The 72,089-nt window shown below is 36.0% G+C and overlaps 3 protein-coding genes across 4 annotated transcripts; 2 read left to right on the top strand and 1 right to left on the bottom strand.

Moving 5' to 3' along the window:
* Positions 1 to 26,359: 26,359 nt before the first annotated feature.
* LOC141704713 (uncharacterized) lies at positions 26,360 to 26,854 on the top strand. Its single transcript, XM_074507901.1, has one exon. The coding sequence runs from the start codon at positions 26,360 to 26,362 to the stop codon at positions 26,852 to 26,854; it is 495 nt and encodes a 164-aa protein (XP_074364002.1).
* Positions 26,855 to 29,506: 2,652 nt separating this feature from the next.
* LOC141708939 (protein SODIUM POTASSIUM ROOT DEFECTIVE 1-like) lies at positions 29,507 to 31,663 on the top strand. The gene is made up of 3 exons (XM_074512790.1): positions 29,507 to 30,320; positions 31,001 to 31,079; positions 31,336 to 31,663. The coding sequence occupies exons 1-3, from the start codon at positions 29,667 to 29,669 to the stop codon at positions 31,521 to 31,523; spliced, it is 921 nt and encodes a 306-aa protein (XP_074368891.1). The 5' UTR covers positions 29,507 to 29,666; the 3' UTR covers positions 31,524 to 31,663.
* A 153-nt stretch (positions 31,664 to 31,816) lies between these two features.
* LOC141708938 (uncharacterized) lies at positions 31,817 to 39,223 on the bottom strand. Of its 2 annotated transcripts, none has more exons than XM_074512789.1 (8): positions 38,996 to 39,223; positions 37,982 to 38,142; positions 35,841 to 36,867; positions 35,297 to 35,388; positions 34,138 to 34,212; positions 33,358 to 33,419; positions 32,895 to 32,964; positions 31,817 to 32,811 (listed from the first exon to the last, which is right to left on the bottom strand). In XM_074512789.1, exons 1-8 carry the CDS (start codon positions 39,096 to 39,098, stop codon positions 32,038 to 32,040), a joined length of 2,364 nt encoding a protein of 787 aa, XP_074368890.1. In that variant the 5' UTR covers positions 39,099 to 39,223; the 3' UTR covers positions 31,817 to 32,037. The 2 variants fall into 2 exon arrangements, with proteins under 2 accessions (XP_074368890.1, XP_074368889.1); XM_074512788.1 differs by having other exon boundaries at positions 37,970 to 38,142; positions 38,996 to 39,222.
* Between the last annotated feature and the right edge of the window lie 32,866 nt (positions 39,224 to 72,089).

Here is a 72,089-nt window from a genome sequence, read left to right as displayed (position 1 = left end):
TTAGAAAAAGGATTAATAATTAAAAGGTGTTTTAATTATTAATGAGAATAATAAATGGGATAATAATAATAATATTTATGGGAAAATTTCAGCTGAAAATTTTGCCTATAAATATACTATTATAGACCCTAATTTTATTTGAACCCCAAAACCCAAAAAGTTTGGAAAACCCAATTCTCTCCACCTCCTTCCTCCTCCTTAACATCGTTTTCTTGGTGGATACCGGTGGAGTGCTTCACACTTGAGGAGCAACTGTTAAGGATCTATGATCGTTGTCTCCGAATTATTTTAAAGGTTAGATTCGATTCCTATGTTTTTACCACGATTTATATGCTTTTATTTGGATTTTATATGTGTAAAAGTATTTTGCCATGCCCCGCTGTGTTTAAAATCCAACAATGGTATCAGAGCATAGGTTGTATGCATATAGATCTGTGGTAAAAATTTCAGAATTTTATGTGCTTGTATGAATTAATTATGATTTTTACAAGTTATATCATGGATTAATTTTGTCTGATGAGAAATCATTTCTCGAATAATTTTAAATGTTGATCTGGGTTCTACAAGTGTTTTAGATCGTCTGGGTATTTTTTTCATAATTTTATGATGTATAGATTTTTTATTATGAATTTTTGAAGTTCTTGTAATTAAAATTCGTAATTAAATAAGTAAATATATGTATATATAGTATATATATATGTTTGTATCTGCTGCTGTTCCTTGTCTGGCTGTGTTGGTTGCTGTACGGTTGAATGCTGCTGCACGGAGAAAGAAAAGACAGGCACGGAGTTCGAGGAATAAAAACGGCGGCTGCTGCAGAAAACAAAAAAAAAAGGGTGTCGCGCATTCCGGGAATGCGTTACACCCTGTGGCGCATTCACGAAATGCGTTACACCTTTTAATGGCTTAAAAGGGTTGTAACGCATCACCGGAATGCGTTACAGGGCTTGTAACGCGTTCCTGTAATGCGTTACAGCCCGACTGTCCACATTAAAATTGACTTTCTGGGAGTTTCGTAACTCCGTTTTAGGCGTGCAATATACCGTTGGATTCGTTTTTCCGAGACGGATCTAATGGAGTGATCAATTTTAGTTTATATAAAAGTTTTGAACTGTTTATATTTCCGAAAGTGTTTTAAAGTTGTTTTTAACTGTTTTAATTGCTTTTAAATGCTTCATGTGATACATAGAGATGTATAATGCTTAGACTAATGTGCTAGATGATATAACATGCCTACCTTGATGTTTATTCATGTTGATATATGTGATATATGCTTAGTTTATCATGCGATGATAGATTTAGGTGAACTTAAATGAACATAAGGCGTTTGTTAGACAACCTAGTATAGTGAAATTGTTTCATAACCTTAATAATAATATTATGAATACAATCATGAGATTCTTGTGTTTATGAAACACGTAATTGAATATGAATTTTCGATATGAGAGAAAGGATGATTCTGTCAACAACAGATTTCTATCTGTAAGAAAGGGTTATTAAGTGACGCCTCTTGACAATGCTCCACCCGATCTGGGAATCATCTGATTATTGATTATTGATTTAAAATATTTAATTTAAAAGGAAGAATCTCTTTATAATATGATTATGATTGTAACGTAATATAATCCCTCTAAAATTAAATAATATCAAGTAGTAATTGGCCAATGACACAACGGGCTTGTGTCGGTCATAGCCTTCCAACATGATAGAAAAATAGTTCTTATTTTTGAATCATTGTCGTTTCGTGCCACAGCCGAGGGCTTTGATTTCGAAATAAGAAATACTTGTCTATTACATAGAGATGTGTACATTGAATAAGAATCTAAAGGTCGTTACGTGCCACAGCCGTGGGCCTTTGGGGACTGATTCAATTGTACAGGATGTTTGGTTAGACTTGACTTAGAATATTGAGTTTGTCGTGCCACAGCCGTGACTCAATTATTCAAGAGGCTAAAGTTTGATTAGGGAATAACATTAGATGTAATTGACAAGAGTTGTCTGCCTATTAAACATTACATGGCGTTTCGTGCCACAGCCGGGGTTGTGTAATGGAATGTAGGATCCCTATTCCCACTAGCATTATGAATGCTTAATTTTTCACGTAGGGGGTTGAATAAATTAGATAAACTAGTGGGAGCCACTTATGAATAAAGACCCGATTCATATAGTGTTTTGAAATGAAATCGAATATTTGCTAAGTGTTGTTATGTGTTTATCATTTACAGATTTACTTTGTACGTTATGTCTTCTGCACTATCACTCAGGAGCATACTAGATGCTCACAAATTGACTGGTCCTAATTATACTGATTGGCTTCGAAACTTGAGAATTGTTCTCAGGATTGAGAAGCTGGAATACGTGATTGACTCACCTAAGCCTACTGAACCTGCTAGAGATGCACATAATGATGAACATGTTGTGTATCGTAAGTGGATAGATGATGCAAATGTTGCTCAATGCATCATGCTAGCTTCCATGAACATTGAGCTACAGAAGCAACATGAGCATATGGATGCTCACACTATCCTCATGCATCTACAAGAGTTGTATGATGTGGCAGGAAGGACAACTCGATATGAGATATCGAAGGAGTTGTTCGGTTGTAGGATGTCTGAGGGATCATCTGTGAATGACCATGTACTTAAGATGATCAATTTGATTGAACGTCTTGGACAACTTGGTTTTGCCATGGATGGGGAGTTGAGCCAAGACTTGGTCTTGCAATCGCTTCCGAGTTCGTTCTCGCAGTTTGTTATGAACTTTCACATGAATAAGTTGGATGTCAGCCTGCCTGAACTCCACAACATGTTGAAGACTGCGGAATCGAATTTTCCCCCTAAGAAGAGTTCTGTTCTTCTAATTGGTGAAGGTTCCAATCCTAAGAAAAGGAAGAGGAACTCTTCCAAGAAGAAGAAGGTAGGTGAAGAAAAGCCGGTTCCACCAAAAGCTGAAGACCCCAAGAGCAAAGTTGTTTGCTTTCACTGTAACAAGGTGGGGCACTGGAAGAGGAACTGCAAGGTTTACCTTGCAGAATTGAAGAAGAAGAAGGGTAGTGAGACTACCACTTCTGATTCAGGTATGTTCATGATAGAAGTGAATATGTCATTAAATCAAATTTCTACTTGGGTATTAGATACCGCCTGTGGTTCTCAAATCTGCAATTTGTTGCAGGGATCAAGGAGAAGTAGGACTCTTGAGGAAGAGGAGGTGATTCTACTGATGGGAAATGGAGCAAGAGTTGCTGCTGAAGATGTAGAATCATTTCATTTACATATGCCTACGGGCAAGACTATTATTTTAAATAATTGTTATTTTGTTCCCTCGATTGTGAGGAATATTATTCCCATATTAGACTTGGCTGGATTTTCATTTATTATTGAGAATAATGAATGTTCTATTCTTAGAGATAATATTCTTTATGGACGTGGTACTTTAAATAATGGTCTGTATATATGTGACATAATTTACTTCAGATTGAACAAACTAATAAAAGAAAAGGGATGATGAAAATCTCACTTCATAGTGGCACTGCAATCTCCATTTAGTAGACATGGAGAGAGGACTGTAAATTTGCTAGGAATGGTACACACAGATGTATGTGGACCAATGTCTAAGCAAGCCATGGGTGGATTTTCATACTTCATTACTTTCATAGATGATAGATCTAGATTCGGATATGTGTTTGACGAAACACAAGTCTGAAGCCTTTGAAAAGTTCAAAGAGTATAAGTATGAAGTGGAGAAACAAACCAAACATAGTATTATAATTCTTCGATTAGATCGAGGTGGTGAATACTTTAATGGAGTGTTTCTAGATTATCTCAAAGTAAATGGTATAGTCTCCCAGTGGACTCCTCCAGATTGGTATCTGAAAGGAGAAATCGAACTTTGTTAGACATAGTTCGGTCCATGATGAGCTATGCAAATCTTCCAGTATTCCTATGGGGTTATGCATTGGAAACCTCAGCATATTTACTGAATAAGGTGCCTTCCAAAATCTGTTCCTCAAACTCCGTATGAGATATGGAAAGAAAGGAAACCGAGTCTTAAACACGTTAAGATTTGGGGATGTCCAGCTTATGTCAAGTAAGTTGACCCAGATAAGCTGGAATATCAATCCGTAAAATGTAGTTTTGTGGGATATCCTAAAGAGACTTTAGGGTATTACTTTTACACCGATCATCGGGTGTTTGTCTCCAGACATGCTACCTTCTTGGAAAAGGAGTTTATCCTTGAAGGAAACAGTGGGAGCAAAATTGAACTTGATGAAATTCAAGAAGCACAAACTACTACGGTTCAAGTGGAAACACTTGTTCTGACTGAACAACCTTTTGTGAAACAGCCCATTCATAGATCAGGGAGAGTGTCTCGCCAACCTGAGAGGTAATATGGCCTTGTCATTGAGAATGACAATGAGTTGTCGATCATTGATGATGACGACCCTGTAACCTATAATGAGGCTATGAGTAGTGTTGACTCAGAGAAATGGCATAGTGCCATGAAATCCGGAATGGAATCTATGTATACGGTATACAAAAGATAGATTATAGCAGATGGCCAGGTGGAGACCTTTAAGGCCAGGCTTGTGGCAAAAGAATTCAAACAAAGGCAATGGATTGACTTTGATGAAACTTTTTACCTATAGCCCTGTTAAAATCAGTTCGGATTTTGCTTGCGATTGCTGCTTACTACGACTATGAGATCTGGCAAATAGCCAGATGGTTTTCTTTCCAAGAGAAATGAAAACCTAGTGTGTAAGCTGCTGCAAACCATATGCGGTTAAAGCAAGCTTCTCGAAAGATGGAACATTCATTTTGATGAGACAATCAAAAAGTTTGATTTTATCAAAAACGAAGATGAACCATGCGTCTACAAAAGGGTTAGTGGGAGCGCGGTAACATTGCTTGTATTGTATTGAATTAGAGTTGACATACATAACAACATAGCAGACCCACTCACAAAGTTACTTTATGAAAGTCACTTTGATCGTCATAAAGACAAGATGGGTATTAGATACCAGAGTGATTGGCTTTAGTACAAGTGGGAGATTGAAAGGAATATGTCCTAAGTCCAATCATGTATGAGGATTTAGGAATAACTTTTATGTAATCTGTTTTGATTTCATTGATATTAATAAAAGACTTGTTTTGTTTTTATTACGGGCTTTATATATTTAAGTGTTTAAATAAGATATACCATAGTTTAGAGTAAAGCTTTTTATGGATTATGATGAGATCATAATAGTGAGACCTAAAAAGATGATAACCCTAAAGGTAAATAGTTCCTGGTCATAGGATTACTAACTGGTAATTAATAATCCGCAAAGATCAGTACATACTATGCATGCTTCATTATGAAGGATGTCTGTTCTCATAGACATTTGTGTGGTGACACTATAGCTAGTATGTAGGTGCTTATTATAGAATAAGTTCACTGAACATGACTCGCACGGCTGAACAACTGATGGAGTTCACTCACGTGTCAGCAGTTGTTCACATAGTGATAGTTGTACAAGTATCATTAGACTTGATGTCATCATAGTCATCTTGTGTACACTGAACTATGCTTTGGTTTAGTTCTTAGTCTCCAGGGACAATTATTAGGGCTCTACTGGGTATAGGAATTTGTACACGAAGATAGTGTATGATCAATATAGGATCTACCCCTTCTAGTGAAGGAAGCGAATGTTCAAGGCTGATCCACTTATGCTAGTTCAGGAATCTCTGGCCAGAGTGAATGAAATTAGAAAGGAGTTTCTAATTTGCATATAACTACGCATAGTAAATGGTAAGCAAGTGATTAAATTAGATAGGCTTGACACGAGATCCATGCCTTGTATTTAATCGGGACATTGTAGGGTAGAAGGAATTTATTGTACGGTAACTATTTACTGAATAGGTTCTTGGTATTCTAAGCAGTGAATTCATATTATCCGGATAGTCGCGATATGCTGAGAAGTATCCCTCACGATGTAGAATAAATGTGATTAATTAATTAATCATATTTAATAAATTAGAGAATTTATATAAATAATGATAAAATAGTTTTATTATTATTTATTTTTACTACCGGCTTAATATTGAACCTACAGGGTCACACCATAAAAAGAGAATGATTTAATGGTGGAGGAAATAATTAATAATGGCTAATAATTATTTATTAATGAAATAAATTATTAATTGGCAAATTTAATAATTGATTAAATGAGATTTAATTGATTATAAATTAATTAAGAAAAGTTCTTAATATTATTAATTAAGGATTTAATTTTTGGAAATTAAATCAAGAGAGAGAATTATTTCTAAAGTGTTTAGAAAAAGGATTAATAATTAAAAGGTGTTTTAATTATTAATGAAAATAATAAATGGGATAATAATAATAATATTTATGGGAAAATTTCAGCTGAAAATTTTGCATATAAATATACTATTATAAACCCTAATTTTATTTGAACCCCAAAACCCAAAAAGTTTGGAAAACCCAATTCTCTCCACCTCCTTCCTCCTCCTTAACATCGTTTTCTTGGTGGATACCGGTGGAGTGCTTCACACTTGAGGAGCAACTGCTAAGGATCTCTGATCATTGTCTCCGAATTATTTTAAAGGTTAGATTCGATCCCTCAAATTTTTATTCATGATCTCTATGCTTTTATTTGGATTTTATATGTGCGAAAGTGTTTTGCCATGCCTCCGCTGCGTTTAAAATCCAACAGTATCTTTGGTCAAGCAGGTTATGGCTATTCAAAAGGCCCTTCAGGAAACTTCAGATGCTGGTACCAAGGCTATTCTTCAAGCTCATCTAGACTCTCTGCATCTCCTGCAGTTGCAGCACATCAGACAGAATTTGAGTGTGGATGAACTCAAAAAGGATATTGCTGACTTGAAATCCTACAATTCTGAGCAGTTGGATTCAGTCATGCCTTATGGTACAATGCAAGATTTGTTGCTGAGATTGAGGAGAGAATCTGATGCTGACAAGAGGCTGGCCAAGTTGGAAAACAGAGTTCAAGTCATTGAAAACTCTGTGGTCACCATTCTTCAAAATCAACAATCTCAGACAAGTCTACTATTGCAGCTGGCAAAAGCACAAGGCTTGACCCCTATCCTTGATGATAAAAAAAGGGGGAGAATAAAGGGGAAATGGAAGGAGAGCCATCAACAAAAGTTCAAATATCTAAAGTGCTAGTTCCTGCCATCACCACTTCTCCAACACCTCAAATCAAAGGAAAGCTTGATGGAATTGATCTAATCCAGAAAGCAGCAGCTGAGATGAAAGTCAAAGAGCAAAGGAGGAGAATTGATGAAAGGATGCAACAAGTGTTTGGCTCTACAACCTCAAAATCACAATCTGTGAACCATAGCACAAAGGTGGAGCCAATCATTATGGAGCTCAAGCCAGTAAGGAGGAATAAGGTTGTAGAGACTTCTTCAAAGAATCTGAAACCTATGGTTCTCAAGCCCAACAGATCCAACAAGGACTCTACAAAGAACCCTTTAAGCCTTGCTCAGTTAAAGGGAGTGGATTTTCCTCTTCCAAAGCCTGATGAAGACAAGGTTTTAGGTGGTAATATCATAAAGCACAAGGAGACCAAGGATGTGGTTGAAAGAATGAACATGGCTATTATCTTCAGAGATGGAAAGAGTATCTGTATGATACAAGGACATCCCAAATTCTCAATAGCCGAGAGGGAAGAACCCAGAAGGTTGAAGGAAGAAGCTGAAAAGCTAAAGGCTGACAAAAGAGCACAAGCAAAGCTTGAAAAATAGTTAAAGTCAAGTCAAGCTAAAGAAAAGAAAGAAATTGAAGACAAGGGTGAAGATGTAGGTATGGGGGACATGTTTAGTGATGATGTGGAAGAAAGAAGTGAGGAAAGAAAGGAATGGCAGAAAGGGAACAGAAAGAAGGCAAATGCAAAAAGGAAGATTGTAGATGACACTGAGGAAACCAAATCAAAATCCAAACCACTAGCTTCTATTCCTGAACCCATTGTGCATGATCCCTACATAAATATCCATGGTGAAACAATCACTCCTAAGAAGGAACCAATTGATTGGGACACTATCAAATTACCCACATTCCTAACCACTTCTCCACCACCAAAGAAACAGAAAAGAAAAACCAACTCAACTCCTCCCATAACCTCAAGCAAATTCACTCAGAAGCCTAAGCCTAAGCCAAAAGCCTCAAAGGATGATTATGCTCACATTTGTGACATAAAGGAGTTTACAAACATTGAACTCTATCTGGATGAGCTGGAGGAAGTAAGGGGAATAGATGCCTACAGACAGCTACCAGAAAGACTAGTGTTTAAAATAAAAGGAAGTGGGGAAAGGACTTGGCCCCTTTACAGAATTCTGGATGAAGGCTATTCTACCTTGGTTAGAGTCTACTCAGCTATCAAAAAGGATTCTGGATTTACCAGGACTGCCAAAACTGAGATTCTCAAAAAGATTGCCAGCATAAGGAAAACTTGGTGGGAGCCCAATGCCTTGCCTAGAATATTACTTATCCCAGAGCATGGAGTTAAAGTTCATAAATCACCTCATTGGTTGATGGAGTTCAGAGACAATAAAGGAGTCAGAAGATTTTTCAGACTTGAAGATCAGCTCAAGATTGCCAGTAATGAAACTCTCAAGGATATGCAATCTAAGTTGGACATCAATGAAGAAGATGATGCTGAATTCTATAGACAACTCCAACTCCAAATAGAGGAGAATGACAAAAGGCTAGGGAAGAAAACAAAGGATCAAAGGAAAAGGAATTAATCTGCTCAGGCTAAAGGAGCACCCTTGAAAATAATGTAATTCTTCAATTCTATCTCAGTATATACACTTTTGTAGCACTTTTGAATTTCTACTTTATTTCAGTTCATATATTTAATAAGTGTTTTGTTATCATCAAGTTAAATCCAAATTTATGCCAACAGTTCTAGTAGACATAAATAGGGGAGATTGTTAGGAATATGTATATTAGTTTGATGATAAGTTCAACAAAACACTTAAGTAGAAATCTGGTGTTTGTAGCCTCAACGGATAAGACCATTCTGGCTATCCGTTGAAGGAGTAGCTTTACTTAGAGATAAGTTTAGTATTGTAGCACATTTCATTCTCTGTATTTAAGTTGTAATTCTTAGATGTTGTGGGAAATTATAAGTCATGTTAACTACTAGTGGATATGCAAATAGGAGGGCTAATTGTAAATATTTCATGCCTTGTAATTTTGTATAAGTGAAGTAGTATCAACTGATATTAAAGGCCTTCAACTGATGAGAAATAAAGCTTCAACGGATGTCTCTAAAGCTTCAACGGATAACATCCATCAACGGATGAGTGTTTCAACGGATAAAGCTTCAACTGCTAATGCATCAACGGATAAAGCTTCAACGGATAAAGCCATCAACAGATGAAAGCTTCAACGGATGCTAAGTTCAATAGCAGTTGATAGTGACAATTCATAAGCTGACAGAGGCACATGGGTTGACAGAGACAAACTGAAATGTGGCAGCCTCTAGGAGGAATCAAGAAAAAACAGCATTTTCATTCTGGTGCAAACAAGGAAGTATTCAAAGATTCACAGCTAAACCCAAATTGCATTGGATAGACAAATGAAGAAGAAACATGTGAAGAATCTTTTAATTATATTCTACAATTATATCTTCACTTGTAAACTTGGTGTTATATAAACCAAGTAGCAACTAGTAATTAGATGGTGAATTTTTCCAGAGCTGTTTAGAAAAATCCAGAGAGAAAATCATCTAGTTTGTACTAGGACGCAGCTGTGATCAATTCTTTGATTCACAGATTTTCTAAAATAACACATCTCTGGTGGAACAACATATCCACCAGAAAAGTTTTTAAGTTCTTTGTGTTCTTTACATTTGTGCTTGAATATATATCTGTCTGTATTAGCTTAAAGCAATTCACACACATTTGCTCATCGAAATACTTAGTCTTAGAAGCTGCTCAAAACTTGAAAAAGTTTTGAGATTTACATGCAACCCCCCTTCTGTAAATCTCATTGTTAGTCCACTGGGAATAACAAGTGTTATCACAATCAAGAAGATTATTCATTGTAACCCTAGCATCTCTCGTGATATTTGTTCATCACTGAGAGAGAACAGTTCCATACTGTAACAGAGTTTATTGTTTCAATAAAGTTTGTTTTATGTTAGTTGAGTTATTAAAGTTCGATTTGATTGTGTTATACACTGTATTCACCCCCCTCTACAGTGTGTGTGTGTGACCTAACAAGTGGTATCAGAGCCTATCTGTTAACACACAAACAGTTTAAGATCCAAACACAATCATGTCTGAAGCAGAAACTCCAACTAAGCCCACCAAAGTTGAAGAACCTCCAAAGACACAAATTCAAAGTCGATATGAGACTATTAGAGTTCCCATATTGAGACCATCCGAATATGCCATATGGAAGGTGAGGATGACCATGTTTTTGGAAGCTACAGATCTAGAATATCTTGATAGAATCAAGGAAGGGCCTCACAAACCATCCAAGCTCGTTGTTGCAGTTGCAGGTGAAGCAGCAAAGTCTGTACCAAAAGAGAAGAGCGATTACACTGCTGAAGATATCGCATCAATTGCTAAGGATGCTAAGGTACGACACTTACTGCATAGTGTTATTGATAATGTAATGTCAAACAGGGTAATAAACTGCAAGACTGCAAAGGAGATATGGGATGCCTTGGAAACAAGATGTCAGGGAACAGATACGATTAAGAAGAACAGGAAGACAATACTCACTCAAGAGTATGAACACTTTGACTCAAAGGCTAATGAGTCATTGACTGATTTATATGATAGATTTGTCAAACTCTTGAATGATTTGTCACTGGTTAATAAGGAGTATGATCTTGAAGATTCAAACCTTAAATTCATGTTAGCTCTTCCTGAATGCTGGGATTTGAAGGCAACAACAATAAGAGACAACTATAATCTTGATGAAACAACTCTTGATGAAATTTATGGAATGCACAAGACTCATGAACTTGAGATGGAACAAAGAAGCAAGAGGAAAGGAGGAAAGTCAAGGACAGTTGCTCTTAAGGCTGAAGAAGAATTCCCCAAGGCAGCTACCTCATGGAAAGACAAGGGTAAAACTCTCTTCATAAAGTCTGATACTGAGTCATCAAGTTCTGAAAGTGATGATGACTCAGAATCTGAAAGCTTACCTGAGACGGATGCTGATGAAGAGATGATGAAGCTGTGTGCTCTTATGGTGAAAGGGATCACAAAGATTGCATACAGGAAGTTCAGGAAGGGAAAGATTTTTCCAGAAAAGGCACAAGTTATGATAAGAAGAATTTCAGAAAATCTGCGGGCAGAGGAGGAAAGTCTGACAGAGGAGATTATACAAATGTCAAATGCTACAACTGTGGTGAGAAAGGCCACATATCTCCTGATTGCAAGAAAGTGAAGAGTGACAAAGGCAAGGCTCTTGTCACAAAGAAGAAAAGCTGGACAGACACCTTAGATTCTGAAAGTGAGGAGAATTATGCCTTGATGGCAAATACTGATAAGGCAAGTGCTGAAAGCAGTTCTGAAGTTGTTGAATTAAAGGTACCTCAAACTACTTATACCTTTCATACTGATGATATTAATGAGTTGAGAAGATATCTTAAAACCATGTTCATTAGTTATAGAGATCAAACTTTGACATGTGAAAGATTAACTTCTGAAAATCTTGCTTGCAAAAAGAGGAATGATTATTTAGAAAAAGAGTTAGTCATGTCCCATCAAACTCAGAAAGATAGAGATGATGCTTTCTATGTTAGGGATGAAGTGCTTAAAATGAATGAATCTCTAAAAGCTGAGTTAGAAAAGGAAAGAGAGATTATCAGGACTTGGACTAACTCTGGCAAAATAACTCAGAATTTGTTAAATAGTGAAAACTAGAAAGAGGGCTTATGTTATGGAGAGGATAAGAATGATAAAGGAACTGTAGATATTAAGCCTGTAGTTGTTAAACAAAAGCCAAAGTTAAAACCTGTTAAGTTTGTAGCTGTAAAGTCTGATAATGAGAAATCAGAAGTTAAAAAGGAATTAACTTCTGACAAACTAAAATAGGAAAAGACAACTGAAGTAAACGTAGGCTTAATGACTAAGAAGAAGCTTAAGCATAAGTTGAAAGATGTTAAGAATGCAAACAAGGTAAAATCTCCTAGGAAAAATAGGAATGGAAAGGAAGGTGTGAATAAAAGCAATGATTATAAGCCTGTTTCTGAAGCTCCTAGGAAAACATGTCATAACTGTGGAAGTTCTAACCATCTGGCTTCTTTTTGCAAGAAGAATAAGAACATAAACTCCTTACCTTCAAAGTCAGGAGTTAAGAGTCAGTATGTTAGATATAAGCCACAAAATCCTTGTTTTCATTGTGGTAGTTTATGGCATTCCATTTATACTTGTAAGGAATATCATAGTTTGTACTATGATTATTATCAAATAAAACCTTCTTTAAAGAAAGTTACCATTGTTCCTTCTAGTGTAAGTTCTGATTCAAAGTCTGATAGTGTAAATTCTGATAAGAAAAATGTTAACATAAACTCTGATGCTAAATCCGCTGCATATGTTAACAGACTTAATAAGGCCAAAGGATCCAAGCATGTCTGGGTCCTTAAAACTAATAATTAGTGGTCTTTGTGATTGCAGGGCAACAGGAAAAACATCCTAGTTCTGGACAATGGATGCTCAGGACATATGACTGGAAATAAAGCCCTACTATCAGACTTTGTGGAGAAGGCTGGCCCAAGTGTTTCTTATGGAGATGGCAACATTGGAAAAAACATTGGGATATGGCAATATCAATCTTGGAAATGTCATCATTAAGGAAGTAGCTCTGGTCTCAGGACTTAAACATAATCTGCTGAGTGTCAGTCAAATTTGTGACAGAGGTTATCATGTGAATTTCTTTGAAGAACACTGTGAAGTTGTAAGTAAATCTACAGGAAAAGTTGTTCTGAAAGGATACAGGCGTGATAACATTTATGAAGCCAAGCTTTCAACAAGTACTGATGGTTCTGCAATCTGTCTGATGAGTAGAGCATCAATTGAAGAAAGCTGGAATTGGCACAAGAAACTCTCTCATTTAAATTTCAACAATATAAATGAACTAGTCAAGAAAGATCTTGTGAGAGGACTGCCAAAGTCAGTATTTGCTCCTGATGGCCTTTGTGATTCTTGTCAGAAGGCTAAACAAAGGAAATCCTCATTCAAGAGCAAGACTGAATCATCAATTCTTGAGCCTTATCACCTTCTACATGTTGATCTATTTGGTCCAGTAAATGTCATGTCTATTACAAAGAAGAAATATGCTATGGTCATAGTGGATGAGTTCACCAGATACACATGGGTGTATTTCTTGCACACTAAAAGTGAAACTGCATCTATCTTGATTGATCATGTCAGGAAACTGGATAAATTAGTCAAAGATTCTGTGAAAATAATAAGAAGTGATAATGGTATTGAGTTCAAGAATTTGATAATGGAAGAGTTCTGCAAAAACCATGGAATCAAACAGGAATTCTCTGCTCCTGGAACTCCACAGCAAAATGGAATTGTTGAAAGAAAGAATAGAATTCTCATTGAAGCTGCACGTACAATGCTTGATGAAGCAAAGCTTCCAACCTATTTATGGGCTGAAGCTGTGCAGACTGCTTGTTTTACTCAGAATGCAACACTCATTAACAAGCAAGGAAAGACACCATATGAGATGGTGAAGAAAAAGAAGCCAAATCTAAAGTATTTTCATGTATTTGGATGCAAGTGTTTTGTTCTTAAGACTCATCCTGAACAGCTATCCAAATTTGATCTAAAAGCTGATGAAGGAATCTTTGTTGGATATCCACTTTCCATAAAAGCCTTCAGAGTCTATAACTTGAGAACAAGAGTGGTCATGGAATCTATCAATGTCTATTTTGATGATAAGAAGATTACTGTACTTGAAGATTTTATTGATCATGATCAGCTGAGATTTGAAAATGAAGACTCAAATTCTGATACTGAAAATCCTGACAATCCAAATCCTGATACTGCAAACTCTGATGGATTAAACTCTGATGTTATTGAAACTGTGGTGACTACGCCAAAGAAAGATGCACCTATGCAGGGGGAGCATACTCAAGATATAACCACATCTCAAGAAACATCAGAACATATATCTGGCTCTTCAAGTTCTGATTCGTCAAGTTCTGATAATTCTGAAAATCTAAATTCTGAAGAATCCAACTCAGAGAGCATAGTTTCAGGGGGAACATCAGAAAATGTTAATGAAGATAACATGGATCATGGGGGAGCATCCAGTTCTAGAGAAAACCTTCCATCTGCAAGGAAGTGGACTAAATCACATACACCTGATTTGATAATTGGAAATCCTGATGCAGGTGTCAGAACTAGAACAGCTACTTCAAGTGAATGTCTTTACAATTCTTTTCTTTCTCAGACTGAACCAAAGAAAGTGGAAGAAGCTCTTCAAGATGCTGATTGGGTGCAAGCAATGCAGGAAGAGTTAAATGAATTTGAAAGAAACAAAGTCTGGACCCTAGTGCCAAGACCAAAGAACAGATCTGTTGTTGGTACAAAGTGGGTATTCAGAAATAAAACTGATAGTGATGGCATAATTACAAGGAATAAGGCAAGGCTGGTTGCAAAAGGATATTCTCAACATGAGGGAATTGATTATGATGAAACATTTGCACCAGTTGCTAGATTGGAAGCCATAAGGATATTTTTAGCTTATGCTGCTCACAAAAAGTTTACTGTCTTTCAAATGGATGTGAAAAGTGCTTTTCTCAATGGAGAATTGGAGGAAGAAGTATATGTTGAACAACCTCCAAGCTTTGTAGATTCCAAATATCCAGATTATGTCTACAGACTTGATAAAGCACTTTATGGACTTAAGCAAGCTCCAAGAGCATGGTATGAGACTTTAGCTCAGTTTCTTCTGGAAAGTGGATTTAACAGAGGAACAATAGACAAAACACTGTTCTACCTCAACCATGGAAAGGACTTACTTCTGTTCCAGATTTATGTTGATGATATCATTTTTGGTTCTACAAATGACAGACTTTGCAAGAAGTTTGCCACACTGATGCAGTCAAGGTATCAAATGAGTATGATGGGGGAACTTAGCTATTTTCTGGGCCTTCAAGTCAAGCAGAATGAAGAAGGTACTTTTATTTGTCAAACTAAGTACACCAGAAATTTGCTAAAGAAATTTGGAATGCAAGATTGTTCAAGTGCATCCACTCCCATGGCCACTACAACAAAATTGGACAAGGATACTGGTAAATCAGTAGATAATACTGATTACAGAGGTATGATTGGCTCTCTACTCTATTTAACTGCTAGTAGACCTGATATCATGTATGCTACCTGTCTTTGTGCAAGATTTCAAGTAGATCCAAGAGAACCTCACTTAACAGCTGTGAAAAGAATTTTCAAGTATCTTAAAGGAACAGCTGATCTGGGATTGTGGTATCCCAGAGAATCAGATTTTAAACTAATAGGTTACTCAGATGCAGATTTTGCAGGTTGCAAAATTGACTGGAAAAGCACAAGTGGAAGCTGCCAATTTCTTGGAGGCGGATTAGTTTCTTGGTTTAGTAAGAAACAAAAGTCAATGTCCACATCAACTGCAGAAGCAGAGTACATTGCTGCAGGAAGCTGTTGTGCACAGATTCTTTGGATGAAGAATCAGTTACTGGATTATGGGTTAACATATTTTAAAATCCCTATTTACTGTGATAATCAAAGTGCTATTGCTATGACAGGTAATCCAGTTCAACACTTAATGACAGAGCACATCAGCATCAGGTACCACTTCATAAGGGAACATGTGGATGAAGGTACAGTGGAATTGCATTTTGTTCCAACAGATCAACAACTAGCAGATATCTTCACAAAACCACTGTGTGAAGCTACTTTTACAAGATTGGTAAATTAACTTGGAATGATTTCAGGTTCTTTCTTTAAATCTGCTTAGTTTTGTTCTGATGCATCAGACTTTATGATCAGTATTTACATAAATTACTCTCTTTGTGTATTCTGTGCTTAATTGAAAATGGCTCAAGTACTGACTGTTGTCTGATGTGACTTTCTAAACTCTGATAGTGATATGTCTGTTTATGTAACTATTCTATCCTATGAGGATACCTGTGCTAGATGCTGACCTAGTAGTCTTCAATATACTAGAGATCCCATGTTAGAAGTAATTATTTATGTGGAAATCCATTGACACAAGCAAATTCTGATATTGAGCTTAGTTAAGTTTACTCTGTCTATCTTATTACTAAGTCAAAAACTAGAATAATGTTTATCATCTGTTAAGTTCTGATGTTAGTAAATCTGCTGAATGTACTAAGTGCTGATAAACCTCACTTATCAAAAGAAAAATGGAAAAGAAAAAGAAATAAAAATCAGGTACTCCTTTGAGATCTAGAGTAAAAATGTGGAAGGGACGACCCAAGTGCATTGCTGGTATTAAGTAATATGCATCAGAAAAGCAAAAAAAATTTTGGTGACTTTTCACACTCTATGATTACTTGAGAAATACTCTGATAATAGCATAAATTCTGATAAGCAGTCGTAACTCACTTACACTGAGAAGCCACTGTAAACTGGAATTTAAAAAGATGCACAAAATTAGCACAAAACAGTTGAGGTGGACTCAAGCATGAACTCATTCAATAGTGGGCTTCAGAATAATGACAGATTTTTAGTAAAGTTTTAGTTATGCCTTATTTTTAAGATGTACTGAAGTGAATCAGACTTTACTCTTTGTCTGATATTTAGCTTAATGCACACACTAAAAACTCCATATGAATGATAAAAAATTACTGTGGTGATCTATGTTATTTTAGATGAACAGTTTATGTGTCAGATTGCATAAATTCTGAGGACAAGATCTGTTGAACGTTCTGATGATTAAGTTCTGAAGAATCTATATCAGAATTTATGTAAAGAATTACAAAGATAGGCATTCATTTTTCGAGTTAAGAAATCATGTTCTGATGACTGTTAAGTTCTGATATAAGTCTAAGCTCTGATATTAAAATTCTGATCCTTCACTTGACTTATTTGTGGATAAAATCTAAAAACAGTCTCATTTTAAATCAGAATATGTTTGGGCGGAATATTAACAGTCAATATAATTAGGGATAGTGGTACACGTACATGCACAATAATTTTTACTTATTTCTTGTGCGCATTAAACCCTGTTTTACCTTTCCAATGACTGTTTTTCTTCTTCCAAATCTAGGGAAACGAGGTAGAATTATTTCTACCTGTTAGCATTAAATTTCCTTGCGTCTCCTGACATTCTCTTGCCTATATAAACCAACACTTCACATCAGCCTACATCAATTCTTTTCTCACATACTCACTCTACTTTCCTTCATACCAACAAAACCATGGTCAACTACAATATGTTCTTGAACTATGAGACCTTCAACATGGAGCTGAGCTGTGAGGCATGACAGCAGGAATGGCACGTGACTGTCATTCCTGATGAGATTTGGGACTCGGTTCCCCAGGAGGTTCTCACCCACCTCCTGTTCTTTTACATGGACTACCATCGCCATCTGGAGCGATTGGAGGAAGAAAGGCTGGAAGCTCTCCGCCAGCAAGAGCGAATCATCAGACTCGCTATTCTTTTTGTAGAGAGTAGGAAGAAGAAATAACTTATTTTCTTCTTCCTGTTTTTCTTCATCGCCAGCCTTGCCCTGCTTCTTGAGCTAGGACTAAGGCTGTTGATGTTAGGTTTAGAAGCTTAGGACAATCTTGTAATGCTCTGATGTAATTTAAATTTCATGAATGTATTATCTTAATATATTAATGGAATTTCTACTTTTTGCAAGTTTTTGTCTCTGAGATGTTTGTAATTTAAATTCACTGATAAATCCTGATATATTTATATTCTGATGACCATTTCATTTTTGATTTAAATTAAGTTCTGATCTTAAAATATCAGTACTTGTTTATTTGATTTATTTTGGTCATTCTCACACTCGAATTTTTTTCCAGAGTATTGGTGTTGTAGTGAAAATAATTGAATAAGTGGGAACAGTTTAAATTTTGAATTAAAACTGATTTACCTCAATTAATGGAATTACTGGGTAAGTGGAACGGTTTTTTCTTGAAAAACTGCAAGTGGGTAATTAATGATTACTGTTTTCCCGTGCCCATTAACTATTCATTATTGCTGCATGTCTGACAGGTGTCCAACGGTTATATTTTTTTTACCAAGTATAAGTAAGAGAGAGAGAGAAGATTATACAATCTTTTATTTACTTTTACACTTTATCTCTCTTTCTTTGCTTTTACTCTCTCTCTCTCATCTCCTGACGTTGGTTTTTCATACAGACATTTTATCAAACACCTAACAGGTAAACCTTAAATTTCAATTATTCTCATGGCACCTAAGGATTTGATCATTGATGGAGCTAAGTTCGTTCTAAATAACTATGCTGCAATTCTCGATCATGCTGAAGCTCCGTCTGAGTTGCATTTTGTGCAAGATCTTCTTGCACACAGTGAAATTGGGTATGCATTGACCTAGCCTTCGGTCTTTTCAAGCCAACAAGTTCTGACATTTTGGCGGACTGGGCATTTTGACAATGGTGGTGCTAATGGTACTCCCAGCATTGTTTTTGAAGTGGATGATACTGAACATGTGGTAACTCCTGGTACAATTCGCAAGGCCTTACATTTACCAGAAGGCTGTATTTTCTCAACACCGGAGGAATCAGCTCTACAAGAGTTAATGGCAAGTTTGGGGTATGAGCAGAGTTGGCTAAGCTTGGACAGTTGAAACGGGCTCATATCAGAAATGAATTGAGCTTCTTCTTCGACTGCATCACTAAAGCCTTTGGGAATAAGTGTTCCAACTTTGATGTCATTCCTATAATGAGTCAGCACATCGGGTATGCTATCATTAACCAAACTCATTTTGATTTTGCAAATGCTGTGATAGGTTTTATTGGGGATAGGATGATAGAAGATAGGAATGTTGTCTACTTTGCTAGATTTTATCAGCTTATATATAATTTCTGTTGTGCTGATGAACCCCAACCTACCACTGACTTAACTCCACCTTTCAAAATTGCAAAACGAGCCTTTAATGACTTGGTAAATGCTGACCTTAAGAAAAAGGTGGTTAGACCTTTACAGATTCCTCAGTCTGTAAAACAGATCTTGGTAAATGCTAATCCTCAAATCTATAGATCTGTTTATCCTGATGTCCAACCCACCACCACAACCCAAACACCACAGCAACCATCAGAACATACCACTCATACATCTATACCTCAACCTTCCCTCAGAACATATCTCAAATCCTATCTCTCAACTTCACAGTCAGCTCAACCTTCATCCTCAGCACCTACTGTGAAGCCTTCATCTTCCAAGCCCAAGAGGACAAAGATTGTTTCTCAAACACCACAGAAGAGAAGGAGGATGGTTCTGAGAGATGAGTCTGATAGTGAGGAACATGTTTCTTCATCAGAACCTGTTGTTAAAGAAGCTGAGAAAGTTCCTTCTCAGAAGGATTCTGGAATTGGGGGATCTAAGCTTCTCAAAAGGCTTAGAAGAATGACTTATGCTGAACCTCCCAAGGAATCCCCACCTTCAAAGAGATACAAGAAACAGAGAGCTAAAAGGCCAGTTTCAGATGATGAGGAAGCAGCAGCTAAGAAAGGAGATCAGGAATCTCTGATCTCACAAGAACCAGAATCTGCTGAAGCTACTGCTTCTCCATTGACTCCAACTCATGAAGCTGCTACAGAAAAGGCCAACACACCATCTATGTCTCCTGTACATAAGACTATATCTCCTGTTGATCCAGGCACAAGTGTTGAAATTGATATTCAGAACCTGGTTGTGCCTGAGGTACTTTACTTAGAAGCTCCAACATCAATTAATCCATCAACAACACCTGTTACTGATGCTACTCAAACTCCAGAATTGTCTACTACACCTTCTCTGCATCTAGATGTTGATGATCAGAATATAGGTGAGCATCAGGATATGGATGTTGATCAGAACTTGGAACCAGATCAGCACTTAGAGGATGATGTTGAAGCCTCAATTGCTTCTCATACTGTTGTTTTATCAGAAGATGCTGATTCTGTAAGTTCTGATGCTGCAAATGTTGATGATACTGGTGATGCTGCTCCAAATGCAGATGCTGATGAAGCAGGTCCTTCAGGACATGCACCTCAGTAAACTGTTCACAAAAGTGAACTAGTTAAGAAGTTTGTTACAAGAGAAGCACTAGTGCCTTGGAGTGAAACTCCTGCAGGACAGGAGTGGACTAAGGAATGGAACTCAATTACCTGTGTTCTATCTGCAAAGAATCTTGCTGAGCACTTGACAAAAGCTGGTGAGATGTTAATTACTGATGATTTCAAAACACAGCTTCGAGTCACTACATTGAGTACTAAACATCTGCAAGGTCTCCATTCAACTACTCATGCAGAGTTATATAAAATTCAGGAAGAACTAATCAAGCAAGAACAAGTTCAGATAATTGATAAGAAAAATTTCTTCCAACCTACCTTTGACAGAGTTGCTTATATTGAGAAGACCCAAGAGAAGCAACAGTCTCAGATTGATGCTATTTGAAAAATCAAGCTTCTCGGCAATCTCAACTTGATGAAATCCAAGCCTCAGTGGAATTGCTTGTCTCTCTTCTCTTACCTGCTGATGCCAAAAAGGGGGAGAAAGTAATTAAGTCCAAATGCAGAACTGAAAAGACACTAAAGGGGAAGGATGATGAAAAAGATGACCAGGGAAACTCTGGAATGGGTGGAGGTCATAGTCAAGGTAGAGGTTTCTCATCAAGAAAAGCTGAAATCATAAGTCACAGGACAAGTTCTGATGCTGGAAAAAGAATTACTTCTGCTACTGGTAAAAGGATAAGTTCTGATGAACTTTTAGATCTTGATGAAGAACTGTCAAAACAGTTATTTCTTAAGGAAAATCCAGGAATGGACTTGGAGAGTCTGATGGAAGAAGAAGCTAGGCTTAAATCAAAAAAAGTCAAATCTAAATCTGAAACTTCTGGTAAAAAGAAACTTCCAAAACTCAAAGACATTGTGATAAAAGAAAGGACAAATTCTGAAGCAACCAAAGCTAAATCACAACTGCAGATAGATCCAAGGTCCAAGGGCAAAGAGAAAGTTGGTGAACCTATTAAGGTTTATGTGCCTCCTGTGAATGAAGAAATTACTGATGAAGATGTTGATCTTGCTCTGACTTCAAGAAAAGTTTCTAAAACAACCTCTGACATGGCTCAAGTTGTTCAGAGTCAAGAGATAGTTAGTTCTGATATCTCAAAGAAGCAAGTAACCTCTGACATAGCTCAAGTTAACTTGATATCAGAAGATATATCAAAGGAAACCTTTGACATTGCACATGTTAAACCTTCAAAGATACTCTTACCAGGATTCACTAAAGCCAAACAGACTCAACCTTTGAAGACTACTGCAAGTGGTTTTGAAGCAAGAGTGATTACTGGAAAGGAAGCAAGAGATAAAACTGGATTGGGAAGTGCTGATGAAAGAAGAATACAGAACACAACCAATGATCCAACTTCCTTAAGTGAACCAGGTATTGGAGCAACTCCTGAGAGATTGAATCAACTAGAATCTGTACAAATGGTTTATCATACCTACTTGAAAGAACACATCTTGTTGTACTTCATGACAGATGGTAGGGTTTATCATATAAGGGAAAATGTCATCCCACTGAAGTATTTTGAAGAGCTGGAACATGTTTTATTCTTACTTCAAGTGAATGACAAAATAACAGAAAGTGCTGCAAACTTTTTGAAGAGTCAAATTCAGAAACAGAAAAAGCTTTATTTTGTTAAGTCTGACAGCTCATATCTTCCAAAGTACAGAGATCACAAGGGTGATATTGTTGAGATGAAGCCCAATTCTGCTAAGATTATAACTACATTTCTGGGTTACAGGGCTGTGGAATTCAATCTTGAGTCTGACAATGCATATTTGATCAGACTGGATCAGGACATAAAGAAAGCTAAAATTAATGATCTCAGGGCTGCAATCTTTCAAATTGGTGAAGATTCTGCAGAACTTAAAGATGCTAAAAGGAGGATGATTGATGAACTCAGATATGCTGAGAGATGTTTGTTGAAGAACTATCTCAGAACAACTCCTGACATCAGAAAGATCAGAAGATGAAGCCAAGTCAAGATCTACAACTACTTAAATTCTGATATGGATACAGACTGAAGTTGTTATCAGAAGTTAAAGATTGGTAAAGCTTGAAAGACTGCAATTTGTAGTTATCTAGTCAAATTCTCATGCATTTGTACTTAATATTTTTGACATCATCAAATATCTGTTAAACTTGTATATTATGCTAATTTACAAGTTGGGGGAGATTGTTAGATATATTTGATAATGTCATGGCTAATGTGATTTATGTTTAGTTTTCAGATCTTACTTAAACAGGATAAATCAGTATTTACTGAAAGTCAGGACTTAAGGATATCAGTACTTATATTATCAGGAGATAATCATCAGAAGATGGATATCAGAACTTAAGTACTGAAGGACGTTCAGATAAGAAAGGCAGCTGGTTAAAGGAAAGAAGATCGAGACAAACATAAGAAGAGATAGGCATGAAGATGGAATTCTATGAAGAATAGAATACTTGGAAGAAAAGATATCTGATTGATATATTTTAGGAAGCAGAATTATATTCCATATCAATTAGCGATTATCTTGTAACTGTGTAGTATATAAACACAGATATAGGGTTTACACTATAAGTGTTATCACAATCGAGAAGATTATTCATTGTAACCCTAGCAGCTCTCGTGATATTTGTTCATCACTGAGAGAGAACAGTTCCATACTGTAACAGAGTTTATTGTTTCAATAAAGTTTGTTTTCTGTTACTTGAGTTATTAAAGTTCGATTTGATTGTGCTATACACTGTATTCACCCCCCTCTACAGTGTGTGTGTGACCTAACATATTTATCAGGAGATAATATCAGGACTTAAAGGAAACTTTCAGATAAGGAAGGCGACTGATTGAAAGGAAAGAAGATCAAGACAAACGTAAGAAGAGATATGCATGAAGAAGGAATTCTGTGAAGAATGGAATACTTGGAAGAAAAGATAACTGATTGATATATTTTAGGAAGCAGAATTATATTCCATATCAATTAGTGATTATCTTGTAACTGTGTAATATATAAACACAGACATAAGGTTTACACTATAAGTGTTATCATTATCAAGAATATTATTAATTGTAACCCTAACAGCTCTCGTGATATTTGTTCATCACTGAGAGAGGACAGTTCCATATTGTAACAGAGTTTATTACATTGAATAAAGTTTATTTTCTGTTTCTTGTGTTATTTGAATTCGATTTGATTGTGCTATACACTATATTCAACCCCCTTCTACAGTGTGTGTGACCTAACAACTACCGATCAAGCATCCGATGCGGGGCACATTGGATCGATTCGCTTGCTCAACACCATAGAGGCCAAACCGGTGCCGAAACCATAAGGAATCAAGGGGCTTATGTATGTGGAGGCACTTGTGAATGGGAACAAGGCCCAAGCCATGGTAGACACGGGAGCGACTCATAACTTCATTACTTTGGAGGAGGCCAAGAGGGTTGGCTTGAAGATCTCTAATGTAAGCGGGTGGCTCAAGACCATTAATGCTAAGGTCAAGCCTTTGGAGGGAGTAGCACATGGAGTCGAGTTACAACTTGGCACTTGGAAAGGAAAGGTAGACTTCTCGGTGGCCCCAATGGATGACTATAAGGTCGTGTTGGGTATGGACTTCCTAAGGTACGTGAATGTTATCCTGATGCCCTATTATAACTCAATGTGTATTATGAAAGAAGGGGATCCTTGCATGGTCACAACAATCGAAGGCACCAAGGAGGTGAAGACATTATCGGCCATGCAACTATCGAAGGGGTTCAAGAAGGGGGAAAAGACCTACTTGGTGGTAGTCATGAAGAATGCTGAACTTGAAGAAGATGGAGTTGCCCTTCCAAACATAATCAAGGAAGTTCTAGATGAAAATCAAGATGTGATGCCACTGGAGCTACCTAAGAAACTTCCACCAAGGAGGGAGGTGGATCATAAGATTGATCTGGAGCCGGGCGTTAAACCACCGGCTATGGCACCATATAGGATGGCTCCCCCGGAGTTGGAGGAACTACGGAAGCAACTCACATCACTCTTGGATGCGGGGCAAATTAGGCCGTCCAAAGCACCTAATGGAGCACCGGTCTTATTTCAAAAGAAGGCGGATGGGTCGTTAAAGCTTTGTATTGACTACCAGGCTCTCAACAAGGTAACTATAAAAAAAAGTATCTTATTCCTTTGATCGCTGACTTATTAAATAGGTTAGGGAAGGCAAAGTATTTCACCAAGGTGGATCTAAGGTCGGGATACTATCAAGTAAGAATCGCCGAGGGTGACGAGCCGAAGACTGCATGTGTGACTCGTTATGGCGCCTATGAGTGGCTTGGGATGCCGTTTGGGTTAACTAACGCCCCAGCCAAAGTTTGCACTCTTATGAACGAGATTTTCCACCCTTATCTTGATAAGTTTGTGGTGGTATATCTTGATGACATCGTGGTCTACAGCGATATGCTGGAGGATCATGCTAAGCACTTGATGATGGTGTTCAAGCTCTTGAGGGAAAACGAGCTTTACATCAAGAAGGAGAAGTGCTCATTTACCAAGAATGAGGTGGATTTTTTGGGACATGTTATCAAGGATGAAACTTTAAGGATGGATGGGAAGAAGATAAAAGCTATCGAGGAATGGGAGTCGCCATCCAAGATCCCCGAGGTACGATCTTTCCTTGGCCTAGTTAATTATTATCGAAGATTTATCAAAGGGTATTCTTCTAGAGCCGCACCACTCATTGACCTTCTCAAGAAGAACAAAACTTGGGAATGGTCCAAAGCTTGCCAAAATAGATTTGAGGATCTTAAGAAGGCGATCACGAAGGAACCGGTCCTCACTCTTCCGGATTGTTCTAAGGAGTTTGAGGTGCACACCGATGCTTTCAACTTTTCTATTGAAGGGGTACTTATGCAAGAGGTACATCTTATTGCCTTTGAGAGTCGCAAGCTTAATGACACTGAGCTGCGCTATATGGTGCAAGAAAAGGAGATGGCGGCGGTTGTTCATTGCTTGCGCACTTGGCGACACTACTTGTTGGGCTCACACTTCTCCATCAAGACGGATAATGTGGCCACTAGCTATTTTCAGTCACAACAAAAGCTAACTCCTAAACAAGCTAGGTGGCAAGACTTCTTGACAGGGTTTGACTTTTCTATGGAGTACAAACCGGGAAAGGCGAATGTTGTGGTCGACGCCCTAAGTCGGAAGGCGGAATTTGCAGCTATTACTCAAGTCTCGAGGGATCTTTTGAAGAATATTAAGGAGGGATTGTCTCAAGACCCCGTGGCCTCCCAACTCATGACTATGGCGATTGTGGGCAAGACAAAAAGGTTTTGGGTAGACAACGGTCTTCTTTACACAAAAGGAGCGAGAGTTTATGTTCCTAGATGGGGAAGTTTAAGGAAGACCTTACTAAGGGAATGGCATGACACAAAATGGGCGGGCCATCCGGGGCAATGAAGGACTTATGCACTTCTAGAGGCGAACTACTTTTGGCCTAAAATGAAGGATGATGTGGAGGTCTATGTGAAGACTTGTCTTGTGTGCCAACAAGACAGGTGGATAATAAACAACCAGCAGGTCTACTCGAGCCACTCCCTATTCCTACTAGACCATGGGAGAATGTCTCACTTGATTTCATCTCGGCCTTACCCAAGTCCGAGGGTTTTGGCTCTATTATGGTGGTGGTCGATAGATTCTCTAAGTATGGGACGTTTATAGCAGCCACCACTGATTGCACCGAGGAGGAGGCAGCATGTTTGTTCTTCAAGAACGTGGTTAAGTTTTGGGGACTTCCCAAAACCATCATAAGTGATTGAGACCCGCGCTTCACAAGGAAATTTTGGAGAGAATTGTTCAACTACTTGGGGTCCGAACTACACTTCTCTAATAGCTTTCACCCCCAAACTGATGGGCAAACCGAGAGTTGAGTGCTAATTGAGGCACTTTGTAGGGGCTAACAAAAGGGATTGGGCAAGGTTGTTGGATGTAGCCCAATTCTTTTACAACTTACAAAGGAGCGAGGCGATTAACAAGAGCCCCTTTGAGCTCACAACAGGCCAACAACCCCTAACCCCTCATTTCGTTGCACACCAACAAAGTGGGCAAAGTCCGGGAACCTTGCACATGGCTAAGTCTTGGGAGGAACAAGCGGATATGGCGAGAGCATATTTAACCAAGGCGGCAAAAAAGATGAAGAAATGGGCGGATGTTAGGCGACAACCAATGAAGTATCATGTAGGCGACAAAATAATGGTCAAGCTTCTTCCCCAACAATTTAAGGTCTTTCGAAAGGTGCATAAAGGGCTCATTCGCAAGTATGAAGGACCATTTGAGGTAGTTGGTAAAGTAGAAAATGTGTCATATAAGGTGCAACTACCTCCCAACATGAAGATTCATCCGGTCTTTCACGTGAGCATGCTAAAGCCTTATAATGAGGATGTGGAAGACCCCTTAAGGAATGGCTCATCTCGCGCACCTCCATTGATGACAAAGTCATTTGAGCGAGAAGTAGATGAGGTGTTGGTTGATCAAATCATTTGGCGTCGAGGGATACCACAAAGTACTCAATACTTGGTTAAATGGAAGAGACTACCCACAAGTGAGGCTACATGGGAGAATGAACAAGAGTTGTGGCAGTTCAAGAGATAGATTCTCGATTATCACACGTCGACGAGGACGTCTCCGATTAAGTGGGGGAGAGTGTCACGTACCGCTTAAATTTGGACCCGTCTATGCCACTTTTCATTGCAGAGCTTTCTAGAGTAATCTAGAATATTGTAGCAATCTCTTGTAAATAAAATAAAGCTCTAGAATTTTATGTAATGTACTTAGAAAATATCTTAGATAGATATTTTAGATGGAAACCCCTAGAACCTTCTTGAGTGGAGGAATATTGTAAAAGGTTCTAGAATCCTACTTAGAGTAGTATAAATAGAGAAGATCCCCTCATTTGGAAGAGCATCCAAGAATTTGTACAAGCTTTCACTTGTCTAATGCTCTTAGTAATCAAAGTTCGTCTCTTTCTTCAAATACTGTAAGTGTTCTTGTGTGTGTTCACTTAGTTGGATAGAAAGGCTTACTTAGTAGTTCTCGAGGGTAGACAAGAGCTAAGTGTCGGCGCGGTTAAACTAAGGGAGTTCTAAGTCCGTGACAAATAGCTATCCTAATTTATATGAGAAATATTGAAATTAAGTATCATAATTTATTAAGTAGAGACATTTTGATTTATAGTGAAACATTATTATTTTATTTTAATTTATAATAATTCTTTTATTATTATTGTATTTGACGGTAGGGCGGCTCAAACTAAATCTTATCTAAAATTATAATAATTTTTTATTAGTATTGTGTTTGACAAGAGAGCGACACAAACTGATTTTTACCCAAATCATAATAAAATTTTATTAGTTTTATGTTTGATGGGAGGGCGGCCCCTCTTCCATCAATAGGTAGAGCTGACAATTCGTTGTTTTATGTTTACGTGTCGTATACTTTCGTATTTCGTGTTATAAATGCATAACCTAAACCCGAACCGTTAAGGATTTGTTTTGTTTCGTGTTCGTGTACCTTCACTTCGTGTACGTTTTGTCGTGTTTCGTGTAATTAAAAATTATTATTAATAATAAAGATAAATCTAATTTATATTAAAAAAAATATCGTAGGTAACCCGCAGCCACTACCTTTTGGGTGCACACTGGGTAAATCATACGGGCTCACGCAATAGCCTGCAAATCACGTGAACCAAAGTAAACCGCATTTAAGTGACGGGTTAAAATATGTAGTTTTTACTAGTCGAGTGTGAAGTTAAGAAATCATACAAACTCAAGTGCAATCAATTCTTGTGAAATTAAAATTTGAATTTAGTTTGTTTCTATTTTTTGTAAAAGTTATATGTAAACTATTATTGTAAGATATATGTATTCATATAATTATGATACATATATTTATTTATTTATTTCGTATACTTTCGTTTCGTGTCGTGTACCTAAGAGTAATTCCAAAACCGACACTAAATTTATACGTATACTTTTGTGTTCGTGTACTTTCATGTTCATTTACCAAAAATGTCCGTCCAAATTCGTTATTTTCGTGTAGTGTTATCGTGTAGTGTATAAAATTATCGGCTCTATCAATAGGTACTTCCAACGCGTCGTCAAACTAATTTTTATCTAAGTTATAATAATGTTTTCTTAATATTGTGTTTGACGCGAGGGCGGCTCAAAATAATTTTTATCTAAAATTATTATAAATTTTTATTAGTATTGTATTTGAGGGAAAGTAAGGTCAAATTAATTTTTATCTAAATTATAATGATTTTTTATTAGTAATGTGTTTGACGGGAGAACGACTCAAGTTATTTTGGGTTTGTCCAGTGTGTGCCCATGGACACATCCTAATAAAGTGTGATTGATGTTGTAAAAAATTTATTGGTGGAGATTTTTATACATGCAGTGGGTCCATCATTATTAATAAACTTTTCACCAATATTTTGTGAACACTTCATCAGTCACTAACTCTTAACATGTACCCATGGAGGCACACTAGAAAAATCCATAAAAGAAAACAAAACCTGTACAAGTCGTCGGCCGTTTGCAGCAACAACCAAACCAAACCATGTGCTCTCAACAAAGCGAGTTTTAATTTCTACTGATAATTTAACCGTTGCTTTGTCTTTTACTCTTGAAATACTTAAAAGCCAGGGCCATGCCTCAGCATTGCCAATAAATATTTCATCCCTGAGTTCAACTCAGTGATAAACTACAGTTTTTGCCTGTTTCTGCAATTCACAGAGATTCCAGCACACACCCCCACTCCCCACTAAACTAACCTCACTTTCTTGGAACCATTCATCGCATGGACTGTATCATTCAGATTATTTAACCATCATTACAAACTAAATACTTCTTTACTCTGCGATAAATATTTATCCAAGATCTCAAAAGGTGCTATTTGGTGTTGCAGCAGCAGACTCTGTCGACAAAGGCTTAAAACAAACCCCGAACGTTTAATCTAACATTGCCGCAGCAGAATCTGTCAACAAAGGCTTAAAACAGACCCCGGATGTTTAATCTAACATCGACTTAGCAGACTCTGTCGACGAAGGGTTAAATTAATCAGGAACGTTAACGTAACATAACCTAAAAAAAATTGGATTAAGTGATGTTCAGGGCATAGTGTTTGAACTTAAAAAAATGTTTACCTTGGTAATGACATGAAAAGTTACCATGTATTTGTTGTATACAGAAAATGTCATTTTCATGTCTGAAACAAATTTATAGCCCTGCATTGTACGTTACTGTGACACTTACAACAGTTGTGTTGTATATCAATCAAAATATTATATCTCTCTAGTCTGTGATTTGAAGATAAGAACTTTTGTTTTTCTTACTTTCAAGTCTAAACTCATATACTCTCCTCATACTAGTTAGATTCTCACTTCTCAGTTCCTGGTTTGGATAATATGGATGAAAGCTCCTCTTCCTCTGCCACCATTCGTCTCGGAAGCCGAGCAATAGACAGGTACAATCCCATAATAAGAGACTCATCTAGACTCAAGAAATCAAGTCAAAACACCCCCATTCTCTCCTCTTCTAATGAACAACCAGGACGCAAGAGTGCCTTCGGGACAATGCAGTTTGGGCGACCACAAAGGGACCTGGATGTCTTTGCCCCTACCCTGCCAGCTCGCGTGAAGAATAGTACTAGTCGCAATAAGCACCAAAATTTTTCCAAATCTAAAGAGAACAACCCCGAGATTGTTACTGGCTGTATTTCTTTTTCTACAAAGCTAAGCAACGTTGATGACAAGAGAAAGAGTGTTGCTGCCCCCGAGACAACAAATGAGAACGGTGATGACACGAGTAAGAAGAATGTCAATAATCGGATGATAAAGAAGAAGAGCTCGTGGAGCTGTACTAATCCTGGTGAATTTTTTAGCCCTCCTGGTTCTTCTAGATACTTGCTCACATCAACTCATCAAAAATCTAGTGTTAATTTACCTGATTTTGATCCACTTCTTCCGCCGCCTTCTCCGTTATTGCTTCCTGCTGATTCTAAACCCAAACTCAATGACACACCTTCAGCAGCTCCACCTCCAACTCGCTCTTCTCAACAGGTGAGCATTCTTTTACTAACCCTCTATGTATCTTCTATAGTTTCATTCTTTCACTTTTATACTTCACTTTTATTATCTTGTAGATAATTAATGACAAAAAATCAACCTAATCATGTTTACACTTCAATGCTAATATGTACGAAAATATAGCTAGTTATATAATCTGATTACACTTCTAGTAAGAGCTTTGCTATTAGCTAATCTGATTAACTACTTTCAGCAAATTCATCTTTGATGAAAGTTACATGCAAGTGCATATCATGCACCCATTAATGTTGTAAGTTTGTACTTTTACAAATTTTATAAACATTGCAACGGACTCCCTGATGAAAGCTAATTGCAAGCCTGATAACACGCATCCATTAATATTAACTACTATTGCTTTCATGCACATTCCACAAGTCTATCGTATACGTGAAAATTCCAATATTAGCAGACTCGGCATTATAACCTAAAGATGGAAACCCCTCGAATTGTAGACACCAAGCTAGACCTTCAATGTAATTTCAATGATATGCTAGGCTACACACTATACCCATGAAATTATGTAATGCATTACAAGTGTAAGGAAAGCCAACAAGAACAGAGCACAGTATGAAGTACATGGTGGTCCTGTGTATTAGTAGTGGGTGTGGTGTGGATTACTGATTCATATAATGGAGGTGGGTCTTTATTTGCAGGTAGTAGTTGTCTTAAGAGTGTCCCTTCACTGCAGAGGATGCGAGAAAAAAATGAGGAAACATCTCTCTCGAATGGAAGGTAGGTCCAATGCATTTATATATAAACATTCAAAATTCTATAACTGCATTTCTAATTTTTATTATTATTTTTTTTTCATATACAAACATTTTCCATTAACACTACATGCTGAAATATACTAACAAATAGTTCCGTTTTCCTAAGTTGATACATAAACATTCCTACATCTACTATGCAATTATATTAACTTTGTTCCAGCCAAATAAAATTTGTACTTCACAGAGTTCATGGTTCTGACCTGTGTGATTTGTATTAGGGGTGACATCATTCGATATAGACTTTGCGGCCAAGAAGTTGACAGTGGTAGGGGATGTGACGCCATTAGCTGTGCTGGCAAGTGTCTCCAAGGTGAAAAATGCACAACTTTTGACACTTCCACTGTCATCTTCCACCCCTTCGGCAACAGCTAGTTTGGAAACTAAGGAAAATGTAGGAGTTGTATGATAATCAAGAGCAGAAAAGGGTTTAATTTATACCAAGAATTCTAGTATACTTGATTTTTGGTAGTAAACTTCGACTTTTCCAAGAATGTACGGTTACTGGACTAAGTTGTCAATAACAATATTTGAACTTGTTGAGTTTAACGGAAATCTAAGAATTCTAACCTCGATCAAAGCATTGATGATTCTTCAAAAATGTCACCACCAACCCAGATCAAAAATTCACTCCTAAACTTCGCTCAACACGAGCCCTTTAATACCCTTGTTCCCCATGGGCAGCCACAAAAGGCCTCTGTCTAAATTATAAAACGGTGCATGATATTTAATTAGAATATCATAAATTACAAATATGCAGCAAGTCAAACACCTTCAGAGAATATTATGATATTCTACAAAGATGTCTAGGAATAATTTACAAACAGCAATGTCAATAAAACTAACTAATCAAATTTTGAGTTAAAGTAAATGAAGTGCTTAGCTTATTGTTGACCATCATGCTGTGATTAATTAGAAATAATCTATCCTTTAGCACCCAATCCTCGGGATTTGGGTAGTCTGGATGCAACTAAAGGATTAACTATGCCTTGAGAATCTCTTCCCAGGCCTGTGCCCTCAACAAACCCCATCTTGGCCATCAATTTAGAACCAAATCCCTTGGTATGCTTCTCAAAAGCTGCAAACTGTTGGGACTCATTTCCGTGCATTTTATTTCTTGTTTTAGGCCCCTTTGCACCTGAGCCACTTGAGCTTGACTTCTTTGGAAGTTGGGTCCTTTTAACAGAACTTGCAAAACTTGGCTCAGGTGGCTCAGGAGCATTAGCCCCAAGCCCAAGTGATTTAGGTCGCTGAACCACTTCTATGACTTCTGCCCGGCCCTGGTGATCCTTTCCAAGACCTTCCCCCTCTACATATCCCATTTTTGCCATCATCTTTGACCCAAAGCCCGTAGTGTGCAACTCAAAGGCACCATAGCTGGAAGAAACATCTTTCTTGTCATGACAACTGCTTTCTGTCTCTGTTGTATTAAGTGTTCTGATCTCTGATTCAGTATGCATAACACCACTTGAGACGAAAGACATGGGCTGTGCAGCATAAGAACGCTTGTCCTCGCTCTTATTCTTTCTTTTTACTTCTTTAGTGCCATAACGATCAGCTGAGCTCTTAAATGACTTGTTTGGAGCAGAGCCCTGACCAAACCCTTTTGATCCCCTTTTAGCTATCTTTCTATCTCCCTTGGTTGATGTAACATCATTAATTGCAAAATCAGCATCATCGTTGCCGGCACCAATCAGCTAGACATCGGAAACAACCCACCACCATAAGGTGAGTAAGGAACAAAAGAGAATGAACAAAGCCAATAGTTTGCTAGAGTTACCTTCTCAAGGCGAACTTTACCACTTGAAGATGGCATACATGTGCGCTCTGTTCGAATTACAGTAACAAATCTGAATATCAACAAACAATACAAAATTTAAGTTGTTTTGACAATCACAGGGTCCAAATAACTAAATAAACAGCATTTGAGAAACATCAGGGTAATGATATTAGCACAAAATCAAATATGGTATTGGCTTTGATTTGTATTTTTTGTTCACTCTCTTCACCTGCCAACTACAGAAACATATGGGAGGAGTTCACAGAGAAAATCGAACAAATGCTACTATTGCATCCTATGCAACAATTTTTGGTAATCAACAGAAGCACATTCTATAATTTTACAATTTGGTCTTCACCTCGACTTGTGAAAATCGCCTATTTTTATTCACCTGTTTTTTACTTCACTAATTTTTATTAGAAGGGATCTTACACTGGAACCACCGACTCAGTTTACAAATTACCTCTTCTTCCCTGAACCTTGACACCCACTGTGCAAGCAATATATTGCTGCCAACCTGCGGACCTGAATTTATATAAAAAAGATAGAGTAATTATGAATATTTTGAATTCAAGAAACCAATTTTTGAAGATTGTCAACAACTGGAAGATAACTTTTCTGCATAGACATAATTATGAGTTTATGAAAAACAAGCTTCAACAAACTGCATATGTAATTTAGAAAAAAAGAAGTGCACATGTAGCAGATCAGATAAAATCAAGAAGAATGAATAAAGAAGCAAGAAAGAGAATAGGGAGCTTAAAAAAAGTTTGTTTTCTCAACAATTGCATTTGAAGCATGGATGATCATATCATGTGTAAGGGCACCATCGTAAGCATGACTAGATAACTAACAGGAGATAGATAGTCGATGATCAAATCATGTGTAGGGACAATTATTTGCTATTATACATATATTTCACATGTCCACTACTGCTAATTATATATCAGCAAATCAGAGGTGACTGATAGGAGTAATAGACATGTGAAATATATGTATACACCGCAGACACACATAAACCATAAAATTTGTTATATAGATTTTAATGGCAAATAAGCAACCACAAAATTTGTTATATTCATTGTAAAGGAAAATAAGCAACCAATTGACCAGACAATGGTAAAACGTATAAAAATCACCAAGACAAGAAATTAATGTTTCAAGTAAGGTTCAAAAATAGTGAAACACAAAACAAACAAAGAAGTAGCAAGTAGCACCATAGTGAGACAAGGTGACCCCTCACCTGGGAACAATCACGGGAGTGCATAGGTTGAAATGATAAAATATCACCTCCGTCCAAAACCATCTGCTGTAATTTCTACAGTTCGGAAGAAAGAGTCTCATTATCATTGATGAATTTACCGAGAATTTCACATACATTTGTGTTAAACCTAAATCTTAACGAGACTTTCTTGTTTGGATTCAGGTTAAATATCATTTAAAGATGAGAATGGTTATTTTCAATAGTTTTAATCAACTACAAAAAAAATTAAACAAACTTATTCACCACAGGTGAAGAAACTGATAAATTTATGTGGCAAAAGGTAAATCATTAAAGTTAAGTAAAATCTATACTTTCTCCGTCCCTAATTAAATAGCAAAATTCAGTCAAATTGACCAAATTTTGACCGTAATTTTACCACTATATATATAAACAGTTCAATATTTTTAACACTAGCAATATACACGAAATATAGGTTCATATTCATAAAAAATTATCACTTATTTACTCTGATATAGAAATCGGCCGATTTTTAAAAAATTGCCGATAAATCGCTCAAAAATCGGTCAAAAATATTTGTCCGATTTGACCGATTTCCGATAAATCGCCGATTAAACATCCAATTTTTAAAAATCGTCCGATAAATCGTAAATCGGTACCTCAACCGAATAGTTTCGATTTCCGAAATCTGTAATACTGCTTATTTATTAGAAAATATAAGAAAAATTTATGGTCAAAGTTTGGTTTATTTGACCAAGTTTTTGTCTGAAAGGACATTTAAATAGGAAAGGAGGAAGTACCGTTACTATATTATTTACTAATGTAGTCTACGTATATAAAGGTTATCAATAGTATGATACAGTGGCCTCTTCCTTAGATATGGCATGATAAGCTCCGTTGTTGACGACATGGAGATACAAATTAAATTTAAACTGTTCTTTACATTTAAAACAAAATGATTAAGCTTGTAGTTCATTTTGTTTTTGGGATTGATTACTGTGTACTAGTTATGAAGTGCAACCCTGTTTGTATGACTACGGAGCTACCATATTTCTCAATGTAATTAACCATTTCAAACGTTTCAAAACTCCAAATCAAAAGTTAGATCTGGATATTCGCATGATTGTGAAGTTGAACAAATATGTCCGCAATTAATTAAAAAATCAGACTTGATGCTTACCAAATTAATTTCCTCGAGATCAACACCACGACGAATCATTCTCTCCCAACGCTTATTAGCAATTGTTTCTTTACGAAGTTTCTTTTTTTCACCTGAAATGGCATTCTAAAGGCATAAATAATGAGATCAATATATGCTTGTGATGATTTGAGCGTAAATATTGATGCATAATGCAACTTGATTCTGCAATACCCCAGCAAAATACCATTTCACTTTAAGAAAATTAAAAAAAAATTAAGTCAATAGAGATTAACTTATACATTAAAAAAGTTCTCCCTTCAACTCTGTATAAACTTAGGTGAGAACTTTTATAGGCTAATAGCCCCATGCCCCCATCTACAGTGTAGTAGCTACATTAATTGGGTAATCTGGATTACTTGCTGAGTTTGTTATTAAGGATCTAGCCCTGAGATCATCAGAAATAGAGAAGAAAATTCATGGAGGTATAGGTGAAGAACTTAACCTTCTAGCCACTAAGGTAGAACGCCATCAAGTCCATGGATCATGTTATATAACCCTACCAAATCAAACTTTTAATAATTACCTGGGAATTTCCTGAAATGTTTGCCCTTCTGAGCATCAGAAGGCCAAGATTGTGGAAACCTCAAACCATGCTTCTTTTTCCCAGAACTTGTTCTGTAATCCTTTACAAACATTAGGTCATCCAAGGCAGATGACCAAGTAAATTCACCTTTTCCAGGGGTACCAAGTTTTGAACGATGTCTGTTTCCTGATTGAGGTTTCTTCAAGCCATACTCCCTCGAAGCATCTTGAAGATCAATCCCGCCTAACTTCTGCAGAGTATCAATATAATTACCACCAGAGACACCATCATCATTGACCTTACGCATTTTCCCTACCAAAAGATCAGCATTTACAACTTTATCACTCCCCCCAATACCCTCAAAGTAATCTTCTGCAACATCTTCATCAATACTTGAATCGCTATCTGACGAGCCATCACTTTCAGATGATCCACATGACTCCTCTGATTCAGAAGACTCCATACTTTCCCCATAGGACAGCTCATTATCATCCTCCTCACTTTCACCACATGAGATATCTTGGGTGTACAATTTCATGCCTCCAATAGACAAATAACCAGAATTTTTCTCCGGAGATGGCATTTTAGCCAGCAGGTCATCACCCTCACTTGGTTCATTGACATAAGCAATATCAGTTTCCATTTCCTCTTCAAAGGATGGTGAATCCAGACAAGAATCTTCTTGCTGTTCGGGATTTGAAGAAAGTAAAGGAACAATTGGAGGTGTCTCTAATTCTTCAGAGAATCCCAATCCTCTATGCGAGGTATCTGACCCTATCCCTTCACTGTACTCGTAAGTGTACTTCACGCTTTGTGGTTCCTTGAGTAATCCCAATTCCCTATGCGAGGTATCTGACCCTATCCCTGCACTGTACTCGTAAGTGTACTTCACGCTTTGTGGTTCCTTGAGTGATTTTTCGTCAACATAAGCAAATATCTGAGTATTTCCAGAATCAACTAGCACAATAGGATCGGACAAATCCATGTTTTTATCTCCATCATTACAGACGTCTACATGTGTACCCCCCTACAGTTAAATCAGTGTAAATCAGATCATGTAGCGCTTCTTTTTTATTTTTATATATAATATACTTCCTTTTCAATCTATACGAAGAATATAACCAACATTTACTTCCAATCGAAGACAGTCTAAGAATTTGAGTCATGTTCGAATTCATAGTATCACAAAATCTTTCTATAGAGTGCTATACTGCAGGTATTGTATCAATTATTATTACTCCTGGCATTGTATATTTAATTATTTATAGCAAAAAATATCAGCTGCTCTTGCTCATAATAAATATTATTACATCTTTATTCACAAGCTAGTCCTCGAATAGATTAGATCAATTAAACAAAGCAGTCAGTACCAAGTTCAGTAATATAAAAAATGATTAGATTATATATATATTTAGTCAAGACATATTAATTTTACTATTCTTTTGGCCAAACACTAAGCTTACAAATCCTACATCCATTCAGAGCAACTAATGCAAACCAACTTTTATAATCCAGGACTATCACTCGCAAATACTCTAAAACTTATATGATTAAAGCTTAAACAAATAATAAAAGGGGCAGACCAATCACATGACAATTAACAATTTGCAGACTGATTACAAAGATAAAAACTAAAAAATCACACGTGAGCATAATCTCCCAACAAAATTTGTTCACAAGTACCAAATTGTGCAGAATCTAAGTAATAACTTACTACTCCTTTGAACATCAGTATTCTCTCTCTCTCTCTCTCTCTCTGTCTCTCTCTCACACATATTATTTGTACAATCAAGTTGATGAAATTTTCTTTAAATTTGTCAAAAAAGAATGAGCTAGAGGAAAGAACATGAGTGAGAACAAATATAGAATGTTCTGATTATGACTTCATTGCCAACTACTAACTAAATTTTTTAAGTTAAAACATGTTAATCATGTTTCAAGTCTTGGTCTTCCCAAAAACTATAACTTATACAATGTATTAATATCAACTTCTATTTTACTTAAAATTTAATGTAATGAGAAACAGCAGATAACATCACGTTCTTACAAATAAACATTTATGATTCACCAACGATTCACTACTTAACAGTCATCATACTCAAACACATAACAAGAATACTTCGCCAAACCTCACAATCTACCGTAGGATAAACATAACCGAACACACTCCCTTTCTTCGCATTCTGCGATACCACTTTCGTACCCGAACCCGACGCAACCGCAGCTTTCTGTTTACCTCCAGAATTTACAGATCTCGATGCTGAACTCGTCGCATTTCCTTTCCCCTGACTTCCACTCTTACCTAAAATATCACAACATATCACATACTCAAATCCCTAATTAAAAATGAAAACAACAAAAAAACACAAATTGTTTTAGTGTGTCTTAATTCGTTTAAAATTACTTGCACTATTACCTAAATATCATCACATACTCAAATCGCAAATTAAAAATCAAAGTCCCAAAGAAATACAAAAATAAAATGAAACAAAAAAAAACACAAAGGATTGATTTACTGTGTGTAACTTAGATCAACATTACTTGCACTATTAACTAAAATATCATCACATATTCAAATCGCTAATAAAAAATCAAAATAACAGAAATATACAAAACTTAATAAAACGAAAAATGAAAAACACAAACAGATTAATTTAGTGTGTGTGAATTAGGTTCCAATTACTTACACTATTACCAAAAATAACATCACATACTCAAATCTCTAATTAAAAACAAAAAACAAAATGAAACGAAACAAAACAAAAATGAAAAACACACACAGATTGATTTAGTGTGTGCGAATTAGGTCCAATTACTTACACTATCACCTAAAATATCATCACATACTCAAATCGCTAATTTAAAACAAAAAACAAAACAAAACAAAAAAATGAAAAACACACACAGATCGATGTAGTGTGTGTTAATTAGGTTACAATTATAGCACTATTACCTAATAACTCATCACATACTCAAATCGCTAATTAAAAACACACAGAGATTGATTTAGTGTGTATGTGTGAATTAGCCTAAAATAACATCACATACTCAAATCGATAAATAAAAATGAAAAATACAGAAAATTAACAGAAAAATACAAAAAAATATATTAAAAAACACGCAGAGATCGATTTAGTGTGTGTGAATTAGATTACCTTTAGGAGGAGAGGTCCAATCGGATAAGATGCCGCCTTGAACGAATAAAGCTGACGTGTTTTTCCGGTTCGATTTGTTGATTCGTCGTTTTCCTCCGGCCATTTTTTGGTCGGACAATTTGTTCCGGTGATCGGAGAGATGAGGGATGTGATTGTGTGTAAATGTAATGCAGTGTTTGCGTGCACCACACTTGTTTTGTGGAGAGGCGAAAAATGGGATCAGGTATATTCGGATTCTATTGGGCTGGGTTATTTAGTGGGCTGTGTTACGGGGAAACAAATAACATTTTTTCCGTCAAAATGGTGGTCGATTTTACGATTTAGGATACACATTTGTCAATTACGTATTTTATTTTGTACTAACTTAGATCGTGTCGGGTTTCTGATAATATTTAAAAAATTTATTTATCTCATCATATTCTAATTTTTAAAGTTTTTTTGTAAAATTATAAAATTATAATAAAAATAATAGAATATTTTTTGTAGAATAAGTAGACTCTGGTCTAGTGGTTTAACAATTTAGTAGTTTAGCGGATATATAACACTATTTATTTAATTTTTAATAATAGGATACGATGTTGTCGTAGTTTAGTAGGATAAGTAGACTATATCTAGTATTTTAACAAATAGTAATTTAGCGGATATATAATACTATTTATTTATTTTCTTTAATAACCAAAATTAGGGGATAACTATTGAACCAAATTATACCTCATTGTGATTATTATAATATAGTATAAATTAGATACGCATTTGTTAAATGGGTATTCAAATTTATTTATTTTTATTTTTTGTTTGTTAAGCATTTGATAGTTCGATATCTCAAAAGTAATATTCAAATTGAAAATGAGTATCCTTTGTAATTTTTTGACTTACCCGATTCAGAAATTCGTATTCTCGTTATCCAAAATGCGTAATTGAATGGGTATTTTCAAACATATGTTTCCAAAATTGGTATTTTAATGAATTTCACCCAAAAAATTGGTATTTTTCATCTTCACCCTATTTTGGGTTGAGTGGATGTAGGATGACCGGGGATTGGGTAGAGATGGGCTTATGCCAATCAAAATCCATCATAATCACTGTTTAATTAAAATTAGTGTGATACGCGGTATTCCTTTTTAATATTAGATGACTTTTATAATTTGTTACCCTCCCATAATTTTTCCCGCCTTTTTCCCTTTCTTCCTCATATATTCCTCCCTTCATATTCCCCGAATCTTTTTCTGATGATCTCACCCTTTCTCTTCCCTACCTCTCCCAATACTAGACATAGTAATTACTGTTAATTTTGATTCTCTTTTCTTAAAATCAAGCATCGACCTTTATGAACTCGAATGATATCACATCTTTCTCAATTGTGATGGAGTGATTAAAGATGTTTAAAAAATTGCATTTTAAAATTTGGATGATAAGAATCAATAATCGGAGTTAGTGATTTTCAGTCAAAATTGTGGTTATTGCATAGTGACGATGGTGATAATGGTGAGATACGAGGTACCGGTGTAATGGCTATTTATAAAATAAAAAATGATGTTTTACAGCATTTTTTAGTGATTTATGTAAGATAAATTAGTGATTTCATCGTTTGTAATATATAATAGATGATGTCAAAAGAATGTCAAAGAATTATGCCTCAGAAGAATGTCAAAGATTACTGGAGGTAATAATATCATCAACATCAGGCAAGAGCAGAATATCAAAGAATGGAAGATTTCTGAATATAAAAGCTAGTTCTTTGTCAAGTTACAGGATAGGGATGTTAGCTAGATATCCTAAGCCAGATTTGCTGAAATTAATAGAGGCTCTAGCTGACACCCCCATCCTAGAAGAATTGGAAATACTTGTGCAAATTAAGAACATAATTGAGAAAGAATCAGACAGCTCAGTCTTTACTTAATTATTGTAAACTGTCCAATGTACAAGTGTTGTATCAACTTTTGTATCATTTTATTTTCATTCTTTAACTTGGGGTTAGTCTTGTTAACAGGCATGAATTTGTGATAAGCAATCTTCTCACAAATTGGGGGAGATTGTTGTGCAAGACATGTCTGTATCATAACAAGACTAAGTCATACTGATAACCCTAAGATTAGTTGTATTATATCCTTAATTTGTAATTCATACTTGTAACACTTAATGTCTGTAAAATGTAAACGGAGCAGACTGGAGCATTTTTCTCTAAACAGTGTCAAGCCTAAGAATTCTATCTAGAAGAAGATCAAGAAGATCATGCCTCGGAAGAATTATGAAGAAGCTTGGAGTTGAATAAATCTGTTTGGTGTAAAACATTCTAAGTCAAGATCTCTACAAGTCACAGAATTAGTGTTATAGAGAAATCATTCGAGAACTCCAGAATGACTTATCGAGAAGTCATTTAAACTCCAGAGAGTACCGACGGATGAGTAACATCTACCCGACGGATGAGCAATATCTACTCGACGGATGAGGACTGTCTACTCGACGGATAAACCATCACTACTCGACGGATAAGCAACATCCACCGGGTGTAGAGAACTCAGGAATTGTCTGTCGAGAACTCAGAGATATCGACAAGTATACATTCATTAGAGAACTCTGAGTTATCGATAAGCCAAAGTCCATTAGAGAACTCTGAGTTATCGATAAACCAAAATTCACTAGAGAATTCAGAGTTGTCGATAAGTCTAGGCAACAATGAAGTTTCAGAGATATCGACAAGCCAGCATGCCTATCGAGATGTCGAGTTCTCTACAGCTTAACTGGAGATCTCGAAGTGAAGAAATTTCTCTAAGTACAGAATTGCAGAACAGTTCAATATCCAAGGTTGCAAATCAACAAACAATTCACACAGCTGGATTGACAAGTCTACAAAAAGCAGCTTGAGAGATGTGCAAGATCAACGACAAAGATTAACTGATAGAGAAGATTAAAGTAATCACGGGATGCTAAAGATATGCTAAGCCAGAAATGGAAGATTTGATTTTCTATAAATAGAAATGACAACTGAAAGTTTAGAAAAGCTAATAGCATGTTTATTATCCACTGTGTAAACCAGCAGTTAACTGAGTTATAAAGTTAACACTGGTCCTCTAGTTAAGTTAAGAAGAACAATCAGATTAGAAAAATTGTGTGTTCTCTCTCAAGAAAGAAGCTAAGTTCTAAAACAAGAACTTAGAGATTTGTAGCAAAACACTGCTTGATTTTTAATATAAAATTAAGTGAATTTTGAAGATCTTTGTTTTACATATTTGCACAGCTATTTATGTTTAACATCCATTCTACTAAATCATTAACAACAACCAACTGCTAAAGCCTAAGTCGATCGAAAATCAAACATTTAAGCCAAAACACATTCCCCCCATGTGTTGTATTCATACCTAACAAGTGGTATCAGAGCAAAATCTGAATGTAAACATATTAGATCTTGGAAAAATGAATACACAGAAAATCAGTAGTATCAAGATTCTTCCCTTTGATAAGGTCAATTACACTTTATGGAAAAAGAAAATGTTGCTGTTTATAAGAATGGCCAATCATCTTTACATTGGTATCCTCAAGAATGGGCCCTTCACTCCTGTAGTTAGAGTTGAGGAAACCACAGATGGAGATATGGTTATTCCATCTCATTATGCTCCCAGGGATCCTTCTGAGTATACTGAACCTGAAAGAGAGATAGACAGTGCTTTGCAACTCATACTAATTGAGTCACTTGACAATGTAATGTATAATAACATTGTCAACTGCGACACTGCTAAACAGATATGGGAAAAGATTGAAATACTTTGTGAAGGAACTGAGGAGGTTAGGTCAAATCAAAGAAGGATATTGATTTCTCAGTATGAGGGTTTTATGGCTAAACCAAAGGAGGGTATTACCGATGTGTTCGAAAGGTTTAATAAGCTGATAAATGACTTGCAGCTTCATGATAAATTTTATGATGTTGAAGAAGTGAATTTGAAGTTCTTGTTCACTCTCCCTGACCATTTGGAATAAAAGATCTATGCAATCAGAGAAGGAAGGGATCTGAGTAGAATCACACTGGAAGTGCTCTATGGGGTTCTGAAAACTTATGAACTTGAAATAATTCAAAAGAAGTCATTAATGGCTGGTCAAGGATATGTAATGGATGGCTCAAGTGCACTGATTGTGAATGATGGCCAGACTTCTAATGATGAGCAAAGATCCCCAACTCCAACAATTTCTACAAGTGAGAAAAGAGTCAATGACACTGAAGAGCAAGTCATACTGGAATTGGATGAAGAAGATGAGTTCTACACTTTTGATGAGCTTGATGAGCTAGACAAATCAATGGCTTACTTGGCTAAAAAATTCTCTAATATTAGAGTAAAAAAACCAAGATTTTTCAAGAGCAAAGGACAGTTCTTCAACAAAGACAGCAGCTGGAAAGGAAAAGGGAAGTACACTCCTGATAGCAAAACTGGCTACAAAACTGGATCTGTTGATAGATCAAAAATAAGATGCTTTAACTGTAATGAGTTGGGCCATTTTTCTACAGAATGTAGGAAACCTAAGAAAGCAAAGAAAGACAAAGCCTATCTTGAATTGGAAGCAAAGTATGATGCTCTTCTAAAGAAGCAACAAGGGAAAGCTTATATTGCTGAGGGCAAGTGCTGGGATGATTCAGATAATGATGAAGATGAAGAAGTTGGAAACTATGCACCCATGGCCTTGGAGCAAGGAGACTCTTCATCATCTAAATCACAGGTACCAACTCTCACCATAATTGATTTAAATGTGAGTCAATATAAGGAAACTGTTGAAAAGATGAGCACAGAAATGTTCCACATTCATACAAGCATGGTTGCTGCAAATGAGGAAGTTAGCAAATTGAAAAAGATCAATGAAAAACTTGAGAGTGAAAAACAAGAGGTTGAACTGTTGCTGGTTGAGCTTGATGCTGCTAAACAAGAAATTGCATACTTAAAGAATAAATTAAAGTGTGCAATTAAAATTGAAGCAGTGTTGAGAGAAAGGCTGGAGAAGAATGAAGTGAAGCTGAAATCCTTCAAAAATGCTTCTGAGTTGATTGGACAATATCATGAAAAGAACAAGCCTTGTGCAAACATTGCCATTGGTCTTGACTATGAGGGTTTGAACAGCAAAAAGAAGTCTGTCAGTGACAAAGGAAAATCAACTGAAGCTGAGAATGTTCCAATAATGTTGAAGAAAGTTAAATCACCTTTGTTCAAGGCATGTGAGGTGAACTTCAGTGAAGAAGAGTTGATCATCAAACAAGTGATAGCTGATGAGGAAAAGCAAAAGAAAAATAATGAGACAACTCAGTCTTCCATCCCTGTTGAAACACCAAAAGCCAATCAAGAAACTAAGGAGCTTGTGAAGGAGATTAAAGCTGAAGAGGTCAAAAAGAAAAAGAAGAATAGAAATGGAAAGATTGGGATAAAAAAAAAGCAATAATTTTGCTTATGTTGCAGATGCTCCTAGAAAGAGGTGTGAGAAATATGGATCAATGAATCACCTAACTCATCTTTGTAAAAAGGTTGTTAGCAATCCACCTGAAGGAGTCTGCAAGTACAATGAAGCTAATGCTAATGATCCTTATTCATTCTGTGACAAGTTTGACTGCATTCCCTGCAACATGAAAGTGATGAAGAGTTGCCACAAATTGAGAATTGATCTCATAGAATCAAAAATTAATTTTATATCTAAAAGGGAAAATGCTCAACAGTCTATGAATTCCATTTTATCTCAAAATTCTCGTTCTACTTCTGCAAAATCAGTTAACAAGAAGAAAGTACCTAACACAGCTTGGGTAGCTAAACACACTTAATCCTCATTGTGTGCAGGGCAAAGGAAAGAAGGTCATATGGATCATTGATAGTGGATGCTCCAGGCATATGACAGGTGATAAGGCCCTGCTATCACAATTTGGGAGATGGCTGGCCCTTTGGTAACCTTTGGAGACAACAACAAAGGATTCACAATGGGATATGGCAGGATTGTTTCTGAAAATGTTATCATTGAAGATGTAGCACTAGTTGCTGGATTAGAAGTAAATCTCCTAAGTGTTAGTCAATTTGCAGACATATGCTTTCAAGTTGTTTTCAACAAAGAAGATTGTGCTTTATTATCAAAAAAACTGGTGAAATTGCTCTTAAGGGAGTAAGAAATGGAAGCTTGTTTGTTGCAGACTTAAACTCAACAAATAAGGATGGAATGTGTTGTTTCTACACCAAGGCATCAGAAGAGCAAAGCAAATTGTGGCATAAAAAACTATCTCACTTGAATTTCAAAGCAATCAACACCCTAGTCAAGAAGGAACTTTTGAGAGACATGCCCAATCTGGAATTTGCTCAACTGGAAGTTTGTGAAGCTTGTCAGAAAGGAAAAATGAAAAGATCAAGTCACAAGTCAAAATCTGTGAATTCTATAAGTGCACCTCTACAACTTATTCACATGGACTTGTTTGGGCCAGTAAATGTCTTGTCTATTTCAAGGAACAAATATGCCCTTGTCATGGTTGATGATTTCTCAAGATACACTTGGGTTGAGTTCATGTACTCTAAAGATGAAACTCCAAACATCATAATTGAGCACATCAAGAAAATTGATAATCAAGCTGAAGGAAAAGTTAGTGTGAAAAGATTGAGAAGTGATAATGGAACAGAATTCAGAAACTCAACATTAAGTGAATTCTGCAAAAGCAAAGGCATTGTTCAAGAATTTTCAGCATCTAGAACACCTCAACAGAATGGAGTAGTTGAGAGGAAAAATAGAACATTGGTTGAAGCTACTAGAACTTTGCTACAAGATGCTCAGTTGCCAACTAGTTTTTGGGAAGAGGCTGTTAATACTGCATGCTACACTCAAAACAGATATCTCATCAACAAAGCTCATGGCAAATCACCCTACTCAATCATGTCTAACAGGAAGCCTACAGTGAAGCATCTACATGTGTTTGGAAGCAAGTGTTATATTCTAAAAGACAACTCTGAATATGTATTTGACTCTAAAGTTTTTGAAGCAATTTTTCTGGGATATTCATTAGAAAGAACAGCCTATAAAGTTTATGTGATTGATCAAAAGAAAATTATGGAAAGCACAGATGTGACTTTTGATGATGACAAGTGTCCAGGCTTGGAATGCCTTGATGTAAATGATGTGGAAGTCCTTGCATTTGGAAATCTAACCATTGATAGTGATTCTGATGAGGAAGATGAAGTTGTGACACAATAAGTAACAAATGAAGAGATCTCTGAACAAAATCATGGAAATGAAAGCTCTCTTCAGACACCTGAATTTGATGGCACAAACTCAGGGGGAGAAGGAGAGAATTGAAATGACAGTCATGGTAATACTGAAGAAAATGATGAAGGCACTAGTCAACAGATACACACCAGAAAGTGGGATAGGAGTCATACAGTAGAAGCTATTATTGGTGATCCCTCAGCTGGTGTGAGAACTAGAAGTGCAACTGCTACTGAATGCCTACATGCATGTTTTATGTCTCAAGTAGAGCCCAAGAAAACTGAAGAAGCCCTATTGGATCCTGACTGGATATGTGCCATGCAGGAGGAGCTGGATCAGTTTGAGAGAAACAAAGTTTGGAAATTAGTCCCTGCACCAAAGAACAGAAGCATAATTGGAACTAAGTGGGTGTACAGGAACAAAATGGATGAAAATGGAATTGTTACTAGAAACAAAGCAAGGCTGGTTGCTAAAGGCTACTCACAAGAAGAGGGAATTGACTATGATGAGACTTTTGCTCCTGTTGCAAGACTAGAAGCAATAAGAATTTTTATGGTATTTGCTGCACACTCAAATTTTAAGGTGTATCAAATGGATGTCAAGAGTGCTTTTCTTAATGGTGAACTAGAAGAAGAAGTTTATGTGCAACAATCACCTGGCTTTGAAGATCCAGAATTCCCTAACTTTGTTTACAAATTACTCAAGGCTCTATATGGACTGAAACAGGCACCTAGAGCCTGGTATGACACACTGTCAGAATTTCTACTCAAACATGGTTTTACCAGAGGTACTATTGATATGACTCTCTTCTACAAGAAGCATGATGAAGATATGATCCTAGTTCAAATCTATGTGGATGATATCATCTTTGGATCTACAAATGAAAAGCTTTGTTAAAGATTCTCTAGGCTAATGCAGAGTGAGTATGAAATGAGCATGATGGGAGAATTGAGTTACTTCCTTGGCCTTCAAGTTAGTCAAAGAAGTGATGGTATATTCATCAGCCAAACCAAATATGTGAATGACTTATTGAAGAAATTTGGTATGGTGGATAGCTCACCTGCATCTACACCAATGTCTACTGCAACCAAGTTGGATGAAGACAAGAAAGGCAAGAGTGTGGATATTTCAAGCTACAGAGGAATGATTGGATCATTGCTGTATTTGACTGCTAGTAGACCAGACATCATGTTTGCTACGTGTCTATGTGCCAAATTTCAAGTCAATCCAAAGGAATCACACTTGATGGCTGTCAAAAGGATTTTCAGATACTTAAAGGGAACTCCAAACTTGGGACTATGGTATCCTAAGGGAACTGGTTTTGAAGCTGTTGGATACACAGATGCAGATTTTGCTGGATGCAGGGTTGATAGGAAAAGTACTAGTGGAAGCTGTCAATTTCTTGGTCAAAGACTTGTGTTCTGGTTTAGTAAGAAACAGCAATCTGTGTCAACTTCCACAGCTGAGGCTGAATATATAGTTGTTGGAAGTTGTTGTGCTCAAGTGCTTTGGATTAGAAATCAGCTAATGGACTATGGTCTAGTGTTACACAAAATTCCTATTATTTGTGACAATACTAGTGCCATATCTATAGTAGTTAATCTAGTTAATCATTCTAGAACAAAGCACATTGATGGTAGGTACCCATTTATCAGGGAACATGCTGTAAATGGTACCATTGAGCTCATTTTTGTTCCAACAGAAAAATAATTAGCTGACATTTTTACTAAACCTTTGGATGAAGCAACCTTCACTAGACTTGTGAGTGAAATTGGAATGCTCAATTCTTCATCCTAAGGCAAGAACTCAACTAATATTTTGCAGCAGATTAATCTCTAATAAATCAACCTAGTTTGATTTAATTGGAAATTAACTGAAATATGAATTATAAATATTTCAGAATCTCTGTATATTTATTTTTCTTTAAAAACTCAAAAAAAATTAACTTAGAATATTTCAAATTCTAAGTAAACTGCTTAGTTGTTAATTTACATCTTTAATGTGTAAAATTAACACAAGGCAGAAAAATAGCACTCAAAAGTATAGAGAATTGAGTTCTCGATAAGTCAGAATGACTTATCGACAAGTCATTTTAGAGTTCTCGAGTGAGTCCTCGATAAGTCTATTTACAGACTTCTCGAATGACTTCTCGATAAGCTCTATTATGACTTATCGATAAGACCATGTAGAGATCTCTAATAGTGTTAACTCACAGAGTTCACGACAAGAATATTTTGAGACTTATCAATAACTCAGAACTAAAATAATTTGATTCAGTGAATTATTTTAGACTTTTGGAAAAGTTATTCTGATTTCAATTTGATTCAATTCAAATAAATTAGAATTACTTCAGTCCTTTTTGGACAAACTGGGCATTTATCAGAGTTCTCGATAAGTCACTTGACTTCTCGAATGTACCGTTTTCATATTCAAAATTACTTCTCGATAAGTTTAATATCAAATGTTTATTTGACCTCTCGATAAGTATTTTAATTTCTCTATAAATACCCAGATTTCTCCATTAATATTAACTTGGAATTTCTCAAAACTCTAAGTAAACTGAATATTTATTACGTCATATCTTCAGTATGTGAACTTAATAAATAACAGATCAAAAGAAGCAAAAAGTATGAAAAACTGAACAAATTTAATTCATAAATTATGTTCATAAAAATACTTTTGACATACTTAGTCTCTAATTTTCTCTGACTTATTGACACATTTACATGCTTATATGATTTCTTGCTTACGTGGAAATATGTTAGTCTAATGTTAGCAGACTAGTACATTATTTGTGTTGTTTTGCGTATGCTGATAGTGATAATCATATCTGATTACTTGCTGATAGGGAGAGTTACTTTTTGTGTAGGAAGTACACGCTTATTTGCATGGGGAATAGTTATTTTTAAAATAAACTAATATTCTTGAGTACTTGCATGGGGAATAGTCACTAGTCATTTCTAGTGTCTAGTAGGCTTATGTGATTATTACTCCTATTATCCGGGAAACTCAAGAGTCTCTTAGTTTCTATCTTTACTCCCTCTATAAATTAAAACGCTTCACTCTTTATCACTCATCACTCTCCTACTCTCAACAAAAATATCAAATTTCAAACTCACCTTCTGTTCATCTCTCTTTCTCTCATTCAAATGGATGCCCCAGTCTTCTACAGACTTGTTAATGAAACTTATCTACCCGTTCATCATTTGGATGATGATTTGGTGTATTTTGATCCTTTCGGACTTCGTTTCCGCATCAAGGGGTAGTTTACAGCCCCTTTGATGTTCCACTTGAGGTCTTTTACGGACTCTCGTGGGATGATCAAATTGACATTCTTTTCTTTGAGATGGAAGCCTCATTCGAGCAGGAGAGGCGTGCAAGGGAGGCTGAGCAGCAACGCCTTGCTGCTTTGGAGTTGCAGGAGAGGATCATCTCTATTGCACACTCCATGTCCAGGGCTTACCAGCGCAGGGCAAGGAGGTTGGAGGCTGAGAAGAAGAAGTCTAAATTAGAGTAGTTAGGATTAGGATTTACTTTATGTAATCTGCATCTTAATGTACTCTATGTTTAATATCAATGAAATTATCTTCTTCTTTATCAATTTGTTTTTGTTGCTTGATTGTTTATGTCATGATTGCCTTGTGTTTATAAATTAATTGATTATCAGTTTTCCTGTCATAATGCTTGCAACTGCATGTCTCAATGGTTATGCCTAGTCAATACAGATAAATATGTTCAATGCATTATAGGTTCAACACAATCCACTCAGACAATAATAGGAGATTCAAGTTTCAATCAACAGGTATTTGTGTTAAACTGCAGCTAAAACATTTCAAAACCAAACTGCGGTTTACCCAGACACAGCAACACAAACACAAACTAGAACTTTCAGACAAGAATCAGAACTTTCATTAAATATGGAACAACAGCAGCAACACAAACACAAACTCAAACACAATCCCACTCAGGTGACTCTCAAAAGCCACCTGTTTTATAAAAGGACAACAATGTCTTGATGACCTTCAGATTGATTCAGTTGTTTGAGAAAAGAATCCACCAAACATGAAAGTTTATCAGTTTACAGAATATTTCATGAATGTTTCTCATGCACCTTCATGTGCAAAATAGTCTTAACAGACTGATAGGTTTGAGGGTAGTACTCCTGAGGGGGAGCTATCTAAATCCTCTCCAATTCAATTGGAGGTTCCTTAAGAAGGAACAACTCCCCTCATAACTCTAGCAGAAGCTGTCTCAGCAGTCAAAGCTAGAAGAACAATTTCCTATGACAATGTCATAAAAAGGGCAATCTTATCACATTTATGTGACAGTGCTCTGCAAGGTGCACAAAGGTTTGAGGCTGGTGTACATGACAGTAACCCAGTCAAATCCTCTCCAATTCCAATGGAGGTTCTCACTACAAGTGGAGGACAACACACTGTCACAACCACAGAGCAATCTGTGAGTCAAACTGTGACCCCAGTCATAGATGCTTATGCACTCATTCTTCTGGTGAAATGAGTATGATTAGCCCTATATGGTTTTCCTCTAATCATATGATCACAGATTACCTCCTCTCAGCCACCTCTTATTTCTGTAGGTCAAACAACATTTGAGCCTTTCATGTGAGAATAAGAGAAAAGATTGAATGAAAAACAAAGAATAAGAGAGGCAGGATCCTTCCTAGCAAAAGGAGAGGTAGATGAATGTATGGATTTAGTAATCCTTGTGAGGGAACTCTGACTCTCAAAAGTCACGAGTCTAGTGCAGTGAGATTTGGTGTAACCACTTATTCAAAAGAACAGAGAGCTTAGGACTTTTATCACTAACAGATTTTTCTGCAGATCTAAGTGAAACTTCTATTGTTTAAAACTTATCACCATGAATCTTAATGAAGCTTGAAGCTGCAGATAGTGTTCCAAATGGACAATAACAACAGCTTGAACAATGTGCATTTAGCTAGATTTTACTTCCTGGAGATAATGTCAAAAAGGGGGAGAATATATCTAAATACCAAAACAGCTAATGGACGTTGAATAAATCTAAATGGATGTTGAATAAATCTAAATGCAACTCAACAAAAGAAGACCTGATGGGAAGACTGGTTTTGGTTTCTGCATTTAGTTAAAGTTTTGACATCATCAATCAGAACTTGTGCATAATTTCATAATGAACAAGTTGGGGGAGATCGTAATATATAACAGATGATGTCAAAGAATTATGCCTCCGAAGAATGTCAAAGATTACTGGAGGTAATAATATCATCAACATCAGGCAAGAGCAGAATATTAAAGGATTGAAGATTTCTGAATATAAAAGATGGTTCTTTGTCAAGTTACAGGATATGGATGTTAGCTAGATTTTCTAAGCCAGATTTGCTGAAACTAATAGAGGCTCTAGCTGACACCCCCATCCTAGAAGAATTGGAAATACTTGTGCAAATTAAGAACATAATTGAGAAAGAATCAGACAACTCAGTCTTTACTTAATTATTGTAAATTGTCCAATATACAAGTGTTGTATCAGCTTTTGTATCATTTTATTTTCATTCTTTAACTTGGGGTTAGTCTTATTAACAGGCATGAATTTGTGATATACAATCTTCTCATAAATTGAGGGAGATTGTTGTGCAAGACATGCCTGTATCATAACAAGACTAAGTCATACTGACAACCCTAAGATTAGTTGTATTGTAACCTTAATCTGTAATTCATACTTGTAATACTTAATGTCTGTAAAATGTAAATGGAGCAGACTTGAGCATTTTTCTCTAAATAGTGTCAAGCCTAAGAATTCTATCTGCAAGAAGATCAAGAAGATCATGTCTCAGAAGAATTATGAAGAAGCTTGGAGTTGAATAAATCTGTTTGGTGTAAAACATTCTAAGTCAAGATCTCTACAAGTCACATAATTAGTGTTATAGAGAAATCATTCGAGAACTCCATAATGACTTATCGAGAAGTCATTTAAACTCCAGAGAGTACCAACGGATGAGTAACATCTACCCGACGGATGAGCAATATCTACTCGACGGATGAGGACTGTCTACTCGACGGATAAACCATCACTACTCGACGGATAAGCAACATCCACTGGGTGTAGAGAACTCAGGAATTGTCTGTCGAGAACTCAGAGATATCGACAATTATACATTCATTAGAGAACTTTGAATTATCGATAAGCCAAAGTCCATTAGAGAACTCTGAGTTATCGATAAACCAAAATTCACTAGAGAACTCAGAGTTGTCGATAAGTCTAGGCAACAATGAAGTTTCAGAGATATCGACAAGCCAGCATGCCTATCGAGATGTCGAGTTCTCTACAGCTTAACTGGAGATCTCGAAGTGAAGAAATTTCTCTAAGTACAGAATTGCAGAACAATTCAATATCCAAGGTTGCAAATCAAAAAACAATTCACACAACTGGATTGACAAGTCTACAAAAAGCAGCTTGAGAGATGTGCAAGATCAACGACAAAGATTAACTGACAGAGAAGATTAAAGTAATCACGGGATGCTAAAGATATGCTAAGCCAGAAATGGAAGATTTGCTTTTCTATAAATAGAAATGACAAGTGACAGTTTAGAAAAGCTAATAGCATGTTTATTATCCACTGTGTAAACCAGCATTTAACTGAGTTATAAAGTTAACATTGGTCCTCTAGTTAAGTTAAGAAGAACAATCAGATTAGAAAAATTGTGTGTTCTCTCTCAAGAAAGAAGCTAAGTTCTAAAACAAGAACTTAGAGATTTTGTAGCAAAACACTATTTGATTTTTAATATAAAATTAAGTGAGTTTTGAAGATCTTTGTTTTACATATTTGCACAGCTATTTAAGTTTAACATCCATTCTACTAAATCATTAACAACAACCAACTGCTAAAGCCTAAGTCGATCGAAAATCAAACATTTAAGCCAAAACACATTCACCCCCCCTCTGTGTTGTATTCATACCTAACATCGTTAATCCGATATTTAAATAAAATAAAATAGTGACTTCGGTTTAGATCAGATATAGTGGTAACGATGGCGATGTTGTATATATTTATATTTATTATCATGTGTATAGAATGATGAAGATTGGAAAAGGGAATTGTATGTTAGGATTACAATTCTCCTTTTTTATCAAATACATATTCCATGGTTTAAACTAAGTGAAATAATAGCGCTTCACGCGGATGTTAAAAAATGCTCTGAGATACACGATAATGTATCAATTTTGTTAAACTATTTATACTTGTTAAAATATTAGGTAGCATGGTAAATTCAGACATTCATAATAAAAAAAATTATTTGATAAATATTTTGGAGCTTTATTTTTTTGTAAGTTATAAAACTTTGAGTGGACATGTATACTAATTTAGAAGCCGAGTCCAAATAGATAAACACGCATCCAAAATTTAAGATAATTAATATCATTATCCAACTTAATTTAAAAGAGTCGAATAAATCCAAAAATAAAAGTTAATAACCAATTTCTATAAAAAAATTCGTAAATCTTGCTCCACGACATTGAAAATCATGCCTGATAGTATGACTTGTTGCATTCATGATATTTCCCATAATACCAACAAATAACTGTTAATGATATTTGTTATACCTAAAATTAGGTGTGATCAAATTTACATCTCGAGAATATGATGAGATTGCCTAAAGGTATAACTCGCCCAAAGGATGGTTATGGGCCTTATTTACATAAGAGATTCTTAGAAGACTCTGAATATTATGCGGGAAAAGCCCACTCAGCTTTGTTTAAGATCAAATGTATGTTTGGGCTCTATTGGTAGGAAAATAATTAAAGATAGTGGATTTAAAAATTGTGGGCTCGCAGAGTATTATTCTCGCCCAAAGGTTGGGCCTTTTTTTCTAAAGATCAACGTTTTCGCCCAATCTTGGGCCCAAAATATAAGAGTTATTTTATGAAGACCATCATGAAAGAGAAAGTCCTAGCCCAAAGGTTGGCACTGAGCCTCGACCAGAAAAGGTTGGTATTGGGCCTCGATAAAAAAAAGTCCTACCCCAAAGGTTGGCACTGGGTTTCGACCAAGGAAAGTCCTTACCCAAAGATTGGCTTTGGGTCTCGGCCAAGTGAAGACAAATGTCATCCAAACTCATTCAGATTTATTACTGTCCAAAAATGGACATGCCCCATCCCGGCTAATAGGGCTCACCTAGTTAGAGGGGTCGTAGGGTGTCGCCCCTTAGAAGGTCTCGGGTCTAGCCTAATACATAGTTATGTTTTCTCTATGGTTCAAGGTGTTTATTGACCCCGATAATCTCGGGTCAGTGATTTAGCAACATATCCCGAGAAAGTAGCTGGGCTCCAAAGGCCCATGATGGTACATCCTAAGGCGGTGGCCCCGATCCAATGAGACCTCAAAATGGAGAAACCAAGACCATATTGGTTACTTGCTCCCAAAAACTATGTTTGGCTTGATCCCCTGTAAATAGGGGTAAGTTGACACATTGTATGGGACGAAGCGATCATTGTGAAATAAAAATAATTCGACATTCACTCTTGATTGTAATTCAACAATCCATACAATCTCAGCCATCCCCAAATACAAAACCATAACCCTCCTCGAATTTATTTACACTAAATTCTTCCATTAATAATTGACGCTAAAAATAGGGCTTTTTGGCATCTCTGGAGGATTGATGTTGCAATAAACTCAAAAATCATCGACGAAGAATGCTAGATGGAAGATATTTGGGCGTTGTCAAAGAAGGATATTCTGTTACTACCCCATCATTAGAAATACTCCAGATCTACGCTACAAGCTATGTCAAGTAGGTGGACTTCAGATTTAAAGGAAGTCGTCACCCAAGGTAGGAGAAACCACATCCTTCAAATTGGGGGAGGTCTTCATGTGTGAGTAAGACAATAAAAATCATGGCTCTTGTATGGATACGACTGATTAGAAGAGGTATCTTCGAATGGATTTCATTGAAGTTTGGAGAACTGCCACTACCCTATGAAAGAAAGAAGCGTAGCATAAAAGTGACCACTAGAGGTCACTTTTATTAGAAGAGCATCACCATTCATCGATAAAGGGGATTATAATCGAGAGGAATTGTAGCATGATGGATAGGTATATGTCAACACGAGGTTTCAAGCTGTGGGAAGATCTTGTATTACCGAGAATAATGCCTAATACGAGTATTCAAAGTTATGGACTCTTTGGAGCATCATGTCGATCTAGTGGGATAGGCTATATCTTGAACTTGGAATGTGGAGCCTCTCAAGGATTACTACAAAAGTGTAAGCCATTTTTATTCATTTCTATATTACTATTTCACTTTAAACTTTGTATTTATTTTATTGTCTACAATGTATGGGGGTAAACCTCTAACTATGAATTTAAAATACATATCTCCATCTCTGAAATTCTCAGACTATAATATATTTTAAGACTTCTTATGAGGATTCTATTGAAGACCTCTTCTGCGTGAGATGCATTTTATTTGATGAAGAGCTCCTTCAACGCAAGGACATAATTTGTGAAAGACCTCTTTCAAAGAGGGATGTTATTGTTTTATAAAGACCTCATGTATAAGAGGATGTCATTTGCGGAAGAACTTTTTTAAATAGGGATGTTATTTATTGAATACCTCATGTATGGGTTTGTAGAATACCTATTCCAAAAGGGAATATTTGCATATTTTTATAAGCCTATTTCCTAAAGGGCGTGACATTCACACTTGCTCTGGTAGTTCGTACCTCCAGACGCCTTAGTATTGCTGTGGTATCAATTTTCGGATTCTCTGCCACAGAAAACATCGCCCAACTTACTATTGTGACTCGTACTTCTGAGCATCTCAAGAATAATCCGGTGAGCCGTACTCACGGCACCTTTTTAATGTTGTAAGGTTGATATTGGTCTCTTTTGAAATAAGTTTATCTTTAATTTATTTGAAGACCTATAAACACAAGGATAAGAAGAATGACTCTTCGTGAGATGCCTCTTCGTGAAATGAGCCTTCATGAGATGCCTCTACGTAAGATGTTTTTTTGTGATCATTAGCTTGCTCCCTCTGAACAGGTGCATTTTCCTTTGGAGCAGTTACCACAGTTTCAATAACATCAGAATTTAACCCGTCAGAACTTACAGGATCAGGATTTAGGTCATCAGAATTTACAGAATCAGAATTTACATCTTTATTTTCAAATCTTAGCTGATCATGATCATTGAAATCTTCAAGTCCAGTAATCTTTTTATCATCAAAAGATACATTGATAGATTCCATGACAACCCTTGTTCTTAAATTGTAGACTCTGAAGGCTTTTGTGAAAAGTGGATATCCGACAAAAATTCCTTCATCAACTTTTAGATCAAATTTTGACAGCTGTTCAGGATGAGTCTTAAGAACAAAACACTTGCATCCAAATACATGAAAGTATTTCAGATTTGGCTTCTTTTTCTTCACCATCTCATATCGTGTTTTTCCATGCTTGTTTATCAGTGTAGCATTCTGTGTAAAACAAGCAGTCTGCACAGCTTCAGCCCAAAAATAGGTTGGTAGTTTTGCTTGATCAAGCATAGTTCGTGCAGCTTCAATAAGAGTCTTGTTCTTTCTATCTACAACTCCATTCTGATATGGAGTTCCAGGTGTAGAAAATTCCTGCTTTATTTCATGCTCTTTGGAGAACTCTTTCATGATTGAATTCTTGAACTCAGTGCCATTATCACTTCTTATTATTTTAACAGAATCTTTGACTAACTTATCCAGCTGTCTGACATGATCAGTTAGAGTAGATGCAATTTCATTCTTCTTGTGCAAGAAATACACCCAAGTATATCTTGTGAACTCATCCACTATAACCATAGCATATTTCTTCTTTGCAATAGACATGACATTGACTGGACCAAATAGATCAACATGCAGTAAGTGATAAGGCTCAAAAATTAAGGATTCAATTTTGCTCTTGAATGAAGATTTTCTTTATTTTACCTTTTGACATGAGTCACAAAGACCATCAGGAGCAAATATTGATTTTGGCAGTCCTCTCACAAGATCTTTCTTTACTAGCTCATTTATGTTGTTGAAATTTAAATGAGAGAGTCTCTTGTGCTAATTCCAGCTTTCTTCAATTGATGCTCTGCTGAACAGACAGATTGCAGAACCATTAGAATTTGTTGAAAGTCTGGCTTCATATATGTTACCATGTCTGTAACCTTTCAGAACCACTTTGCCTATAGAATTACTTACAACTTCACAGTGTTCTTCAAATAAATCCACATGATAACCTCTGTCACAGATTTGACTCACACGTAGCAGATTGTGTTTAAGTTCTGAGACAAGAGCTACTGTTTCAATTATGACATTCCCAAAATTGATATTGCCATATCCCAGAGTCTTTCCCATGTTGCCATCTCCATAAGAAACTCCTGGGTCAGCTTTCTCCATAAAGTCTGATAGCAGGGCTTTATTTTCAGTCATATGTCCTAAACATCTTGCCCTACAATCACAAAGACCACTATTCATTAGTTTTAAGGACCCGGACTTGCTTGGATCCTTTGGCCTTGTTAAGTTTGTTAGCATTTGCAGCAGATTTAGTTTCAGAGTTTATGCTAACATGCTTTTTATCAGACTTTATATCATATTTTGCATCATAATTTACACTAGAAGGAATTACACTAATTTTCTTTAAATAAAGTTTTATTTCATAATAATAATAGTACAAACTATAATATTCCTTACAAGTATAAATAGAATATCATAAACTACCACAATGAAAACAAGGATTTTGTGGTTTAAACCTAACAGACTGACTCTTAACTCCTGATCTAGGAGGTAAAGAGTTTATATCATTATTTTTCCTGCAAAAAGAAGCAAGTTGGTTAGAGTTTCCACAATTATAGCATTTCTTTCTAGGTGCATTAGGAACATGCATATAATTATTACTTTTATTCACACCTTCCTTTCCATTCCTATTTTTCTAGCTTCATTTACCTTGTTCATATTTCTAATCTCTTTCAGCTTATAGTTAAGCTGCTTCTTTGTCATTAAGCCAATGTTTACCAAAGTTGGTTTATCTTTTTTTAATTTGTCAGAAGTTGACTTTTCTTTGACTTCTGTTTTAGAGTCTTTCATCTCTTTAGAATCATATACAACAGTTTTTGCAATAAATTTAACAGGATTTACCTTTGGCTTTTCAGTCTGTTTGATAGCAATTGGCTTAATTGGCAAAGTCCCTTTCTCACTTTTACCATCTTTATAACCTAACCCCTCTTTCTAGTTTCCACTACTTAAAATATTCTGAGTTGTTCTGCCTGAGTTAGTCCAAGCCCTGATGATTTCTTTTTCTTTTTCTAATTCAGTTTTTAGATAATCATTCTGTGTAAGCAATTCATTCTTAACATACACAGCATTATCTCTCTCTGTCTGAATAGTGTTCATCTTGACTAACTCTTCTTCAAGACAACTATTTCTGTTTTTGTACTTTAGATTTTCAGATTTTAATCTTTCATTCTCTAAAGTCTAATCTCTATAGCTAATATAAATATTTTTCAGAAATAATCTCAACTCAGTAATATCTTATGTATCAAAAGGAAGAGTTGATAGGTACCTTTAGTTCAGCAGCTTCAGAACTGCTATCAGCATTTGCCATTAAGGCATTGTTCACCTCTTCTTCATATTCTGAAGTGCCTGCCCAGTTTTTCTTCTTTGTGATAAGTGTCTGGCCTTTATCACCTTTTCCTTTCTTGCAATTAGGAGAGATGTGGCCTCTTTCACCACAATTGTAGCATTTGACATTTGAGTTGTCTCCTCTGTCAGACTTTCCTCCTTTGCCTTTAGTCTTTCTGAACCCTTTCTTGTCAGAACTTCCACCTTTCCTGGAAAACTTCTTACCCTTTCTGAATTTCTTGTAGGCTATCTTTGTGATACCCTTCACCATAAGAGCACATAGTTGCATCATCTCTGCATCAGCATCCACTTCAGATAAATTTTCAGGTTCTGAATCATCATCATCAGAATCTGATGACTCTGAATCAGACTGTATGACGAGAGCCTTTCCTTTTGCCTTCCTAGAGACAATTGGATTTTCTTCAGTCTTTAAAGCAACTGTCTTAGACTTCCCTCCATGCCTCTTCTTTCTTTGCTCCATCTCAAGTTTATGAGTCTTGAGCATCCCACAGATTTCATCAAGAGACCTATCAGCAAGTTCATAGTTATCTCTTATTGTAGTAGCTTTCAAATCCCACTTTTCAGGAAGAGCTAGTAGGAATTTCATATTTGAATCTTCTGGATCATATTCCTTATCCACTAGTGACAGATCATTCAACAGTTTTGTGAATCTATCATATGTATCAGTTAGTGACTCATCAGATTTTGAGTCAAAGTGCTCATACTCCTGTGTGAGTATTGTCTTCCTGTTCTTTTTGATGGCATTGGTTCCTTGACATCTCACTTCCAATGTATCCCAGATTTCTTTTGCAGTCTTGCATCCAATCACCCTGTTTGACATGACATTGTCAAGTGCACTATGAAGCAGGTGTCTTACTTTTGCATTCTTGCCTAGTGAAGAGATGTCTTCAGTGGTGAGTTCTCTCTTTTCTTTGGGAATCATCTTTTGTGGCTCATTCCCAACTGCAACAGAAAGATTTGTGGGCTTGTGTGGACCATCATAAATTCTGTCTAAATATTTTGGATCTGTAGCTTCCAGAAATATGGCCATCTTCACACTCCATACAGGGTACTCAGACACCCTGAGCATAGGAATCGTGATGGTTTCATATCTATTGGTGTTTTGAATGGGTTGAACCTTTGGAGGTTTTTGAGGGTCTTGTGTTTTTTATTGATCAGACATGATTGATTGTTTGTTTGGATCTTAACTATTTGTAAGCTTAACAGATTGGCTCTGATACCACTTGTTAGGCCTCAATGATACTATAGAAGGGGGTTGAATATAGTATCTACAATCAATTCGATTATAAACACAAGTATGTAACAGAAAACAAGTTTATTCAATATATCAAACTCTGTTACAATAGGTTTAATCTACTCTCTCAGTGATGTATGATATCACTAAGAGCTGCTAGGGTTATAATGAATAATATTCTCGTGAATGATAACACATATAGTGTAAACCCCAATCTGTGTTTATATACTACACGGTTACAAGATATCTCCTAATTGATATGATATATTCTGTTTCCTAAAATACATCAATCAGAGATTATCTACTGTAGTCCTTTAGCTGTACAACTCTCCAAGCATATCATCTTTTGTTTAATCCAGATCCTCTCCCGTAAATTAGCCGCTTTTCATCCCTGAAGTGTATCCGCACTTAAGTTCTGATGTAAGTCCTGATGACTTAAGTTCTGATAACTTTCTATCTTCAGTAAGTTCTGATTTCCAGTTAAGTTCCGATAGTAAGTTCTGAAACTAAACAAATCAGATTAGACATGACATCATAAATATATCTTACAATGTGCACTATATCTCAAGTATTGAGGATAGTTAAAACTCTTGGTAGTGCACTAGGATCTCTCCAGTTTTGCCTGATTGAACTTATCTTTTTGAGACTTCCGATTTGGCAACCTTGGTAAATCCAAAGTCTTTCTTCATTGCAGAAAAAACCTTGACTATGACATTGTAGCTTTCATTGAAAATCCTATAGAGAGGCCATATTATCTCATTATCACCCTTGTATTTGAACATTAATCTCTCTGGAAGTCTGTCAGTAGCATCAATTCCTCTAACTTCTTCCAGTTCATCCGGATAGAGCTTAATGTCAAAAAATTTCTTGATGTCACAAATGTAAAGTTGATCATTATTGGTGACAGTGGGCTTTGGTTTTGAGATGGATTTGGTCGGATGTAGAGTTGTCTTGATTCCCTTGCTTTTTCTTCTTGAAGTTCTCTTTTTGGTTGGTAGAGGTATGTTTAGATCATGAATTGGTAAAGTGTCCCAATCTATAGGTTCATCCTTTGGCACTATGGGTTCACCATGAAAGTTGACCTCAGGATTGACCTTGATTTCAGCTGTCTCCATAGTGGGCACAATTGGTTGGCTTGTAGGCATAAATTGAGATGATTCACTTTCCTTTTCTTCTCAGATTCTGCTTACCCATCTACCAAGTTTCATCTTGATTATTTTACCTATTTTCCATTCAGGCTTCTTTTCTTCAGTCATTTTCCGTTCAGTTGTAGTAGCAGGCTCCTCAATTTTCTTTTGAGCTTCATTTGCAGCCTACTTTTTCTTTAACTTTGACTTGGTTTTCAATCTTAAATTTTCCTCATGCTTAGCTTCTACAAACTGAAAATGCCCACTCATTACACAAATCATTTGACCATGTATGTAGATTCTTGCAATTATGCTCCTCAAAGTTGCATCCTTAGTTGTCTTGTAGCTAGAAATTATCTTGCCAAGAAGCTTCCGCTCATCAGGCATGGGAGGTAAATAATCCAGTAGCATTGGATGTTTGTTTGAAAATTTAAAGGTTGATGGTTTGGGCTTGAACACCACAATGGGCTTGAATTCATTGATTATTGAATTTTCTCCCTTTGCACCTTTCCCTGACTTCATTTCTCCTAGAGTTAGTGGCCTCAACTGCGTGAAGTGCTTCAAGGATTTTGATTGATTTACAGTTGAGCCAAAAACTTTGGCAATCCTTTCATCAATTGGCTTCTTCTGTTCCTTAAGTTTTAACTCAACTACAGCTAGATTGATGAGGTCTATGTTGTCCAGCTCCCCCTTTGCTAGTGTATTTGGCATGGTAATAGTTAGAACTATCACTTTAGATACTTGAACATGCACATCCTTTTCCCCCTTTTTGTTATCATCAAGTTAAAGTATAGGAGTTGAAGTTTGTGCAGCCACCGGCTATTGAAAAGTGTAGAAGTGAAGTGATGAGAGCTGCACTCCTTCCTAAACATCCAGTCAGGATTATCAGTTGTAGAACCAGGGCCTGCATCTCCCCTATGTTCATTCCAGTCTCTTCATCAAAATCTTCATCATCATCATCATCATCATCATTGTCAGCTCCAAAATCAGGATCAACATCAGTTGTAGGAGGCAAGGCTGAAATGGCATCTTTGGCCCTTTGCATTAATGCAGTAGTGTAAACTAAGTTCAAGGTCCTTTCAGCCTCCTCATTGCCCTGAACAGCCAAAGTTTGATAGGTTATAACAGGTGAGTAAATGTCTCAGCATCCAGGAAAATAGAATCTATAACAACTCTGTATTCTTGCTGATATAGTCTTTCCTTTTCAGCATCACTGACATCCATTAACTCCCTAGCAATAGCTGCCACCCTTATTTCTCATGTACCTGCATTTCTCTTAATTTCTCTCTTTTCTTGTATCAGGGGCTCCCCATGGCTCACCACCCTTACACCCTCACATTCACCTACTAAGGTGGAACTCCCCTCACTCACTTTTGCCATACTGGAAGAAATAGTGTGCATTATATTACTCTCATCCTCTCCTTTTGGCTGGGAGCAACCCAGCCTCTCACTCAGTTCATTCTCTTCCCTATATCCTATAAGTGATTGGACAACTACTAAGCCATCTACACTTGTAATAAATTTTGAAATGTCAAGTTGTGTAGTGACTGTCAACGGATGTGAAATATCCGTTAAAGGTGTAGTTGTGACTATTAACGGATAACTGTTATGAACCATATCCGTTGAAGGGCAAGCACTTATCAATAGGTGATGGATATCCGTTGATGAAGAAGAAATACGGGGAATAAAAGTTGAAACTATTGTTGAGTCTGTGAAGATTGATTTTAAATTTTGGTGCACAAACTCTTCAACAGTTTGAGATAGAAATAAAAAGTGATCCAACAAATCATCAATTAGATGATGATCACTTGTTTGAGTGTTGGGCTCCTGCATAAGTTTAAGAGATGAAGAATCAGGAATTGATGTGAATATCATGTCCACATCCAAAGAGATGGTTGGAGAGCTTTGTGTTTGAGGTGTATCAATTATTAAAGAGTGAGATTGTGAATCCATATTTATTGGAGCCACAACAAAATGAATTTGAGAAGGTGCATATACCAAGTCCGTGACTTGAGATTACACAGTGTGTGTACCCTGTGACTCCCCCATTGGTTTAGAATTCTTCTTTCTTGTATAATTTTGAGTTAGGTCTGTAGTGTCCCTACCCCTTTTGTTATGTGCTCCTGGTTGGGAGCTTATTTCAATAGTCACACCCTTTTGGGAGGATGCAACTAGGGATGAGCTAACTTCCTTTTACACTACTACATTCTGTTGGGAGACTGTAGTGTGGCTAGCTTGGGTTTCATTGACCTCACCTACCTTATTCTTGGGGCTTCTTTGATTTTCACCCATTCCCTCACCTTTCTCACCATCCTGTTCACTCCCCTCAAGTGTTTTGGTGGTTTTTACAACTAGTTTCTTTTGCGAGATACTAGAGGTTGGTTTTTTTGCTTTTGATTTAGAAGATTTAAGTTCAGTGGCCTGGGTAGGAATCTGTTTGGTCACTTTCATAAATTCTATAGCCACTGTTGAAGGCAAAAAAGTTGGTGGTTGGGAAGAGATAGGAGTAGAAGTGTTTACTTCACTTACCTGAGGTGCCTCAATGATGGGAAGATAGTTGCGGGGCACCTCACTGTCTAGATTGTTCCTGATCAAATATGCAAGAACTCTTTTTTCTTGAACCTAACAATCCAGCTTGTTATTTGGGTTCTCAATAAACAAATCCTTTAAAACATGATTAGCTAGCATCATAAAAAATCTAGCATAATAAACATTTATATGTCTGTTTTGAATATCTCCTAGTTTATACCCTATTTCTAGCATGACATAGTTGCTAAAATCAAAGTATTTATCAGACAATAGCATATAGAGCGTGTTATGCAATGCAAAAGTAATAACATCAAAATTGCTAATTTTACTAAAAAATACTTTAATAAAAGCATTACACAGATAACTCCACTCTTTCCTAAGTCCTTTTCTCTTAATACTACATAAACTAGCAGTATCTAGAGAATAACCCATGGAATTAAGCATGATAATCACATAAGTGTTAGTGTGTGAAGCAGTTGTGTTATTTCTAGGTAATTTAAAACAAGACTGAAATACATCAGAATTAACACAATAGTTGTTACCTTTGAGATTAAAGGTAAGAGTCACGTCCTTTGAATCAAATATTGCAGTAATCCAAATTTCCTCAACAACTTCACAGTAGATAACTGGAGACTCGAGCAAAGAATACTTGAGCTTGCAGTTGTTTATGAAATCCATCATCTTGTGGTAGTCCTCATGTTAGGGATTTAAGGCACAAAATGCAACGGAAAATAAAAAAATTGAATCTCTACCGCAGAATTTATGTATAATGACCGGATAATTATGGAGAATAGTTATATGTACCTTAATAAAGCTTTCTGTGTGATAGTAATGGAAGTTCTGATCTTGATGAATCATAGCAGCCCTCCTTGCAAAGATCTACTCTCCAAAGATATCCACACGAACGTACGATCGTCCAACGATCACCGGAGCCGTTACTAGCCGAATAGATTGCCTCTTCCTCTCTCTCTCTCTTTCTCTCTAACCTCTCTAAAATGTAGAGCTGCTAGGGTTTTTCTCAAAAACTAAATATGACCGGTAGCCCTAAAAATATACATCTTAATGTATATATAGGGGAGAGAGATTAAGGCCTAATTCTAAACCTAATGGGCTTCTGAAAATAACCCATTCTGATTTCGGGTTTTTATTACTATTAAATTCGAATTCTAATATATATAATTAATCAAATCTCACTTAATTAATTTAATAATTAAATTCAAATTAATAATAATAAATATTTAAATTCATAACTTAAATAACACTTTATTTTAAACGTTCTTTGTGTGTGACCCTTTAGGTTATTATTACGTTGGCAATAATTTTATTTTTTAATAATAAAATTATAAATAATTAGTGGCATCTAGTAATACATCATTGTTACCCAAGTAATAATAATAATTGGTGATTCAATTAAACCTTTCGTGAATAATGTATAGTGTAATATAATCCCTTTAGCCTTGTATTATATATCAAACTCGATGCATGCATTGTGTCATCCTCTGTTAACGTTTAATCCATGTTTCCTTAATCAATGAGTAAATTATTAAACAAATCAGTATTTGAGCACGACCATACATTTTATAGTCTTACTCAATCAAGAGGCCATCAATATCACTCCTTAATATAGGAGGGCTAAATCTCATCCAGATCATTCATATTTCTCATACGATTCATAATATACCCAATGTCTACTTTTATTATTACCCGATCAAGTATAACTTTCAATAATATCAAAGTATATTAATTCTCGTATAAAAATATAATGACTTTAGGTCTAAGGACCAATACATCATTATCACTATGAGATTAACTTATGACACTATAAACATGAAGTATCTCATAACGGGTCAATGCAACACCATGTATCTAATACATGTGCTTGTGTTTTGACTTTGGTATCACCATACCTATGATCAGTGATATGTGATCATCAATCAATAAACACACTAGTCTAAACATATTTATTATCGTCCCTTAACAATAATACTTGACTAGGGACCTTTAGGAATAAAAATAATATTCTCATAATCTCATTTAAAAGTCACGTACTTAGAAATATAGATTTACATATCAGATTTCAAGGACATTTATTAATCTAACATTTTATCGCACAAAATAAAGATATAATAAATTACTAAAAAATAATCCATGGAATCATAATTAATAATCCAAATGTCTCATACCATAAACATAATAGTATTGTCTCTAGGGAACACACGCTAACACCTCATGCGCAACACTCTTGCCTACCCACGCTACAAAGTTGTTCTTCTCATATACATAGCCTGTCTGAGACAAAATCTTTACAACTGGTGCCATTTTTTCTAGGTTTTTAGTTACAGAGAGAAAGAGGGGTTTGGAGACAGAAGAGAGTAAAATTTGCCTTGTGAATTTAGAGAAAGATAAAAGTCAGATCTGAAAGTCGGATTGGCTTTTATACTTTCCCAGAATAAGACACACAAATGATTAAAAATAAAAATAAATACCCAATGATAATTGCCAAAAATAACCGTTTAAAAATAAAGTAAAATGTAAAAATTATAAGATTATCCATCAATGTATACACGCAGACTGTAAGTATATATCAACGGATAAAGCTTTAGAATCAACAATTATGCTTGATCAACGGATATCATATACTCCATTATCCGTTGAAGAATAATGTATCCAGAAATATTTTTTACAAATTGCATAGACATCAATAATAGTAAAGTAAGAGTAGTTTAGCATACTTAACTCACTTACCAACCTAGTAATAGTTAATTCATCAAGTGGCTTTGTAAAGATGTTTTCAAGTTGCTGCTCACTTGGAACAAAATAAAGTTCCATAATATCATTCATCACATGCTCTCTAATGATATGATACTTGATGTGATGATTTTCAGTAATGGCAATGGCACTTGTGTTGTCACAAAAGATTGAAATCTTGTCCACATGTAGACCATAATCTAACAATTAATTTCCCATCCATAGAATCTGTGCACAACAGCTTCCAATAGTAATGTATTCAGCCTCGGTTGTGGAAGTAGAAACTGAGTGTTGTTTGTCATTAAGCCAACATTTACCACAGTTGATTTATCCTGTTTTAATTTGTCAGAAGTTGACTTTTCTTTGACTTCTGTTTTAGAATCATTCATCTTTTCAGATTTTGACACATCAGTTTTTGCAACAAATTTAATAGGATTTACCTTTGGCTTTTCAGCTTTCTTGGTAAAGTTTGGTTTAGATGACACATTTTCCTTTTCTTCTTTATCATCTAGGTAACCTAGTCCTTCTTTCCAATTTCCATTTTCTAAGATTTTCTGAGTTGTTCTTCCAGAGTTAGTCCAAGTTTTGATTATCTCCTTTTCCTTTTCCAGTTCAGATTTAAGAGATTTATTCAATTTTTGCAGTTCATCTCTAACATACAAAGCCTCATCTCTTTCTTTATGAGTTTGATGGAATATAACTAACTCTTTTTCTAAGTAGTCATTTCTATTTTTAAGAGCAAGACTTTCAGATTTTAATTTTTCATTTTCTAAAGTCTGATCTCTAAAACTAATGAACATGGTTTTCAGATATAATCTTAGCTCAGAAATATCATTAGTATGAAAAGCAAGAGTTGAATGAGGTACCTTCAATTCAGCGGTTCCAGAACTGCTATCAGCATTTGCCATCAAGGCATAGTTCACCTCTTCTTCAGAATCTGAAGTGTCTGCCTAGTTTTTCTTCTTTGTGATAAGTGTCTGGCCTTTATCACTTTTTCCTTTCTTGCAGTCGGGAGAGATGTGGCCTCTTTTACCACAATTGTAGCATTTGACATTTGAGTTGTCTTCTCTGTCAGACTTTCCTCCTTTGTCTTTAGACTTTTTGAACCCTTTCTTTTCAGAACTTCCACCTTTCCTAGTAAACTTCTTGCCCTTTATGAATTTCTTGTAGGCTATCTTTGTGATACCCTTCACCATAAGAGCACACAGTTGCATCATCTCTGCATCAACATCCACTTCAGATAAATTTTCAGATTCTGAATCATCATCATCAGAATATGATGACTCTGAATCAGACTGTATGATGAGAGCCTTTCCTTTGCCCTTCTTTGAGACAACCACTTTAGGAGATTCCTCCTCAGCTTTAAGAGCAACTGTCTTTGACTTTCTTCCATGCATTTTGCTCCTTTGATCCATCTCAAGTTCATGAGTCCTGAGCATACCATAAATTTCATCAAGAGTAGTTTCAGCAAGGTCATAGTTGTCTCTTATGGTAGTAGATTTCAAATCCAAATTTTCAGGAAGAGCTAAAAGAAATTTTAGATTTGAATCTTCAAGATCATATTCTTTGTCCACCAGTGACAGATCATTCAAGAGTTTGGCAAACTTGTCATATAAATCAGTTAATGATTCATCAACCTTTGAATCAAAGTGCTCATACTCTTGTGTGGGTATAGTCTTCCTGTTCTTTTTGATGGCTTCAGTTCCCTGGCATCTTGTCTCCAAAGCATCCCATATTTTCTTTGCAGTCTTGCATCTAATTACACTGTTTGACATGACATTATCAATTGCACTATGAAGCAGATGCCTTACCCTTGCATCATTGGCAATAGATGAGATGTCTTCAGGTGTGTAATCACCTTTCTCCTTGAAAGGAATATATCCTAAGTCCAATCATGTATAAGGATTTAGGAATAACTTTTATGTAATCTGTTTTGATTTCATTGATATTAATAAAAGACTTGTTTTATTTTTATTACGGGCTTTATCTATTTAAGTGTTTAAATAAGATATACCATAGTTTAGAGTAAAGCTTTTTATGGATTATGATGAGATCATAATAGTGAGACCTAAAAAGATGATAACTCTAAACTTAAATAGTTCTTGGTCATAGGATTACTAACTGGTAATTAATAATCCGCAAAGATCGGTACATACTATGCTTGCTTCATTATGAAGGATGTCTGTTCTCATAGACATTTGTGTGGTGACACTATAGCTAGTATGTAGGTGCTTATTATAGAATAAGTTCACTGAACATGACTCGCACAGCTGAACAACTGATGGAGTTCACTCACGTGTCAACAGTTGTTCACATAGTGATAGTTGTACAAGTATCCTTACACTTGAGGTCATCATAGTCATCTTGTGTACACTGAACTATGCTTTGGTTTAGTTCTTAGTCTCCAGGGACAATTATTAGGGCTCTTCTGGGTATAGGAATTTGTACACGAAGATAGTGTATGATCAATAAAGGATCTACCCCTTCCAGTGAAGGAAGCGAATGTTCAAGGCTGATCCACTTATGCTAGTTCAGGAATCTCTGGCCAGAGTGAATGAAATTAGAAAGGAGTTTCTAATTTGCATAGAACTAAGCATAGTAAATGGTAAGCAAGTGATTAAATTAGATAGGCTTGACACGAGATCCATGCCTTGTATTTAATCGGGAACATTGTAGGCTAGAAGGAGTTTATTGTACGGTAACTATTCACTGAATAGGTTCTTGGTATTCTAAGCAGTGAATTCATATTATCCGGATAGTCGCAATATGCTGAGAAGTATCCCTCACGATGTAGAATAAATATGATTAATCAATTAATCATATTTAATAAATTAGAGAATTTATATAAATAATGATAAAATAGTTTTATTATTATTTATTTCTACTACCGGCTTAATATTGAACTTACATGGTCACACCATAAAAAGAGAATGATTTAATGGTGGAAGAATTAATTAATAACGGCTAATAATTATTTATTTGTGAAATAAATAATTAATTGGCAAATTTAATAATTGATTAAATGAGATTTAATTGATTATAAATTAATTAAGAAAAGTTCTTAATATTATTAATTAAAGGATTTAATTTTTGGAAATTAAATCAAGAGAGAGAATTATTTCTAAAGTGTTTAGAAAAAGGATTAATGATTAAAAGGTGTTTTAATTATTAATGAGAATAATAAATGGGATAATAATAATAATATGTATGGGAAAATTTCAACTGAAAATTTTGCCTATAAATACACTATTATAGACCCTATTTTATTCTAACCCAAAAAGAACCCGAAAACCCAAAAAATTTGGAAAACCCAATTCTCTCCACCTCCTTCCTCCTCCTTAACATCGTTTTCTTGGTGGATACCGGTGGAGTGCTTCACACTTGAGGAGCAACTGCTAAGGATCTCTGATCGTTGTCTCCGAATTATTTTAAAAGGTTAGATTCGATCCCTCGAATTTTTATTCATGATCTGTATGCTTTTATTTGGATTTTGTATGTGTAAAAGTGTTTTGCCATGCCCCCGCTGCGTTTAAAATCCAACACTCCTTTGGTATCATCTTTGCTGGTTGATCAACAACTGCAATAGAGAACTTGGTAGGCTTATATGGTCCATCATTAATTCTATCAAGGTATTCTGGATATGTGGCTTCCAGAAACATAGCCATCTTTACCTTCCATATAGGATACTCAGATGCTCTCAGTATGGGAATCCTAATACTCTCATATCGACTGTGTGTTTGATTGTTTTGAGTATCTTGAGTTTTGGTGGGCTTAGGTGGAGTTTGTGTTTCGTCAGACATGATTGTAAACTGGATCTCATTGTTTGTATATCAACAGAGAGGCTCTGATACCACTTGTTAGGTCACACAACACTATAGAAGGGGGTTGAATATAGTGTTTATACAATCAAATCGATTTAGAACACAAGTATGTAATAGTAATCAAGTTTATTCAATATAATAAGCTCTGTTACAAAGTAGGTTAAACTACTCTCTCAGTGATGAACAATATCACTAAGAGCTTCTAGGTTACAATGAATAATGTTCTCGTGAATGATAACACATATAGTGTAAATCCTAAACTGTGTTTATATTGTACACAGTTACAAGATATCTTCTAATTGATATGGAATATAATTCTGTCTCCTAAAATATATCAATCAGATATTATCTTATGTAGTCCTATAGTTGTCCAACTCTTCACGCATATATTCTTTTGTTTTAGTCCAGATCCTCTCCTGTAAATCAGCTGCATTCCTTATCTGAAGTACCCGCACTTAAGTCCTGATATAAATCCTGACGGCCTTAAGTTCTGACTTCAGTAAGTTCTGATTTCCAGTAAGAACTGATAAGTCCTGATATTAAGTTCTGAAACTAAACACAACAGATTAGACATGACATCACAAATATATCTAACATGCTACATACTTATTTACATAAGCTACTCCTTCAGCAGATAGATAATTATGGTTATCCATTGAAGGTTACAAAAGTCACTAGATAACGGGAATGCGTTACACACCTGTGGCGCATTCAAGGAATGCGTTACACTCTTTAATGGCTTAAAAGGGGTGTAACGCATCACCGGAATGCGTTACAGGGATTGTAACGCGTTCCGGTAATGCGTTACAGCCCGTCTATTGATTTTAAAATTGATTTTCTAGGAGTTTCGTAACTCCGTTTTAGGCGTGCAATATACCGTTGGATTTGTTTTTTCGAGACGGATCTAATGGAGTGATCAATTTTAGTTTGTATAAAAGTTTTGAACTGTTTATATTTCCATGAAGTGTTTTAAAGTTGTTTTTAACTGTTTTAACTGCTTTTAAATGCTTCATGTGATACATAGAGATGTATAATGCTTAGACTAATGTGCTAGATGATATAACATGCCTACCTTGATGTTTATTCATGTTTATATATATGATATATGCTTAGTTTTATCATGCGATGATAGATTTAGGTGAACTTAAATGAACATAAGGCGTTTGTTAGACAACCTAGTATAGTGAAATTGTTTCATAACCTTAATAACAATATTATGAATACAATCATGAGATTCTTGTGTTTATGAAACACGTAATTGAATATGAATTTTCGATATGAGAGAAAGAATGATTCTGTCAACAACAGATTTCTATCTGTAAGAAAGGGTTATTAAGTGACGCCTCTTGACAATGCTCCACCCGATCTGGGAATCATCTGATTATTGATTATTGATTTAAAATATTTAATTTAAAAGGAAGAATCTCTTTATAATATGATTATGATTGTAACGTAATATAATCCCTCTAAAATTAAATAATATCAAGTAGTAATTGGCCAATGATACAACGGGCTTGTGTCGGTCATAGCCTTCCAACATGATAGAAAGTAGTTCTTATTTTTGAATCATTGTCGTTTCGTGCCACAGCCGAGGGCTTTGATTTCGAAATAAGAAATACTTGTCTATTACATAGAGATGTGTACATTGAATAAGAATCTAAAGGTCGTTACGTGCCAAAACCGTGGGCCTTTGGGGACTAATTCAATTGTACGGAATGTTGGGTTAGACTTGACTTAGAATATTGAGTTTGTCATGCCACAGCCGTGACTCAATTATTC

The sequence above is a fragment of the Apium graveolens genome, chromosome 2 (assembly GCF_009905375.1).
Source record: "Apium graveolens cultivar Ventura chromosome 2, ASM990537v1, whole genome shotgun sequence".
Taxonomy (NCBI): domain Eukaryota; kingdom Viridiplantae; phylum Streptophyta; class Magnoliopsida; order Apiales; family Apiaceae; genus Apium; species Apium graveolens.
This window is presented reverse-complemented; position numbering and strand designations above follow the sequence as displayed.

What these genes read in the sequence shown, in the direction of transcription:
- LOC141704713 (XM_074507901.1), top strand. Translation starts at nt 26,360, where the DNA reads ATGGCGAGAGCATATTTAACCAAGGCGGCAAAAAAGATGAAGAAATGG.
- LOC141708939 (XM_074512790.1), top strand. Translation starts at nt 29,667, where the DNA reads ATGGATGAAAGCTCCTCTTCCTCTGCCACCATTCGTCTCGGAAGCCGA. An exon ending in CAACTCGCTCTTCTCAACAG is followed by an intron (nt 30,321 to 31,000) that starts GTGAGCATTCTT and finishes CTTTATTTGCAG; the next exon opens with GTAGTAGTTGTCTTAAGAGT. An exon ending in ACATCTCTCTCGAATGGAAG is followed by an intron (nt 31,080 to 31,335) that starts GTAGGTCCAATG and finishes GATTTGTATTAG; the next exon opens with GGGTGACATCATTCGATATA.
- LOC141708938 (XM_074512788.1), bottom strand. Translation starts at nt 39,098, where the DNA reads ATGGCCGGAGGAAAACGACGAATCAACAAATCGAACCGGAAAAACACG. An exon ending in ACATTTCAGGAAATTCCCAG is followed by an intron (nt 35,389 to 35,840) that starts GTAATTATTAAA and finishes ATGCCATTTCAG; the next exon opens with GTGAAAAAAAGAAACTTCGT. An exon ending in ATCTCGAGGAAATTAATTTG is followed by an intron (nt 34,213 to 35,296) that starts GTAAGCATCAAG and finishes TCCGAACTGTAG; the next exon opens with AAATTACAGCAGATGGTTTT.